The sequence below is a fragment of the Crocodylus siamensis genome, chromosome 3 (genome assembly GCF_052110815.1).
Source record: "Crocodylus siamensis isolate JL-2025a chromosome 3, ASM5211081v1, whole genome shotgun sequence".
In the NCBI taxonomy this organism is placed as follows: domain Eukaryota; kingdom Metazoa; phylum Chordata; order Crocodylia; family Crocodylidae; genus Crocodylus; species Crocodylus siamensis.
The window spans coordinates 78,456,604-78,528,692 of NC_143397.1; the positions used below are offsets into that span (position 1 = coordinate 78,456,604).

General features: G+C 42.3%; 1 pseudogene; it reads left to right on the forward strand.

Moving 5' to 3' along the window:
- The first annotated feature begins 35,113 nt into the window (after window positions 1-35,113).
- Window positions 35,114-35,725, forward strand: LOC149868432 (uncharacterized; annotated as a pseudogene).
- Window positions 35,726-72,089: the final 36,364 nt, after the last annotated feature.

Below are 72,089 nucleotides of genomic sequence, written 5' to 3' on the forward strand. Positions count from 1 at the left end.
TGTAAGACAGGACTCCTTAATCTGTGCCTCTCATTGAGAATTTCAAACAAATTTTAACCATCACAAAACCATATTCACTACCTGATCTTGTTAGATAAAATTAGAGATTGGGCTTTGTTCATTTTTAGGTGAATGTAAATTAAATTCTCTCCCAAAGTCTTACATTTGTGTGGTATACCATATTCACTCAAATATAAAACAAGGTCCCCCCCCATCAGCATGTGGGAAAAAGCTCCTGATCTTATATTTGCATATCAACAATCCTCCCCCTCATTAAATACATAGTCTATCATTAAACTGCTGTTAGAAGCAGCATGTGCTTGGTCATTGAAACCAACTATGAAGCTGGTTGAATGCAGTCTGTACTGATTATGGCCATAAGACAACTGGCCCACACTGGGCCAACACACTGATAGGAACCCTTTTTTTGGCTCTTAAAAAAAATGGGCAAGTGTTTCCTCCAAAGGGAACTGGCACTGGGCCTAGAGGTACTGTAATACCAGGCTGACACCAGGAGGCCCAGAGCCAGCCCTGACACCCTCCCCTTGGTGATATAGTAGTGCTTGATCTTAGCCAAAAGGCTAAGATGCTGATAGGAGACATTTGGCGGGGGGGGGGCTTAAAAAAAAAAAAGCAGGCAGGTGTTAATTCATGTTTATCAATCATTTTACACTATAATGTAATTACATATGTGATATAGTGTAAATTTATATATATAAATGTATGTGTGTGTGTATATGTGTGTATGTATATGTGCATGTATGTATACATGTATATGCATGTGCGTGTGTGTGTATGTGTGTGTATAGAGAGAGTATATAGCATATAGTGTGTGTGTGTGTGTGTGTGTGTGTCATATATATATATATATAGAGAGAGAGAGAGAGAGCTAGAGAAGATGTAATGATATACATGTAATTAAATCTAAGAGAAGTATTTGGATTTCTCTTCAGAGGCAGGGTAGATTTCCCATAAATGTTTATAAATATTCATCCAGCAAATATACTGGAGAAGTTTGTGAGTTCCTAATAAGAAAGTCAATCAGTCAATGTCCCTCTTAACAACCTGTTCAGAGTTCCTATTGTTCTCATAAGAAACTAAGGTCCTATGGGCTTTCATCAACAGCATATTCAGCCACTGAGACCACATATTTCACTTGCTAATACTCTAAAGAATCAGGCATATCATTACTATTTTTATATGAGATGTCTATCCTCTCTGTTGTCTGTCTTTTTAACTTAGTTTTGAACCATTTATATATGCTTAGCATGAAAGAATGTCGTTTAGAACAATCTTAGGTATAGGTAGGTAAGTATAAATCAGGAACTTAAATATCAAGTATTTGATTTTGTACTGATATTTTATTTTTAAAGTTGTTGGTTATTTTTTTAAGTGCTTATACATGTCATCTTAATTTAACAGTGTGGAACGGTTCTTCACTGTTATTATAACCATCTTCTTTCAAGCTTTAGAAATATAGAGGATACCCAAGGATATCCTTGAAAAAAATTGTTCAAGAATAAAGCTTCGGAACAGAAGGAGCAATATTCCCTTCCTCTTCCACAGCTGCTTTATTTAAAATGCTGGTTATTTTTTGTTGTTTTTTTCTTTTCTCCTGCTAATGACTTTTAAACTTTGAAATGTTTGTAGGGATGAGATAGCAAGGGAGACTTCAGGGTGATTTTTTGTGGAATTATAATTAAGTTCTTTCTCAAACCAAGTTATAGAGAAGGAAGTGCTTAAAGAATCCATTTCTAAGGACTTGGAGGAAAAGATGGTGATTAGGAACAGTAAACATGGAACCCCATCTGAGTAGGCAGGTCAGCTGCTGTTGATTAACCCGGGGTTCTTGACTGTTCCAGGCTGGGACCAGGGCCTGTGTGGCCAAAGGGTAAGCACACCTACAATGAGGTGCAGGTCAGGGATGCAGACCTATCTGGCACCCTGACTGGCCTGGAGGCGGGGCCAGAGCCTAAGAGAGCCTGAAAGTCCCTTTGATAGGGAGGGGGCATAAATGGGTGAGGGGCATAAAAGAGAATGCATGTTCAATCAGCATACAAGTTGTTATGAAGGAGGCTGAAATACAGCCTCTAGATGGAAGAGATCCTATGACGTGGTCAGAGTAAGTTGGGCTAGTGATTGAGAATAGGCAGGAGATGGAGGCTGCAATAGTGTGATGGAGTGAGTATTCTAGGGAGATAACCTAGAAGGCCACAGGGGTGAAGAAAGACCAGGGCAGGTCGGCCTGCATTGATCCTGGAGGATGACCTAAAACTACATCCTGCTGGAGACGATGCTGTGGTGGAGCTGCCAGTGATGGGGAGGTCCTCAGGAAATGCCACACTAGTGCCTCCCTAGTGAATGACAAGTATGGGGCACTGGAAATCCTCAGCCCTCGCTGCCTTGTGGGGGACCCTGTGGAGGGGAAAGGCTAAGGGAACACACCCTGACAGAAAAGCAAAAGGCTTAGGCAACAACATGGATGCCAGGAGAGCCCAAGGCCTGAACGAGTGAGGCCTAGTGGGAGGCCCAAAGGAGAGTGGGGTTTCATAGATTTCATAGACTTTAGGGCTGGAAGGGACCTCAGAAGATCATCGAGTCCAGCCCACTGCCCCAGGGGCACGAAGTCAGCAGGGATCATTGGATCCCAGCAAGATAAGCATCCAGATGTCTTTTGAAGGCATTCCGAGTAGGTGCTTGGACCACCTCTGGCGGCAATCTATTCCAAACCTTGGGGGCTTGGACAGTAAAGAAGTTCTTCCTTATGTAGAGCCTCAAATGGTCATGGAGGAGTTTGTGACCATTCAACCTTGTCATCCCTTGGAGCACTCTGGTGAACAGATGATCCCCCAGATCCTGGTAAGCACCTCTGATTAACTTATTGCTAGTAAAGCAAGCAAACATTTTGCTTGCTTTACTAGCAGCAGTATCACATTGTAGGCTTATATTCATCTTGTGGTCAATCATGACCCCCAAGTCCCTTTCATCTGTAGTGCTAGCCCATGTAGCCCTGCTGAGCCTATAAGGATGCTACAGGTTTTTCTTCCGAAGCTAAAAGTTTTTCTTCCAAAGCTAAGGGTTTTTCTTCCCAGACCTGTTGATGTATCAGGTTCCAGTAAATCAACAGATGTGTGAGGCCTGAGCGGGCCATGGGCCGAAAGTGGGGTCCAGGCATGTTGACAGACACCTGAGGCCTAAGAGGCATAAGCCCCGCCTGCCCTAGTGAGGAGGCAGAATAGTGACCCCAGAGAGGGGTAGAGTGAGAAGGGGTAGGAGCCTAATTTGAGGCAGGAAGCCCAGAGTGTATGCATGAGTAGAGACCCCAGTGATGAGGCATGAGGCCAAGGTAAGTCTTCAGATGCCTGAGGCCAAGTTTGGGCCAGAGGTTGAATGAAGCCCAGCAACAGGGCCGAGGGGAGTAATAGTGGAAGTGATCTTTGGATGCCATCTGCGAGGCATGGGACATGGCAAAGGGAGGTCAGAGACAAGTATAAGAGCCTAGTCATGGGGGCATTAAATGGAAAACCTCCCATATTTTACATCCAATTTTAATATATCAAAGCATGGTGGGCATATCAGGACGGACTGTACTAGACAGGTGGGTGGACCAGTACTGTGATGGTCCCTGGGATGGCCCCCTGTCACATCATGCCTGACTCCTGGCTACCTTCTATAATGAGATGACTGGTCCTATCAATGAGAAGAGAGCAACGGATGGATGTGATATATCTTGTCTTCACTAAGACTTTTGATGTGGTCTCTCACAATATTCTTACAAGCAAGCTAAGGAAGTACAGGTTGAATGACTGGATTGTAAGGAGGATAAAAAACTGGCTGGATCATTGGGTCAGAGGGTAGTAATGAATGGCTTGATGTCTAGTTGGCAGCCAGTATCCAATGGAGTGCCCCAGTGGTAAATCCCAGGGCCAGTTTTGTTTAATATATTCATCAGTAATCTGGAAGATGGGATGCAGAGCACCCTCAGCAAGTCTGCAGATGACACCAAGCTGCGGGGAGTAGTAGATACACTGGAGGGTAGGGCTAGAATTCAGAGTGACCTGAACAAATTGGAGAACTGAATCAAAATCAAATTCATGGGGCATGTCCAGATGAGTACACACACGCCTCAGGAGGCATGCTGCAAACAGAAAAAAGGTTCCTCATGCTGCATATTTGCAGCACAGGTTCAAAATTTGATACCTTGATACCCAGATATCAAAAAATACCCTGGGTGAAAAAAGCAGGACAGTTAACTGGGAATCTGGTCCTCCAGGAAGATGCTCTGATTTCTGACCCGAGTGTTTCTGTGTGCTTCTGCTGCCCCAGCACATGGGCCACAAACCCTTAGCATACTGGGGCAAGCAGAAGCGTGACAAGGATTGGGACCCAGGTGCTGTCAGGGATAAGTAGAGACTGTGTGTGGGGGAGGGGGGTTATGGGTGTGTGGGAACTGTAAGGGGGCATTATGTGTGGGTGGAGGGAGTCTGGTTGGGGGGCATGGGTTCCCCAAAGGGTACATAACCCTCCCCTCCAGAGCAGCAGTGGCTTTGGGGTGCCCAGGGCCCACTGCTGTTGGAGCTCCCCTGTGGCGTGATATTGAGATTTGCCTATCATAGATTTTGCAGTTTTTAAATAGGGAACACCAGAATTTCTGTTAGTAAGGCAGGTGGCAGGACCCAGGCAGAGGATCCTGCTCAGCGCTGGCACCTGGGACCCATCTGGAGGTGGCTAACTTTCTGGCCAGTTGGGGCCAGGAGGACATGCTTTGGTAGTTCAAAGCAGGCCACCGCATTGGGAACATCTTCTGGGCAATAGCTACCCAGAATAGCAGGGCGGCAGCACACGTGGCAGTAGGGCTGCACAAAGGCCAACTGTGTATCCACAGCCTGCTGGCAGCTGGCCCAGAGGTGCAGGTGCTTGTGCTGTGGCTGTACAGTTCCCATCCGGGTCTGGCAGGTGCATAGCCTTGGGGCCACATTCTGTTACAGGTGGCAGCAGGTCATAGCCAGGCAGCATCCCCCATTGCCAGACTGCTGCAGTGGGTACAGGGTGCAGGGAATTTAGCATTCCAGCTGGCACAAGGGGTAGTGTCCCCAGATACCAAGTGGCCAGACCTCAGAAGTTCCTGAGGACAAGTAGCCCTGAGCTGCTCACCAGGGCAGGTTTTTATACTTCTGGAGCTGAGCTGGGCAAGGTTATTTTGCCCCAAGTAGCACAACTTGCCCCACACTGAAGTCCATGTCCAGGCACAAGCACCGAGGGAAAAATCCCAGATTAAATTTGTGTCACTGCTATTTGAGCTGCTTCAAGTGCATGTGTCTGCATGTGTAGATGCACCTATAAGGTTCACTAAGCAGAAGTGCAAAATCCTGCATTTTGGGCAGAACAATCCCATGCACAGTTTCAGGCTGGGGACTAACTGGCTAAGCAGCAGCTCTGCACATAAGGACCTAACGGTTGCAGTTCATATCTCCAGAAAGTGCCTCATTAATAGTGGGTACTCATCTCAGAGTTGCATGGGCTACTATCCACATACTTTACCTAATGTTGTAAATCGTGAAATGCTTCAGGGAATGTGGTACACATAGATTTTTACAGTCTGGATCACACTTTAATAGACAGTGTTAGATTAATAATATCCTCTTCCACTAGGAGATACCCACTTTATCTTTTCCCAATTGCATAAGGTTCTTATTGCAACTATGGCAATTTCTGTTGTGGAATAGTCACAGTCTAGAAGCATGCATGGTTTTAACTGTTTTAAATATTGTATGAGGTACTTACATTTGTCCTAAAGTTTTCTCCCTTAAAACAGTGAGGAGAATTCACTACTGGAATAATTTACAAGTAATAGTGGTGGCTTTTTTTCATTATTGAAAACTTGTAAATCAAGGTAAGATTTATTTTTTTTTAAGGAGATATATCCTAGTTCAGCAATGGCTATTGAACTTGAAGCATTAATAAATTCAGGGGAGTGCCACCAGCTGTGCTGTATAGGAAGTTAGTGGTCAAGAATGTCTTTCTCTCTACTTTTATTCTGTTCCTCTCTTCTGGTCTTATAAGATACACTAATATTTTTTCAGGCCATTGCTGTAAGTAATATTTATCCTGCAAATGAAGAAAATAAGATCCTAGAAAAAAATCACTTGAAATGTCATACCTCCAGAGGAAAAAAAATGATAAACTGAAGAAGGAGGGAATCAATTTCCTACAGCTTATTCTTTTACTTGAGGAAAGGAAAAATATCCTTTAAAAAGGAGAAACCTTCACTTCTGCTATAATTAACATGAGTTGGAGGTTTTCCCACAAACTTTTTTTTTTTCAATTTTTTTTCTTATTTGGGTTAGTAGCTGGTTAACTTGCTACAGCTATGCTAAGAGCTGATGGGTTGTTAATTAGTAAACCATGTGTACTGTCTTTCACTTATCTTAAAATTTATGAGAAAACATTGATGGAAGCATATGTTAGGAATTTGGTATAGCATGAATCCTGTTTTGCAGATGGATTTTTGTTTGGACCACTAAAAATCATGTACATATATAAAATTCAAGCTGGAAACCTGAGAATAAATGTCTTTTGAGTTTGATGCTTCCTGCCTTTGTCTTTGTTAGGGTGCTTCAAACATCCATTCTTTTTCTAAGTCCCATACCAAACACAACTCATTAAGACTATAAAAATTAACCATTATAATTTTCCTTTAGAACTATGCCAAGCTCAGGGGACACTTTAATCTGAGTTTTTTTCCTTTTGATATTGAGTTGAAATGTAGACTATAGTCAAATTTTAGGTGCAAGAAAATGTAAAAATATGACCAATATGTTCATGAGCCTTGTGGAGAGGAGACTACATCCTGCATGCTTATGTGTGCTGTCAGTGAAAATTACATTTGCTGAGGCATTTAAAAGGTACAGGAGAAATTATAGGAGAAACAGATGGAAACCCTTGAACACATTTCTGAGCTCTGGTGATTTCCAGAAACCCAAAGGCAATATTGGACAAAGGTACTCTTTGACATAACTCTGCCCAGACTGCTGTGGATATTGTGGGTGACTGCCACCTAGTCGAGGGGAGCATGTGCCCCCCCAGCAACCATTCAGTGACCGGGGGGGGTCCCCCCATGGTCAGTCTTACTGACTGCGGGGCAGAGTCCCGCCGTGACCAATCACACTGACTGAGAAGCAGCCGCAGAGCTCCTTGAAGTGGCTGTGGCACTTCATCCAGTACTCCCACTCCCCAGCTGGCACTCGGGTGGGGGGGGCAGTGTTTCTGCCTGTCGCCCCTGCCCATTGCCTAAATGGGGGGGTGTGGCCTGATCAGCTACTTTAGTGCTACCTTGGAGTTGGAACAGTCATACCTTCAACTTGAGTGGCACATCTGTGGGGAGTGGCTACACTTTAATAGAACAGGAGCTGGGTTGTACCGATCAAGAGATAATTCTGCTCTGGAGTGGCATAACTTTAAGCTCCATAACAAATACTTTAAATCACTTTAAGGTGTTACTATGTGGACGGTCCATGGGTTAAGAGCTTCAGGAACTGTTTAAAATCACAATGCAGCAAGGCCCTTAGTCTAGAAACCTTCTCTGACTTTCTCCTACCTGCACAGCTGTGATTTGCATCTAAAGGCATGGTGAGCAGGGAGGTCCCTTCCAGTCCTACTTCTCTATGATTATTTATGCTTCACCTGTCCCTTGCCCACTGCAGTAGCAATGTTCTAGACTGAGGGGAGGGAGGGAAGGAGGCAGTGAGGTGCCTTGAAAACAAACCTGAGAGCCTGAGGGAGGTGCTTTATGGGGAGGTTGCCGCCTGCCCAGAGCATACATGCATCAGGCTTGCACGCACGTCCCAGTGCATCTCCCAGCCACACACATTCCTCAGGCTGTTCCCAGTCCCCAGGCACCTGAGGGGGGCACAACTTCTCCCCACATTTCCCCTGCCCTCTCCACACTCCCTTTCCCTCATCTCTGCTCCACAATCCACCCTGCCCTGCCCCTTCTTCCTTGGTGCCCCTGGGCCTGGTGGGGGAAGCCCAGCAGTACATGTGGTAAGTGGACAGACATCTCTGGGTCCTAGGGCAGGGAGAGGCCCAGGCAGCTTCCCCGGGAAGTTGGCAGCAGCAACAGTGGATGCAGCAAGCTTCCCCCAAGTTGGCTTCACTCTGCAGCTGGGAGCAGAGTCTGCCGGCAGCCAGGGCCTGTGTCTACATAGGCAGTGGCAAGGCTCTATGCCCTCATCCTGGACACCTGCAGCCACCCCACCATGGAGCAGTGGGTTTCCCAGTGGAAGGCTGCCCCCATCCAACAACAGCAACTACCACTCTCACCCTCCTGCATGCGGATCAGGTGCATGGAACAGGGCATAGCTAGAACCACAGGGCTGGAGCTTAGGTCTTGCCAGAGCCAGGTCTGGGGGCTGTCTGGGGTTGGCCATGCTTCCCTCCACTCCCCAGGGTTTGGCAGGGGGGGGAAGGGCATGGGATCCAGCAGTGGTCGCCTGCCCAGACAGGCTCAGTGCTGGCGGGGAAAGGTGCCCCAGGCTACTGTTCCTTAACCAGGGGACTGGAGGCTTGGGGAGATAAAAGTTGTGGCTCCAATCCCTGGGCTGCTCCACTAAACAATGGGACCCCACAGAACAGGAGAGTGGGGGAGGGACAACTGCATGCTGGGATGCTGGAGGACTTTAATTTGAGCAGCACATCTGTGTCAAGTTGCCACACATTAATGGAACAGAAGCTGGGTTGTGCAGATCAGAGATAATCCTACCCTGTAGTGGAATAACTTTGAGCCCCATGAGGAGTGTGTTAAGCCACTTAAAGGTATTAATGTGTGGACAATCCAGGGGTTAAGAGCTCCAGGATTCACCCAATATTAATGTATAACAAGGCCCTGAGAGAGAGGACTGTTTTGTGAGCAGAGGAAAGTTAAATGCAAGGAGTGAGCCAGCAGCTACAAAAGATTTGTGGGGATTTGCAAAGAATTGCATTGTTGCTAGCAGATTTCTCAAAAGGAAAGCTTCAAAACAACCATTTCATTTAAATTTGCTGCAGCACTATTTGCTGTTCTGAATGTTAGCCATCAGTTCAAATTTCCTCAGGTGCCACATACCTATTTGACACTTTTTAGAGTGTCAGCTACATCAACTGACTGGATCACATGTTAGTATTCTGGCTGTCTTAATGATACGTGTGGAGATTGGGTTTTTACCTAATGTGTTGCCTAGGAGAATGTGTGCTTAAGCATTACTTTAGTCATCATAAGTTATTTTAACAACCAGCTATTACAATTTTATATAGTATTGAGTTGCAGTGGTACAGAGCTGAGATGCATCAGTGATCCCTCCTTCAGTTTCAGCGAAAGCAGTTCTTTCAAATAATAAGACTACAGATGTGCTTCTCTAGGTGGAACCCTGCTGTTGGCCCCACTTTTAGCCTGGCTCACTGGGCAACAGGCCAACTTTTGCCACCTATACTTGCCCCAAAACATTTGAAATGGATTTCACACCTGTTTGGGAATTCTCTTCAGTAGGATTTTACACTATACTGATAAGAACAATAACAGGAAATAACTTATTGAAAACACAGTGTGATTTTTTTTTAAAATCTAAATGAACATGATGAGCAGGGAGAAGTTAACATTAATAATGTCAAAATTCTTATTATATTAACTAAGCCTTCCCTTTCAGTCCATTTTCCCCTGCTATCTCTGCATACAGACCATGTCTGTATCTCCTTTAAGGCTTACTTCTTTAATTCTCAGAAGCTCTTTGTTTGAAGGACCTGATATAGAAGGAGAACTGTCCAGCTGGAGGGGTTTTTTTTCCTATCTACCACTTAGCCATAAACTTGCCAGACCTCAATTCCACACTCCAGGACATAAGCTTCAAAAGATTTACTTTATTTGTTTAGCCAGCACAGTAACTGGCAAATCCACAGAGACATCTGTATTAATTTTTTTTATGAATAGAAGATATAATTCCTAAATTTGTCTTATGGATTCATTCAGGTTGTATTAACAGTATGATAATATTCAATATAATAAAATCACAGTAATATTTCATGTAAATCTACTCTTAAAGGAGATCCAAACAATTCCTGTGATATCAATAACCAGCTTTTGTCTTGTTAAAATGGTACTCTTTATACATAGACATATTTATATATGTATGCAGATATGTATGTGTGTGTGTGTGTAATGCATATGTGTGTAAAAGGTATACATAAATATATGTATATAGGTGTAAATGTGTGTATGTATACACACACACACACACACACTCTTAGAAAAAGTTTGTATGATATTTATGCATGCAATACACACCAAGCAAAATGTTTGAAAATTATTTTTCCACATGGAAAAGTCTGGCAGGATGTATAAAATGCAGGTCTTACAGTTCAACAGTCAGCAGTCGGTTTGTATTGCAGTCTCTGAATCTCTGTGCTATGAAGGTGAAGGAACTCAGGATGCTAGAAGCTTTAAAAGAAGGGAAAAAAGAGCGAGTGTGAGTCGGTGAATAATTCAAAATCATGTCTTTCAAACCTCTTCTCTGTGAAGCTTGAATATCTGTTTTATAAATGACAATATGGTCAAAAAGTTCAGTTTTCTCTTTCAAGATCTTTCTTTTTTTTAAACATCTTTGCTAAATAACAGTGACATTACTTTTTTTGTTTTATGTTATTACCAGCAAGAAGTAATAATAAAAAGTAGTTGAAGAAGGTTGGTTATCTTGGGTGCTGAGGAAATGATGAGAAATAGAGGTTTTGTTGAATAAATCATATAATGAACCTAGAAATTTATTGCCTTTGTTCACACACTTTGTAATATGAATTCAGCAATTGTTAATAATATTACAGTTCTGGTACTAGTTTTACTAGCAACAGTCAGGAAGAAAAATATCCAAGAGAGCTCTGAAGAACCAAGAGATATTATACCTAGCACTGGATAAGTGTTTTTTTTTCCTCTCCTATTAAACTGTTAGGGGATATTTAAAAGAACGCCCCCCCCCAATTGATACAAAAGAGTTGAAATCTTAGCTGTGAACAAAAATCCAAAAATTAGTTCAAGTTAATGAAAATACTTTGCTGATATTCATACGTTATGTTTTTATGATAATTTAGGTTCAATTTCAAAATAAAAAGGTACCTTCATATTTGAAGGAAGTATTTTTTTAATTGAAAAAAAGTTTTAGTAACTCTACATTTGAAGAAAAAAATTAATTAAACCTATCCTTTCCCATGTAAAGTTTCAGTTCTGATGCCTAGGATTTTCTGATTGGAGAAAAAAAAAATCACTGTAAGATTCCTGGCAGGTTTTAGTTGCAGCTGACATAAAATGACCCTGTAACAAACCTCAGAAGATGAAAGAGTAAGCATGAGTTTGGAATTATTGAAATGTTCAAGAACATTTCTTTCCTGGGGATGTATGGTAGGTTTTTTTAGCAGATTTCACAATTTACTAATTACCAAAATGTGTGTTCATTAACTCACCAAAGCATTAAACCAATTATCAATATTATTTAGAATAATATCACATAATACAGTAGTTGGAAGAAACAACTGTAAGCTGCACAGTAAATATGGCAAAAAAGTAAATTGATATTCTTTTCTTCTACTAGTTATTTTAAATAATCTCAGAGCTGATACCAGTTCTCTCTTTCAAATGAACTTCCAAATCCATGAGCCACTTTCTGGGATAGGGACAGGCAATTATTTTGGCCAGTGGGTTGCCTGCTGAGTTTTGGAGAGTTGTAGAGGGCCACATGGGTAGTCCCACTGTTTGACGGTTGCCCTGCCTCCCAGTCATGATATTTGAACCAGAAGTCCTGCCCCCAACCCCTGACCTTTGCCACTGGAAGTCTCTCCCCTTCCCCTGGAAATACTCCTTTTGAGAGGAAGGGTGCTGCAATCTTGAAACCAGAAACCCCCCCAAATAATATACAAAAAAAAATCTACTATAAAATATTTTAATGTTTAAAAAATATATATTTTTGTACTGATTTATGTGTTTCTGAAGTGTATCTAGAGGTGACTGCATAATAGGTCAATGTATAATATCTCAATGGCCCTACTTCCTGCATCCACCGCTGCTCTCTGAGCTCCTCCCCACCATACACACCATTGCTGCTTCCCTCTGCCCTCCTTCCTGCTGCTTTCTACTTGGCCTCCAGCCCAACCCTGCCCAGCAAGCACCATTGGGCTCCTAACTTGTGTGGTTCCTCCCCTGCCTCCATTCAATCTCATTGTACCTTCCACTCAGATGGAGGGAGGTGAGGAGCAGTTTCAGGGTCAAGAGTCTAACTTGCACATCAGGCAAAGAAGCATGCCTGTTTGCACATCCTGTTTGCATGTCCTTGGTCATGTGATTCCCTGAGCGGCTGGGTGAAGTAGGAGCTGGGGTGGGGTGAGACCCTCCTCGGCTCCTGTCAGCTGCCTCCCTATAGCTGTGCTACTCCTCTCCCACCATGGGCCCCACTTATCTCCAGCTGTGCTGTGGGTTAGATGGGGGTCTGCTGCAGCTACTGGGGGTTGCTGGGGGTCTTTGGGGTGTGGGGACATGATGGGCTTTAAGCCATGCATCCCTCACTGCTCCCAGACCCTAACTGCAGCCTTTTTCCATGGGCAGGCTGTCTTAAACTGTGCGCATGTGCAGAGGGCCAGCTTCTTGTCCCTCTCCCCTCCTCTCTCTACCTGGGGGTCTGGGCCAAGTAGGAGCCAGGGCAGAGCAAGACCCTCCTCAGCTCTTTTCAGCTGCCTCCCTGCAGCTGTGCTACTCCCCTTCCACCACAGGCCCCGCTTACCTCTGGCTCTGCTGGGGGTCAGATGGGGGTCTGCTGTGGCTGCTGGGGGTCACTGGGGGTCTTTGGGGTGTGGGGGCACAATGGGCTTTCCACCTGTGTGTCTCTCACCACTCCCAGACCCTGTGATTGTGCCTGCTCCTGGTCTGATATTCTTGCTCAGTGTGCAGATTCCTTCTACTCTACATGGGCATTTGTAAAATTGCTGCTTTTGATTAAGTGCTGTGCTGTTTGTTGGACATCACATTCACAGTGAGGGCTGTCCAAGATGTTCATCTTTTGAAGTGTTGTTTTGACACATCTGTATCCATTGGTCTGTTTAGGTTGACCCACACTTCTCTGTGAAGGTTGTACACAATTGGTGACATGTTTGGTTTTGGTATAAAAGCTGTAGGAATACATCTAGACTGTCTCAGTGGTTGGCACACTCTGTTACTGTCCATAGGCTTGGTTCAGTGTCCCCAATCTCTTCCAGGAGGGTGTGGGCTTCATTTATAAATGGGTTACAACTTTTTAGCTTCTTAAGCTTCCTTCTTCACCTTAATTTCAGTGCTTCAGTTGACAGCTGATGGAACAGGTGATTTTCATCATCTCTTGCCTCTATTGCTAGTAATGATGTTAAGGTCTTTCTTCTTATATCACTCAATCTAATGCCCAAGAGTACAAGGAGTACATCTGTGCGTGTAGGCTGTGCAGCCTACACACAGATTTTTGGAAGCCTGTTACTTTCTAGACATTTATACATGAATTTCTGAAGCCATCTTTTCATTGTGATTTTGAGCTTGGTAATAAATTCGGGAAATATCTTACCTGGTCCAGCAGCCTTGCCAATCTTGATCACTTTAATAGCTGTGTTGAACTTGTCAGAGATGGGGGCAGTTAAATTAAGGTTGCTGTAGGATGATTTAATCTGTTCATGAGCCAGGTGTTCAATCATGTCTGTGTACTGCTTGCTTGGATTACTGAGCTTGCTGTTATTGTACAGTATTTTCATGATGGAGTTTTCTGACCTAGGGCAATGTTGTTTTTTGGTGCTTTTGCCTGTAAGGATGTTAATGGTGACCCACGCTTGTCTGCTCAAGTGGGTCATGTCCATTGCTTCTAAGACATCTCTCCTTTTTGGTAGTGTTCAATGTGGTAGTCAACTGTTCTGTAGTTCTTTTTCCAGTTCCAGGGTCATTGCTTTATTTCATGGTACTAAAAAGCTATTCTGACTGCTTGTCCCAACATGGCACATAATGGCTTCTATAGCCTCTAGGTATGCAGAGTTTGGCTATTTCAGTTAGGCAGTTTCTAAATGTATTGTAGCCTATATCAATGTTGGTTTTTGATGGATTTGCTCTGATAGATTTGCTGTCTTATTGGTCAGCCTTTGATATTTTGGCCAATCTCCCTTCCAAAATTCCATCTTGGAGCTAGTCTGGATGGTGTGGGCTGAAAAGTTATATGGTCAATGCAAAGCAGTGTGAGTCTGTGCTGAGATGATTGAAATTTCTCAAATACTTTTCTTCAGTGTTTTACTTGAGTCATCTTTGCACCATGCAAGATCTACATTTGTCTGAATGTCCCAAAATCCTGAGTGGAAGGTACATGGCTCTTTCACATCACATATGAGGGTTTCATAGTTTCATAGTAGCTAGGGTCAGGAGGGACCTGAACAGATCATCTGCCTGTGGCAGGGGGTCAGGCTAGGAGTGAATGCTGGGTTCACAAGACCCCAGACAGGTGATCATCTAACCTCTTTTTGAATTTACCCAAGGTAGGGGTGAGGACCACTTCCCTAGGAAGTTGGTTCCACATTCTGGCCACCCTGACTATAAAATATTGCCTCCTGATCTCTAACTTAAACCTATTCTCCATCAGCTTATTACCATTGTTCCTCATCATCCCAGGTGCTGCTGGGGAGAATAGGGCTCTTCCCATTTGCTGATGTTCTCCCCTGATGAGTTTGTAGGCAGCCACCAGGTCCCCCATCAGCCTCCTCTTGCTGAGGCTGAACTGGTTCAGGTCCCTCAGTCTCTTCTCATAGGGCCTGTCCTGGTGCACTCTCATCAGGTAGGTGGCCCTCCTCTGAACTCTCTCCAGGCTGGCCACATCCTTTTTAAAGTGTGGCACCCAGTATTGGATGCGGTACTTCAATTGTGGCCTGACCAAAGTTGCATAGAGGGGGAGTATCACCTCTCTGGACTGGCTTGAGATGCATCTTTGGATGCATGACAAAGTATAGCTGGCCTTGCTGGCTGTGGTCTGGCATTGGTGGCTTAAGTTCATCTTCGAGTTGATAATGACTTCAAGATCCCTTTCTGCCTCTGTGCTTTCAAGAGGGGAACTCCTCAGCCTGCATGTATGCTGTGGTTTCCTTCTCCCAAGGTGCAGTACCCTGCATTTGTCTATGTTGAACCCCATCCTATTGTCACCTACCCACTTTTGTAGTCTGTCTAAATCTATTTGCAGCCTCTCTCTCCCTTCAAGCGTGCCTACCTCGCCCTACATCTTAGTGTCATCAGGAAACTTGGACAATGTGCTTTCAACCCCCTCGTCCAAGTCAGAGATGAAGATGTTAAACAGTGCGGGCCCAAGCACTGAGCCCTGGGGGACCCCACTGCTCACATCTTGCCAGGTTGAATATGACCCTTCCACCACTATTCTCTGGGTGCGCCCCATCAGCCAATTTTTTACCCATCCAACTGTGCAGGTATCAATGCCACAGTCACTTAATTTATTAATAAGAATGGGGTGAGAGACAGTGTCAAAGGCCTTCTTGAAGTCTAGAAAGACTACGTCCATGGCAATACCATCAATCAAGGATTTGGTTACCTGGTCATAAAAGGCAATCAGGTTGGTCAGGCAGGACCTGCCTGAGGTTGGTCAGGCAGGGTCAGTGAGGATCTAGTCAGGGAACTTCTGGAGGGACTGGACATATTTAAATCAACTGGTCCTGACAATCTCCACCCCAAAGTGCTGAGGAAATTAACTGAGGTCATTGCGGGACCCCTGGCATGGTTTTACAAGCACTCTTGATGCTCTGGTGTGGTACCAGAGGGCTGGAAGAGGGCCAACATGGTTCCCATCTTCAAAAAAGGGAGGAAGGAGGACCCAGGAAACTATAGCCTTACCTCGATCCTGGGTAAGCTTTTTGAGAGAATTATCCTGGCACATGTCCACAAGGGGCCAGCAGGGGAGGTTATGCTTAGGGGCAACCAACATGGGTTCAGCAGAGGCAGGTCCTGTCAGACCAACCTGGTGGCCTTCTATGACCAGGTCACAAAATCCTTAGATGCAGGGGTAGCAGTGGACATAGTCTTTCTGGACTTTAGGAAGGCCTTCAACATTGTCTCTCACCCTGTTCTCATTAAGAAACTGGGGGACTGTGGTGTAGACACCTACACAGTCAAATGGGTCACCAACTGGCTGGAGGGCTGCACCTAGACAGTGGTGGTGAATGGGTCATTTTTGACCTGGAGGGATCTGGGCAGTGGGGTCCCCCAGGGCCCGCACTGTTGAACATCTTCATCAGTGACTTGAATGAGGGGGTAAAAAGCACCCTGTTCAAATTTGCTGATGACACTAAGATGTGAGGGGATGTGGGCATGCTAGAAGGGAGGAATAGCTACAATCAGACCTAGACAGGTTACAAGGGTGGGCGGATGAGAACAGGATGGGTTTCAACACTGACAAGTGCAAGCTGCTGCACCTGGGGAGGAAGAACCAGCAGCATACCTGCAGGCTGGGGAACTCCCTTCTCATCAGTGCAGAGGCAAAAAGGGATCTTGGAATCGCTATTGATGCCAAGATGAATATGGGCCAGCAGTGTGGGGATGCAGTCAGGAAGGCCAACCGTACCTTGTCATGCATCCACAGATGCATCTTGAGCAGGTCCAAGGAGGTGATCCTCCCCCTCTATGCAGCACTGGTCAGGTCGCAGTTGGAGTACTGTGTCTAGTTCTGGGTGCTGCTCTTCAGGAGGGATGTGAACAACATGGAGAGGGTCCATAGGAGGGACACTTTCATGATCAGGGGCAGCAGGGCAGGCCCTATGAGGAGAGGCTACAGGACCTGAACCTGTTCAGCCTCCACAAGAGAAGTCTGATCTCATGACCTGTTACAAACTAGTCATAGGGGACCAGCAAGCATTGGGGAAGTCCCTGTCCCCCCAAGCACTAGCAGGAGTGACTAGAAATAATGGTCACAAGCTGGCAGAGGGTAGATTCAAACTAGACATCAGGAGGTGCTACTTCACTGTCAGGATGGCTACGATCTGGAACCAACTTCCAAGCGAAGTGGTTCTGGCTCCTACCCTGAGGGTCTTTAAGAGGAGGCCAGACAAACACCTTGCTGGGGTCGTTTGATCCCAGTACTTTTTCCTGCCATGGCAAGGGGTCAGACTTGATGATCTGCTCAGTCCCTTCTGACCCTATCAATTATTAAACTATGACCTGCCTTTGATAAACCATGCTGGTTGCCCCTGAGCATGATCTCCCCTGCTGGCCCCCCACAGGTGTGCTCCTTCATGATTTTCTCCAATTTATATCATTCAGGCTTGCCCTGAAACAAAGATTGCCTCTGTTCCTACTGTCGTCTTTATGTTGACAGTTGAAGTCACCTGCATATAATGCCATTTGATTATAAATAGGCAGGGATGTTATTTCACAGCATGGCAGAGGGGAGCTTGTGTATGTTTATGATGATTGTCATTGACTTGGACAGTGCTCCATTCTGTTGCACTCTGGGAAGTGTTACATCCTTCAGTAGTGTATGGTAAGTCATTCTGATGAAGGGAGCAAGGGTGCTGGCTACACATTCTGCAAGGCTGTATACTGAAAGCTTTATCTTCCATAGCTGCTCTATGTCTGTTTCTTTTAGAAGGACTGCACATTGTTTCATTTCCCTAGTGATGTATTTCAGCACTGATTGCTTGAGTGATATATGCCCTCAACATAAGTTGAAGAACAGTCAAATTTTCCCCTTGTAGATAAAAGAGGTTGCTCTTGCTCATCCTGTAGGTAGTATATGCAAATTGGAAAGTATAGCATATAAAAATTGGAAAAATTGAAATTCCAATTGCCATGGTAGTGACTTTTAGTTTTGCTTTATAGCTACTCATAGGAGGCACCATGAGAAGGTAGTTACTGTTGTACTATGATACCAGTTACTAATTTAATACAGAAGATAACTAAAAAATAGCTGAAAAAATCACCCCACAGAACTTTGGTCATTTTATTTTATTTTTTAAGAAGTAGGTGCTTTTATTCACAAAAGTGTTCAGGGCTTAAACCTGAATGAACAGACACACTTCCCTGAAGCATTAAGTAAGTTGTCAGAGGAGGTGATATTTCAGTCTTGGAGTTGATAAGCACACCTGTCCTCAGAATTTCCCATTGCCAGATGGCTCTTGGCAGTTGCATTCTGACTTTAGGCAGCTTTCTGCTCAATGTGCTAGCTGTTTTGGATCTCCTTCTCAGGCACTTAACTCTTCCTATGCACAGTAAAGGGACCTTAGGTGCACAACATGGATTCTGGTTTCATTTCAAGGGGCCAGGAGACTAAAAGGCAGGTGTTATAGCATCAGACTTTTTGGTATCAACTCCCTTACTGGCTCTAGCCCTTAGCTCTTCTGGGAAGTGACTATGAGTATGTACAAATGTTACATTTCAGCCAGTGGAATCACAGTTCTGATAGTTGGAACATGTGTGCAAGCTTTTAAAGCACTTCAAACACTAAAAATGGCTAACAGTGGAAATTTACACCATAATGAGTTGGAGTGAAAGCATTTGTACAAATGCTTGTACATATTCCCAATTGATTAAAGACACAGTACTGACCTCTGTAACTCCTCTCCACCCACCTCAGCCCTCCTCTCCCCCACCCACTTGCACGGGGTCTCTCTGGGTAGAAACAAACATTGCCATTTATTGCCTTTATATGCCATCATTTTTATGGTGGTGAAAACCAAGAAAACAAATATCAATACACTTATTGTGCCACAAATGCCCCAAACTTGTGGCTACAACAAAGATAGCATTGATATGTGCAGCTATTTAGCAGGGGAAAAAAATCTATTTGCTTTGTGTTGGAAGAGCTGACATTTACTCCAGGGGCTTGAGGGGTCCTGATCCTGCACACCCCATGCATTCTCCACATGAGATCAAGCCCTCAAGACCCAGGAGTGCCTACCAAGCTTTCTCCTCTTCCACAGATATGCCCTGGAATATCATGGGTATATATCTGTAAACACAGAAAGCCAGAAAGACTCTTCTGGGGCTTGATCCTGCATGGGAATTCCCAGGATGCATAGGACCAGAGTGCATGGGAAGAGAATCAAGTTGTGGAAGAACACGTTCGCCACTGTCCCACCCACTGAACTTGCAGAAACCTCCTGGGACCCACCAGCATGCTCAGACATGGACCCCTCAGACTTCATGCCATTCCCTGAGCCCCCTGAACCACCCCACACAGACCTCAGGCCCTGCACCAATCCTTGTGCCTCCTAACTCGCCCCTGAAGACCCTGCCCTCACCTATCCCCAATCCCCCTCTACCTCCCCCTTCTCCCCTGACAGGCCCAGGCCTCTGCAGTGGTCCTTGAACTGTATTGGCATCTGATAGCCCTATCCAGGTTAATTTTGGAAGGGGAAGTCAGGGGTCCCTAGTCTTGGTGCAGGTGGGATACAGGCAGGGATGGGTATGGCAGATCTGGGTCCTACTTTATTGGGACCACCTCTGTCCCCACCCCATATGAACACTGCTGGCCCCCATGGCAACTGGAGCTCCCTGATGCACCCCCTGCATGAACACTGCCTTTCCCACCTCTTCAGGGTGCAGAGGTGCCCCTGAATGGATGCTTCTACCCTCATGTGGATCAGAGTCCTCTGACACTCCCCACCCCCCCACACACACTGACAGGCCTGCCCCAACCCCTGTCCCTGGACTCCCAGATGCCCCCTACCACAGACCCTATATGACGGTCCAGAGGAAGTGAAGATTTTTCAGTTGATTCATGCTTGATATGACAGCTGCTGTGATGGGGGAAAGATCTTTCAGGCTGCTGGAGGAGAAATTAAGAGGCTTGACAAAACTGCAGATCTGCTTTGGGTTTGCTGTCTGACAACTGAGAGGGAAGAAGATTTGTTGTGGATTGGGGAAATGTGGTCCCTTGGGGATCTGTGGTCTGGGTCGCTCTGGCTTGGTGCTTGTAGCCTTTCAGGCTGTCTTCAGAGCTTGTCCTAATTAAACAGTACTGTATACTGCATGCTTGTACAGTTTTCAGCTGGTTGAATTTCAAAGGTCTTAAACTAGGTGGCTGAATTTCAACAAGTTTAATAGAACATTTGTATAGATCCCATGCCTTCATTGTGTTTATATAACTGGAGACAGTAGAAAAAACTGTTGAAATAATATCTATGCAAAAATCTTGAATAATTCTAAGGAACACCAGTTTCCTACCAGTAGTTACAGAGATGTGTTTTTATTTCCATCAAACAACATTACATTTAAAAATAAATAAAAACGTTGTTGCACCAGAATTTTCATATATTTTGTTTTATGCAATTTCAGTATGAGAGTTTGCCTGTGCAATGCTGTTCACAAAAGCAGTAATAACAGCAAGCATTATATACACTTACAATAAGATGTGTCATACTGTACAAACATAAATTTAACTAACTGTTCCATGTTGCTCGCTCATAATAAATTTTCTCTATTTCACAGTATTAATCTGCACTTTCCTCTATACTCTCTATTAGTAATCCTCTGCTCTCTGGTTTTCCTAACGTATTCATTTTTTTAGATTGTTTTCTTTACAATGTGTTCTTTGGCTTATTCCATTCTTTTTAGTTATTGCTTCACATTGTTTAATTCTTTTTCTTCTCTTTTAATCTTTATCTTTGTTCAATTTTCCCCTGCTTCCACTTAAATCAAAATTAAGACTCTGATTGAATTTAATGGGACCTGGAACTCCTGGTGCTCTGGCGTAGTGCCCAAAGACTGGAAGAAGGCCACTGTGGTGTCTATCTTCAAGAAAGAGAGGAAACTGGATCTAGCAAACTATAGGCCCATCAGCCTGACTTCTATCCCGGGGAAGATCTTAGAAAAGTTTATTGAAGAGACCATCCTTAATGGACTGGCCGACACCAACATCCTGAGGAATAGCCAGCACAAGTTTGTTGCGGGTAGGTCTTTCTTGACCAATGTCATTTCCTTCTACGATCAGGTGACCTATCACCTGGACAAGGGAGAAGAGATTGATGTTATCTATCTTGACTTCAAAAAAGCCTTTGATCTGGTATGCCATGATCACCTTTTGGTGAAATTGGCCAATTATGGCCTTGGGTCCACCACAATCCACTGGCTGGGAAATTGGCTCACTGGTCGGACCCAGAGGGTAGTAATTGATGGAAGTTAATCAACATGGTGCCCTGTGGCCAGTGGGGTCCCCCACGGCTCTGTCCTTGGACCCATATTGTTCAACATCTTCATTAATGAGGTGGACATTGGAGTCAGGAGTGGACTGGCCAGGTTCACTGATGACACCAAAGTTTGGGGCAAAGCATCCATACCAGAAGACAGGATGGCGATCCAGGTTGACCTGGACAGGCTTAGCAGATGGGTGGATGAGAACCTGATGGCGTTTAACATCGAAAAAGGCAAGGTTCTCCACCTTGGGAGGAAAAACCTGCAGCATCCTTATAGGCTCGGCAGTGCTACACTGGCTAGCACTAGAGAAGAAAGAGACTTGGGGGTCATCATTGACCACAAGATGAACATGAGCCTGCAGTGCAATGCTGCGGCTAGTAAAGCCACCAAAACACTGGTTTGCATCCATAGAAGCTTCTCAAGCAAATCCCAGGACGTCATTCTCCCCTTGTACTCGGCTTTGGTGAGACCGCAGCTGGAGTACTGTGTCCAGTTTTGGGCTCCAGAATTCAAAAAAAATGTGGAGAAGCTTGAGAGAGTCCAGAGAAGAGCCACATGCATGATCAGAGGTCAGGAAAGCAGACCTTATGATGACAGGCTGAGAGCCATGGGGCTCTTTAGCCTGGAAAAGTGCAGGTTCAGGGGTGTTCCCATACACTGTTGCTTGATTCAGGATAGTATTGTGAACCACCACATATCAGGAGGCTGCTGCAACTACTAGGTTTTAAGTTTATTCTGTAGTGGGTTTCATTTGGTCATACATTGTATAAAATACTGTATTTCATGGTACATAGGTTGACATGATGTATAAGTGAACCTCATTTTTCTGATCCCAAAAATTAGGAATTTAGTAGATCCAGTGTATAAGCCAATCTAACTTTTGGAATCAGAAATATGGGTCGACTTACACAGGCCCCTGCCTGCCTTCACTTCTGGCCAAGTACCCAGGAGGTGGACATGTGCCTCTGCACCACTCACAGGGAATGGGGCTTCACTTGGCTGGCATGGCCCCATCCCTTGCAAGCAGCAGTGCCTGGACCATACCAGATCAGCATCAAGCCCAGTACCACTCTCAGGAGATGGGCCTGTGCAGGCTGAGTGCCAAGCCTAGCTCTGTCCCCATTCTTATCCCTTGTGAGCAGCACCAGGCTTGGTGTTCATCTGACTCAGTCAGTGCCACTCACAGGAGATGGGGGTGTGCCAGCCAAGCACTGAGTCCAGCACAAATCACAAGGAATGGGGATGGGGCTAGTCTTGGTGCTCAGATGCCATGCCCCCATTCCCTGTGAGTGGCACTGCCTGGGCCATGCCAGCCAAGCACCAAGCCTGGCCCCACCTGCTATGAGCAGCACTTGTGAGTGCTGAGCCCAGCCCTGTCCCCTGCAAGCAGTGCCAGGCTCAGCCCTCAGCAGCTCCACTTGCCAAAAGCAGGACCAGGCTTGCTGCTTGGCTGTCATGGACCTATCCCCTGCAAGCAGCACTGGGCTCAATACTCAGCTGGCACAGACTCAGGCAGCACTGCTCATAAAAGGTGGGTCAGTGCCAGTCAAGCACTGAGCCTGGCCCCATCCCCGTCCCCATCTCCTGAGAGTGGTGCTGGGCTCATTGCTTGACTGATGCATCCCCATCCCCTGCGAGTGGGGCTGCTTCAGCTGAGTGCCAGCCAAGTGCCAAGCCTGGAGCTGCTTGGAGGGGATGGTGATATAGTATATGTCGAGGTTGAATTTTAAAAGTTAAAAATTGGGCTTTAAACCTCAAATTATACACCATGAAATATGGTATATATCCCTTGGAGCAGGGAGTGAAAATAGGACCCAAGTGCCTTAACCCATGGCCAGAGACTATAATGGGTTTACCAGTCCTTTCAGTAAATTTGTGAAAAAAAATCAAAATAGTTCATTCCATAAACACTGAAATGCAGTGTGTGATCTTCTAGATTTCTTTCCATTTGCTTTATATTAAGCCAAAACTTTTTACTGAAATTTTTGAATAGATTCAGTTGACCTGAAACTTCATTTTTTAATTGATGAACTATTCACTAAATAATTTTTCCCATCCTTCTTATTTCTTTTTTTCCAGACTTCCATTGTTCTTTCCTCATCCATCATTTTTTCCATAATGCTATTCCTGCATTCAGGATTCATGGAAAAATATTAAATTGATTTTTATAATAGCACTACAGATGATACAATACATGTGCACATCCATGCGTGCACACACAGAAATACATGATTATAAAGAAAACATTACAACATAAACTAAACATTGCACAACTTGCACTATAATATAATTTAAATATATATATCTTTAAATATATTATATAAATATATATTTAAATTCTGACAGGCCACTTGTAATGAGGTACTAAAAAGCTATTCTTAGGAGGGCTCCAATACACCTGCTCTACCCTCCAGTGGGCACTGAAAGATCCCCCAGCCAGACTGAACTCCCTCCATTCCCTTCCCCCACTCCCATTCTGAAAATACTGACAAGCTGGGAGGCAACACACATGCAAGTTACAAAAGATGCTGTGTTTTGAAACATTTTAATCTGAACTGTCATGCAATGAGGGTTCATATTTTCACTGGATCGGCCATCTTTGAAGCAGTTTGAAGCAGTGCACTTGTGTTTTGTTATGGGTATAGACTGCTTTCTGTGGCCAGATCAGGTGAAAATTGCCACTTCTGTCTACATCCTTACATTTCTTGTGTAGTTGATCACAAGTTAGGCACTTTTGCATTTGCTATTTCTGATTGAGACTTGAAAGTTGCTTCTCTGCTGTTGATGTATAATAATTGAACACTGAACTACCCAACAAGATGGAGACATCGCACATTCTACCTTTCAGATAGTTAATCTGGAAGGCAGGATTAGAATTCAGACTGACCTTGAAAAACTGGATAAAAGGTCTGAAATTTAATTGCATTAAATTCAGTAAGGACAAATGCAAAGCCCTTTGTGAGGGACAGGACAATTTTACTTCATGAAAGATGTGGATAAATTAAGAGTCCAGTGGAGAATAGCAGAAATTATTTGAGGTCTAAGAAACATGATTTATGAGGAAAGGTGGAAAAACTGGAATTACTGAACTTGGAAAAAGAGAAGATGGGGTGGAAAGGGGGATTTTAATCACAGTCTTCAAATACCTGAAGAGTGGTTATAGATAGAATAGTGATAGGATACTGTTTGTAGCTACAAAGTACACAACAAAGAGTACCAGTCTTAAATTACATCAAGGGAAATTTAGGCTAGATATTAGGAAGAAAGTTTTCACTCTTGGGGATTTAAGTATCAGAACAGATTACTGAGAGTGGTGTGAGATTTGTATCACTGGAAGATTTTAAGAACAAGACCTTTGACCGAGATGGTTTATGTAGAAATGATCCTGACTTGAGCAGCAAGTTGGGCCAGATGACCTCCATCCTACCCTATCTTTTTTCTGATTCTGTGGTTTTCATTTGTCTCCATAAAATATAAAAATTGTTGATGGTTCATCAGTATGATATTATCCTTCTACAGTTTATTTTAATAACTTAATAATTGGTTTAAAATCATTACTATTAGTGAAGTTGTATACAAATTAAATGCAAAATAAGTAGCCAACTTATCTCTAAATAGAATTTGTGATTTACATTTGATCATTGCAAAAGATTTAAATCCAAGTTCTGGGATTCAGTCCAAGTCTTTTGCTGCAGTTTTCCTTAAAATGACATGAGTTTGTATGTTCCACTATCTACTTTTTAAAGAGCTATATGTAATGTAGTCCAAGGTAGGTTTTTTGGAGGGGTGGGGGGGCATTGCATGTATATATATTCAATGTATAGAAAATATATTTGTTAAATCATGTGTTCTTGCTTTCTTAATAGTCTGGCATGTTGTAAAATTAAACTATATAAATCTTAGCACTTTTAATAGTTAAATAATTTACAGCTACAGATTGTTGAGTTGCATGAAGGGAATAATGATTACAGGGGTAATTTTGAAAATGAATACTAAAAAGGAAAGTTGATAGCTTGATGTTAACAAGTGAGGGAGATAGCAATCAAGTCAAAGCTCAGCATCTACACAGTTGGAAACAACAAGAGAAACACATCCCATGTTATATATCACCCAGGGGAAACAATATGTCTGCCACTAAAATGACTAAGTGCAATATTGGAAAATCCTGTTTCCATTCACGAATGAGTCTGTATGGACAGCTCTGAGTCGATCTGGGGAGTAAGCCAGCCAGCCAAACAGCTACAGAACTACTAGCCTGTGACAAAGCTCAGGATTTTTATTGTTAGTTTCTGAATTGTTTTATTATCTGGCTTGGGTATGAATAAGGAAACTGCAAGAGATCTTGACATAAGTAGTTATAGGCAAAGAGAGGCAGGTATAAATAAAATGCCATGATGCCCTTGCCAAAACTATAAATCCCAGGCAGAGACCAATTCATTAATGTCACTCTGAATAATGATTTATGATGTTGTCTGTAGCAGAGGATCCCTCAGACACTGCAAGCTGTTGCCTTAGAAAGTGAGCCTCTCTAATTAGCTAGCTGACATACAGGGTGGATCCTTCAAGATGGTGCACCGTCTGGTCTGACAGTCATGCAAAACAAGCATCAACAACAATGAAATTGGCAAAGATAAATAGAAGTGAAACTCCCAAGAACAACAGTGGCAACAGCTGGTGCAGCAGGGCAATGGAGAAAAGCTCCAGGAGATAAAATGGAGCCAGGTGACCTATTAAAAACGTATGGAAAATGGGAACTGTAACGGACTATATAGCAAAGGTGGTCATTCACATGTATTTTCAAGACTAAGTAGAATCCTAGGACAAAAGGAGCTATGAAAAATACATTAAGAAAGTGATACATATTATGGAGCATGGAATGGGACAAAAAGGCACAATTTTTAAATGATCATGTGACACATCTTTTAAATAGAAATACTGATACTTTTCCCTTCTTTTTGGTGGGTGGCAAAAAATATCTGCTGTCTCCTTTTTCCACAGTTACTGGTAAAATCCATTATAATAATACAGTTTTACCAATCAAGCATTTTAAAACCAGGAAATAAATTTTAAAAAATTGGTTATGGTATGTTAAGGTTTGAGGGATTTAAACAAAGTAAAGTCAACAAGAAGGAAACAATACCAAAAGGGATTGTTTTTAATTGTTATTTGTTACTACAAATGCTAAGATGTATTCGTTACAATTCTATGGTTATTTTAAAGCATTATTACAGAAAAGAATTAAGGTTGTTGGGTACCTTTGTTGTAGATTTCCATATTTTAACTCATTAGAAGGAATGTAAAGAGTACCTTACCTCAGAAGTTTTGAGGTTTTAAGATAATTGCAAATTTGTTGTTTGATTTCACTCTACATTACTAATATGTGCTTTTGACTTTAATTCTTTTAACTTAGGCCAGTGTGTGAGTGTGTGTGGATGCACATGCATATACAGATATATATATTTAAAAATTAACAGCCTGGAACAAAGTGATGAGTAGAATTCAAATCTCAGATTTTTAAAAGTTATTCTGAATTTTAATTCTGCACATATTTTTGCATATATGAATAGTTTCATTGAATTCAATGGTAAAGTGCCATATTTGCATAAGTGTTTGTGGGATCCAGGTAATACAGTGTAATTTAACCAAAGAACAATTCTTTAAAAGGTGGGTTAGGAGCTTTTTTGATGGCTGAAACTTTAATATGAATATTTGGAGAAAATGTACTCTTCTTGGAAAGCTGGTATTATGAAAACCTCATTGCTTGTAAGGATAAAAAAATGCAGCTTGTCATTATATCACCTAGCTTAAGGGCTCAACTTTTTCTCTGCTACCCAGGAATTTTGGTGTAAGTAGCATTGATAAGTGAAGCAAATAGATAATTTGATGAACAGCATGAATGTTGGTGTGATTCATCCAGCTAAATAATACTTGGTTTCCAAATGCACATTTGCCCATATGACCAAATGCACATTTCAGGCAAGAACTGTCAAATTTATTTCCTTTTCCAGACTAATAGCTAAGTTATTTGCCTTTTTCCAGGATTCCAAAACACATGTTTTATAGACTATAGATAGCTCCTGTGCAAGTAGGTTTTATATGCCACTGGGATGGCTATTAATATAACTTCAGTTTTTACTGGATAAATGCAAGGTATCTGTATGTAGAACAGTAATTTTCACACTAGCCTTTGCTAAGTGCTTTGATACTAAAACAAAAACAATCTCACAAATCACACACACACACACCACATTATCCCCCACCCCCAATATTTTCCTGCATACCACATGTCCCTGGATAAGACATGTATCTTGTTTTGGGAAGGCAAAATGAAGAAAAACATTTTTGTGGTCATAGTGAAAATTGACTTCAGCACCTATGGCTCTGAGAGGATTAACAGAGCTCTGTTCTTGAAGGCTGAATTCTCCTTTTCCACTTTCTCATTAAGGCTAGCAGGGAGAGAAGCCATCTTGCAGTAGCGTGTCCATGCTTTCTTCTTTTCCAGCAAATAAAAAATCAGCTCCCCTGTTTGAGACACCACCCAATTTTGGAGCTCTGATGTTGGGCGAAATTGAACATGTGGTTTGCAAGTAAATACAGATGTATAACTAGTGGATATACCAGTCACAACACTGATATCTTAAGAATGGTATTTAAAGGTTTGCTTTTGGGGAATTGGCTTATAGGTATATGCATATGCATTAAACTGGTTCAGGATGGGCAGCAGGGGTTAACTGATTTCTAAGAGTCTGAGTCACACAGTTTCACACAGCCTTACAAGCAAATATGCTAACACAACAAAGCCAGCAAGGACATGCAGTCTGGAAAACAGAGGGAGCATGTACCATACTATTCCATAACATGAGATAAAAAGGCATGAGCTTACAAGGTCCCAGAGCAGGAGGGCCTAAGACCCAGTTTTGGGGGAACAGACCAAATTAGGTTTGCCAGGGGATGGGGATGTTGATGGCAGGGAAAGGCCAGGAATGATGAACCTCAAGCCAGGCAATGGAACAGTCCAGGCAAGTACCAAGGACCCCGCTAAGCATCAGAATGGGGAACTAGCAAGGACACCTATTGTGAGGCTTAGATGCCTCTATACTAATGCTAGGAGCATGGGGAACAAGCAGGAGGAACTTGCATTCCTGCTTGCAAATAAATAATTCAACCTGGTTGAGTTAACAGAAACTTGGTGGGATCCTACCCATGACTGGGCAGTGGACATCGAGGGCTACAGGCTCAGACAGGACACAGTTGGGAAAAAAAGAGAGGGGGCATTGATCTCTGTGTTAAGGAACAATATACATCTTCTATAGTTAAATTGGGGCAGGAAGAAGGGCAATTTGAGGTACTATAGGTCAGGTTACAGGCAGGTTAGGGTGAAAGGGACTTGGTAGTGGGGGTATACTACAGACCCCCACACCAGGGGGATGAGTTAGACCTGGAATTTTCAAGACAGATCTCAGAGGCAGCGCACTCAAAGGACTTGGTCATCATGGGTGACTTTAACTTCCCAGATATCTGCTGGGAGAAACAGGCAGCCAGGTCTGCCCATTTACAAAAGTTTCTAACCTCCTTACAGAACTTCATCTATCACAGGAGGTACACATTCCCACTAGGGGAAACTCCTTACTAGACTTGGTACTGGCCACAAGGGACAACTTGGTGGGGGATCTGCAGGTGCAAGGTAACCTAGGGGATAGTGACCACTTATTGATAGGGTTCACTATCTGGAGAAAGGTGGGGAAGATAACTAGTAGGGCAGAAGTGCTAGACTTCAGGAAGGCCAACTTCAACAAGCTCAGGTGATTAGTTAGGGAGGGACTAACTGGTAAAAGCCTTGGAGAGATGGGAGTCCAGGAAGGGTAGGCATTTCTCAAGGGACTAATCCTGCAGGCACAGAAAAGGACCATCCTAGTACACACAAAAGGGAACAAAAAAGCAAAGAAACCCTCTTGGTGGAGCAGGGAAATCCAGGAGAGCCTGAAGGGAAAAAAAGAGGCCTATAGGTTGTGGAAGCAGGGGGCTGCCACCAAGGAGGAGTATACCTGGTTGGCTCAAGCTTACAGGGAAACACTGAGGAGAGCCAAAGCAGAAATGAAGCTTTGACTGGCACCAAAAGTTAAAGATAACAAAAAGTCATTCTTTAAGTACATAGGAAGTAAAAAGAAGGTGCTTGGTAAATTAGGTCCCCTTCAGGATGAACTAGGACAACTTCTAACAGATAGGATAGCCAAAGCGGGGCTTCTAAATGATGTCTTTGCATCTGTGTTCCTGGACACAAATACAAATACGCTTCCCATTGGGACTTTAGGTAAGCCCAGTATAGATACCAACCCACCATCTGTTTGTGCTGACCTAGTAAAGGGGTACCTGGAGGGGTTGAATGTATTTAAGTCAACAGGTCCTGATGATCTTCATCCCAGGGTACTTAGGGAATTAGCTGCAGTCATAGCGGAACTGCTGGCACAACTGTTTGTGCACTCAAGGCACTCAGGAAAGGTCCTGGAGGATTGGAAAAGGGCCAATGTGGTCCCTATGTTCAAGAAGGAGAAGAAAAAGGAACCAGGTAACTACAAGGCCAGTTAGTCTCACCTCTATCCTTGGCAAGACCTTTGAGAAATTGTTACGGATCACATTTGTGGGGGACCAGTGGGTAAAATGATGCTAAGGGACAATCAGCATGGGTTCATTGCAGGCAGACACTCCCCTACTAAACTGGTTTCAATTTACAACTAGGTCACAAAATACTTGGATGAAGGAATAGCGGTAGATGTTATTTACTTAGATTTTAAAAAGCCCTTTGACACAGTGTCACACCCAATTCTTATTAAATAGTTGCAATGTAGATTATTACACAGTTCACTGGTAGAAAATTAGCTTGTGGGATGCACCCAGAGAGTGGTGCTGGATGGCTCAGTTTCTACGTGGAGAAATATAGGCAGCAGGGTCCCCCATAACTCTGTCCTGGGACCGGTACTATTCAATATCTTTATTAGTGACTTGGATGAGGGAGTAGAAAGCACCCTGTCCAAGTTTCCTGATGACACCAAACTATGAGAGGTGGTACACAAACGAGATGGCAGGGAGTGAATCCAGGCTGATTTGGACAGGCTAGGGAAATGGGATGAACAGAACAGGATGCAGTTTAACAAGGATAAGTGTCATGTGTTGCATGAACAGGTCTAGGGAGGTGATACTTCCCCTCTGTGCAGCATTGGTTAGACCACAGCTGGAGTACTGCATCCCAGTTTTGGGCACCGCACTTCAAGAGGGAAGTGGATGGCCTGGAGAGGGTTTAGAGGTGGGGCACTTGTCTGCATAAAGGCCTACAGAAAAACCCTATGTGGACCAATTGGGAGACCTGAACCTCTTCAGCCTCCACAAGAGGAGGCTGAGAGGTGATTTCATGGCTGCTTACAAACTCATCAGGCGGGGCCAGCAAGAAATAGGTGATACAATATTTACCAGGACACCTGTTGGGGTAACTAGAAATAATGGCCACAAACTGGAAGAGAGCAAATTCAGATTGGACATCAGGAGAAAATTCTTTACAGTGAGTGTTGTCAAAATATGGAATACACTTCCAAGGGAGATGATGTCCCTTTTCCTTTCCTTGGAGGTATTTAAAATGAGATTGGACAGACACCTGGCGGGGGTCATCTGACCCCAGCACTCATAGTTTCATAATAGCTAGGGTCAAGAGGGATCTGAACAGATCATCTAGCTTGACCCCCTGCCACAGGCAGGAATGAATGCTTGGTTCACAAAACCCCAGACAGGTGATAATTCAACCTCCTCTTGAATTTGCCCAAGGTAGGGGCGAGGACCACTTCCCTGGGAAGTTGGTTCCAGATTTTGGCCACCCTAACTGTAAAATATTGCCTTCTGATCTCTAACTTAAACCTATTCTCCATCAGCTTATTACCAGTGTTTCTCATAACCCCAGGTAGTGCTGGGAAGAAAAGGGTTCTACCTATATGCTGTTGATCTCCCCTGATGAGTTTGTAGGCAGCCACCAGGTCCCCCATCAGCCTCCTCTTGCTGAGGCTGAATAGGTTCAGGTCCCTCAGTCTCTCTTCATATGGCCTGTCCTGCTGCCCTCTCACCAAGTGGGTGGCCCTCCTGAACCCTCTCCAGGCTGGCCACATCCCTTTTGAAATGTGGTGCCCAGTACTGGATGCAGTACTCCAACTGCAGCCTGACCAAAGTCGCATAGAGGGGGAGTATCACCTCTCTAGACCAGCTTGAGATGCATCTTTGGATGCATGATTATGTATGGCTGGCCTTGCTGGCTGTGGTCTGGCATTGGTGGCTCATGTTTATCTTGGAGTCAATATCCTGTTTCACCTCTGTGCTTTCAAGAGGGGAACTCCCCAGCCTGTATGTATGCTGCAGATTTCTTCTCCCAAGGTGTATCATCCTACATTTATCCACATTGAACCCCATCCTATTCTCATCTGCCCATTTTTGTAGTCCATCTAAATCTATTTGCAGCCTCTCTCCCTTCAAGTGTGTCCACTCATTCCTGCCCAGGGCAGTGGGTTGGACTTGATTTAATAGGTCCCTTCTGACCCTAATATCTATAAAACTATGAAATTAGGAGAAAGCCTGGAAAGACCAAATTAGTATGTGTGCATGTGATAAGCTATGTGGATGTATGGCACCCACACAGAGGGACCAGCCAACAATAGTCATGAAGAGTCATCAAGAGTCATTAGGGGGAACAGAGAATACAAAAGCAGAGACTTTAGAGCAGAGGCAGGCAATTAGTTCAGCTGGAGGGCCACTTCATGAATTTTGGTAAGCTGTTGAGGACTGCATGGGTAGCCCCACCCTTTGGCCATTGCCCTGCCCCTTGGTCACCATTTTGTGACCAGAAGTCCTTCCCCCTAATCACTGCCCTTTGCCACTGAAAGTCCCTCCCTTTGCCCCCAGAAGAACTCCTTTTGGGCGGAGGTAATATGGTCTTGGAACAAAGTTACACTTTGTTACATGTCCTATGTCAGGAGTAGGCAATGTTTTTTGGCCAGAGTGCCAAAAAAACCATGTCTACCTTGTGAGGCACTGGAGTGCCGGCATGCCACAAAAAAACACTGGGGTAGGGAGTATATGGCAGGATGCACTGCATATTAATATGGTTAATAATCAGAAATATTTCTTTTTTATGGTAAATACCAGTACCAATTCTAAACCTAGTGACAACAAATAAAAGACAGGAAAGGAAAGAAATAAGGGAGGGAGTGAGGGAAGAGAAAGGGAGGAAGAGGAAGGAAGAGGGAGAGAAAATAGAGGAAAGAGGGAGGGAAGGAAGGAAAGAGAGACACAGGCACGGGGAGAAGCAGACAGAGGGGGAGGCACCACAAGTAGGTTGGCCTGGCCAGGCCTTGGGAAGGTGGCAACCGGAGGAGAGGGGGGCTGCCTCAGAGCTCTGCAGACTTGGGCCACAGCTGGGCCCCCAGCAGCACCCAAAGTGGAGCTCAGCCTGGCCCACACAGCTCCATGGGATGGGGTACAACTGCCCTGCCCATGAGAGGATGCTGCCTGGCAGAAGCAGGATGCTGGGCTTGGGAGGCTCCTGGCTCAGCCTCTGTGTACAATGGGCACAGCAGAAATGGGGCAGAGTCCCCCAGGCCATGGCAGGAGCCCCAAGGGCTCTGGGAACAGTTGCACAAAGCTGTGCACTTACCTCTGCTGGCCTGGCCTGTGCACATGGCTCAGCCGCCACCTCTCCCCACTGGTGCCAACTCCGCTGGGCCTGTTGCATCCAGCGTGCAGGGAAGCAGCAGCTGGCTGGCTTTGCTGCATGCCACTCAGGATGGGATGGGCCTGGCCAGGTCAGCACCGGCAAAGAGAAGCAGTGGCTGAGCCAGCTGAGCCATTTACTGCATGCTGCTCAGCACAGGCTCAGCCACAGCTTTGCCTCTCTGGTGCCAACCCATCCCGAGGATGTGCCCAGGATGTGACAGGCCCAGTTGAGTGGGCACTGGTGAAGAGAAGCAGTGACTGAGCCATGTGCTACTTGGGACTGGCCAGGACAAGCCTGAGGAGGTAAATAGAAATCATGGCTTTGCCACGTGCCTCTTAGTCCTGGCCAGGCCGGCACTGGGGAGGGGAAGCCATGACTGAGCTGGTCCCAAGCAGCACAAGGCTCAGCTGCCGCTTCTGCTCGCCAGTGCTGACCTGGCCAGGCCTGTCTTGTCCCATCCTGAGTGGCACACAGCAAAGCCAGCCTAGTCACTGCTTTGCCATGCGCCACTCACTTGTGATGAGATGTGCCTAGATAGGTCAGCACTGGCAACAATAAGCAGCTGAGTGGTGCATGCACCTACCAGTCCCCACGGGCCCTGCTGCTTCCCATGGCCCCCACCCCCCCTCGTGCTGCTCCCCCCCACCACTGCAGCAGCTTCCCTCTGCCCTCCCCCTGCTTCCAGCCTGACCCAGGAAGCACCAAGCTCCTGGCCACTGGGCTGTTTCAGCAGTTCCCTCCCACATCCAATCTTGCCTTACTTTCCACTCACATAGGGTGGGCAGGCACTCCAGGGTCAGGAGGGCAGAAGCCGCGGAGGCTTCTGGTTTGGGGCTGAGGGTGGGTGGTGGGTAAGGCCTGGGGGTGGGGTGGAGCCAGCATCACCTTGCTGCTTAGCCACAGGCTCCTTCTGGGTCCTCCTGCCCCTGAATGCCTGTCAAAGATGACAGTGAGGGGCAGATAAAAAGTAATTTTCTAAAATCCTTAGAGGCCCCAAGGGCCAGATAAAATGGGCTGATGGGCTGGATCCAGCCCGCAGGCCATATTTTGCCCACCCCTGCTTTAGAGTAACAAAGGGTCCCTCCCCATCCTTCTTCCCATCCCTCCTCCTCCTGGTCCCACCTCAGTCCCTCTCTTCCCCAAGAGGGGTCCCCATCCCCCAGGAATGGTCCCCAAGGCCACCCTGGACAGAGGGCATACCATCAGCCCATTACATCTACCCCACTGGAGGCGGGGCATGGGCCTCAGCATCCCACCTCTGGATGGCTGACATCTGACACCTAAGACAGCCTCAGAGTGAAGACTGCATCTTGATCAGATGAACTTTGACTCTGATGACAGCCCTAGAATTTGGTAGATATATAGAATTGCTTGATTGTTTGTATTGTTTCTTTTCTGTTTTTGCTGTATATCAATAAATTGCCTATTATTGAATGGAAAGGTTGTGGTCAGTCTGACTGCGGGTGTCCCTCTCCCCCTCCCCTCCACCCCACCAGAACAAGATCTCTGGGTCCTAAATCCAGAGCCTATGAATATCAGTGCTAGTTTTAGATCTACTCAGCATAATAAAATTCTCAAAATAGACCTTTAAATCTTGCTTTAACCTGGAAAATAATGTGTATGTGAGTCCATTTCCTGGAGCTAACAGTATTACTGCTTATTTGCCTGAAAAGCTCAAGGTTGTGCTGTTAGAGCTTTATTTACTCTTCACCCAGCAAAAAGTGACCTACCCATTTCCAGTCCTGAAAACCACATTTTCTGCTCCTAGTAGTTTCAGAGCTTGCTTCACTCCCTTTGTTTTCCCCCCTACTCTATCGTCTTCGGTTTTTGTTTTGTTTTTTAAACTTGTATTATGCTATTGACATGCCTGGGACAATTGCTCTCTCTTCTTCAAATCCTTCCTTAAAATCTACCTCTTCAAGAAATTCCATCCACGTCCTCTTACCTAATTAAAAATCCACACATTTTCCTTCTGCCCTGAAGTTTTACCCTGGGTATTCTTTTGTCAATGTTTCTCTTGTCCTATTTAGAGTATGGACTTCTCAGGGCATGACACATCTTTGACCTCCAGAGAGGTAGATCTCACATTTGAAAGAGCCACCAGGATACCATGTGAAGAATTGCTGCAGTACAGAAGTAAAACCCCCACAAATCGCACACCGCTGATTATGACACATCACCCCTCCCTTGAATCCATAAGGACAATCCTCAAGCAATTGCAACCCGTACTAAAAAGAGACCTTATTTTAAAAGAGATTTTCCCAGAGCCACCCATATTAGCCTTCAGATAAGCACCAAACCTCGCTAACCTCATCACCAGAAGCGAACTTCCTCAGGCCCAGAATACACCAAATGGATCCAAACCATGCCATGACAAGAAATACAAAACCTGTCAACACATCTCCACCACCCCCACATTTACTGCACACCACAACAGAGCCATCAGCATTCACGGATCTTACAGCTGCACCTCCAGAAACGTAATACATCTCATCCAATAGACCAAATGCCCTGATGGAAAATATGTAGGAGAGACCAAACAACAACTGCGCACCAGAATGAACGTACACCGGAAATCTATCATAGACAGGAATACCCAATTACCTGTGGGGGCACGTTTCTCCCAGGAAAACCACACTCTCTCCAATCTCTCAGTTCTAATCCTCGAAGGGAACTTACAAAACACTTCTCAGAGACAAGCCTATGAATTGCACTTCATTAACCTCCTAGATACTAAAAATCATGGACTAAATATAGATCTTGGATTTGACACATTATAACCTGCCTGACATCTGACTCCCCAGGTACCTCTCCACTATTCATTCCCCTTCTCTTCCCCCCAGCCCCCCAGCCTGTCTTTCACCAACTGACTCCTCAATTTACGTCTTCACTGACTGCCTGTTTTGCATGCATACCAGCCTCTGGCTTCTTTACTTTTCATTCCATCCAGGAAGACCACACACCAACTGCAGAGACTTCCTTAGCCTGACAAAGGGTTTTTGAACCCGAAAGCTTGCTTATTTTTTTCCCCCAACTGTTGAAGTTGATCAAATAAAAGATACCAGATTCACTCAAAGAACCTTGTCTGCCTTTAACCATAGGCTGTATTCTCATGACCCAAAGTAGCCTTAGAGTTGGAAAGGGATTTAGGAAGTCTGGTGGAACCAGAAATAGACTCCAGGTCTCCTATGTTCCCTGGTAGTGTTATAAGCACCAGGCAGTTGCTCCTGCAGGCCAGTCCTGTCCTGCATTTTAAATTATCTTTACACTAAATATGTCTTCTGAAATGGGAAACTGTACAAGAACTACAGTCTTCTTTCCATCTGTAATGAGTTGCTTGTAACTTATTTTACACAAGCATATACATAGTTTGTCTTTTAGCATTTGTAATGTCTTTTCTGATGTTTGGGAATTGATTATTAGCCAGCTTATGCTTCCTCTGCAGGGTGGTTGTGATTAGAAAGAAACACCCTTTTCACTCACATGCCATATAAAACCTTTACCTCAGAATTAGCCTTTCAAGATTGCTGTGTGCTAATTTTCTGACGAGAATAGAAGCATGGAGAAGCTGTAAAACGCTAAGCTGTGTCTAATGCATCAAATATTGGCCAATTCCAGAGCATAGTGGAATCATGGAGGAATCATTGTGTCAATTTTACATCCCTATACTAATTTTTAAACAAAAAATATTGTATGATATAGGTGCACAGTAGAAGGTATAGTCTTGCAATTGTTCACAGTGCCAAAATGTATGTTAAAATTTATATTTAAAACCAAAGTACTTTCTCCAATCAAATTTGTAAATAGTTTTTTCAGATCAAATTTAATTAAATTTTGATCATGTGTTATTTTCCCCTCTGCTTCTCTCTCTCCCTCCCTTTCTGTCTCTCCCTCCCTCTTTCTCTCTCTTACTCTCTGTTGCTCTTTCTCGCATTTCAGTGTGCTTTAAAACAGGAATTTGAGTTATTCCTTTCCACTAGATACAATGTTATTTTTTTCAGTGTAGTTCTTCATTCAATATCTTTCACTATGTTGTGTTTGTTTTGTTTTTTCAAATATATTTTAAAAAATTGGTGACATGAAATGGAGTGGTTAGATTCAGTGGGTGCACCTACATGAGATGCTGTGTTGCCACAGCAATGCACTATGGCAATGTAGCACTGACAGGCAAAAACCATGACGCTGCAGCTCATCGCTGTAGTGATGCACTCCCTTTCTGTACTGCATCGCTATAGCTACATAGTGGATAAAAATAACCATGCCCCGCCAGCACAGGACAGTAATGGTTGCTACTATGCCATAATTTAGTACTTCGTTTATGAACAATGACAATTCCTAATAACAATGGCACCATGGGGGCATATGTAGACATGTCCATTGATTTGTACCAATGTTTAAAATATGTTTAAGTAGTGTAAGAGGGTTGTAGCTGTGATGGTTCAGAAATTATATAAGAGACAAGGACTTCTTAGAGTGACATCTTTTACTGGTCCAGCTATGGTTGGGATAACATTAAACAAGCTTCCAAATGCAAGGCATTCTTCATGAAGTCTGGTCAAAACAAGCCAAACACAACATAGTAAAAAATAGTTTCAGGACAGAAGGTGCATCTACATATGTCCCTGATTATACATTTGGTACCACACCATCATTTAGTACTAGTTTTAGCAAGTACTGTATGACAGTACAGTACCCACTGGTACTGTGCAGTTCCAGCAGTGTGTGGGGGTTGTTTTAGATGCTACATCACCGTAGTGAAGTGTTATGGTGATGTAGCTCATTGCTGCAGTGACATAGCATCAGCATCACAGTTTGTGCCTGGCGATGCTAGGGTGATGGAGCGTCTTGCGTAGATGTGCCCAGGGTGAGATAAAGACACACAATCAGCAGAGGAAAAGAAGCTGATTACTGGGAGATCCAGGCCTATCATAAGGGAGGAAAGACATTCTCATGTTTCATGTGTGGAAACATTTCAGAGCGTAGGAAAATTATAATGCACCATAAAATCAATGTGAATGTTTAGTCTTTGTTTCTTAGTGTCAAGACCATTTATGAATTTTTGTTCCCACATTTGCCTTTTGAAGATGTTAAATATATTTGATCAAGTGAACTTTTCAGTATTTCATAACATGTTTAAAATATATTTTCAGCACTGGTTGTGTTACAGATTTTTTGTTTATTATGATGACATGCATTTTTTATTAAACTTGCTGTTTTTGTTTTAATTAGTGTGTGTGTGTGTGTGTGTGTGTATGTGTGTATAAATTTTAATCAGAAAATAAGCATGACATTTAGTAATATTCTGAGGATTGTTTCACAAAAAGCAATGAATTCTTGGTAATTGGTTTCTAAATTTATCTTTTTTTTCCCCCCTTGTAGACACATAAAATCAATTTCAAAGCCAGCCACTGAAAACTTTATGACCGTGAAGCTTGCAAACTGTCTGCAGGTAATAAACGGGTTAAAAAAAGGAATTGGGTAAGAAAATTTCATGATCCACTCAGATGAAATGCGTACAATACCTGCAATCATTTCTTCCTTAAAAATATTTAGTGAAATCACAGTAGAATCCCCAGGTAATTGTATGTGTTACTTTCAAAGTTTCATTTGTGAAATGAATAATTCATTAGTTTAAACAGATCTAAAGCTTTTGAAATCTGTTACACTGAAATGTAGACATTTTTAGGCTGATGCTTCTTTGATCTGCTTAACATCTGAAACAATAAATAAGTACAGGACAGCATCATATCTAGACTGAAGTGTCCATGAAAACTAAACCACCCTTGGCTCAAGAATCTATGACCAGTTATTTTTCTTTTTCTTTCTTTTAATTTTTAAAGGAAGAGGGAGGATTATAATGTTTTAAAGACTCATGGATTACCCTGAAATGCAATCATGTATATTGAGGTCTCTGAGTTTAAAAAGTGCATTAGGTGAATACGGTAGATGTTAATATGAACTGCTTACATAAATGTATTGGTATTTTTTATCTAATGCCAGCCATCAAAATTTCATGAAACCCTTGCTAATACAAGATGTGAATCTATATACTGTAGTCAGAAAGTTGGAAGGAGTCTTCAAGCTGGGAGTATCAGAAGGACCCTCTTCAAGCTGTGTTTTATTGCAATTCAGCTAATATTTTTGTGACTTTGAGTCTGGCAATGGCCACACATTTTTTATGCATTCGGAAGCATATTTTCCAGGCAGCGAAGTTATCTACTGTTCTTTTGTCCTCTCTGTCTGCTCTATGAATATTACCTTTGGCAGCTCCTTCTCTTCTTTCCCACTGCTTGTCTATCTTTCATCCCCTCCTCAGCACCTCATATTTTGACCACTTGTCAAACTCTACCTCTTTACTCATATCCTTTCTGGTATTGCATTGCAGACTATTGAATACATCTGCTTTTTGATAGCTATGTAGATTTCTTCTGTTCTATCCTACAAGCTGAATATTATATTTTATTTTCTTGCCTGAGTGCCTTCAGGGGACAATCCTGTTCTGACTAGTTGATCCTATTCTGAACAGGTGAGATGCACATCTTCTATGCACATACCTCTCCCATTATATTAATAAGATGACCTGAAGATCTAGTAGTCAGCTTCCTTTTGTTACCTCAGAACAAGTGTTGTAGCCTCTCTTATTATTTTAAGTAAAAAAAGGGAGGCTAAGTCTAAGGGTAACAACAGTTACAGAGTCCAAATATCTTGTCATCCTTGAAATTCAGTGATTTATCTCAACTGAATCTAGTCCAAATCATTTTAGTTGGTTTCGTATCAGGTACTGCTATTACTTACCACTACAGTTCATAAAACAGGATGTGATGATGCCTATTGCTGCTATATAAAGGCACTGTCCTGATAAGTGTAACTCGAAGCTGTCCTTTCACTTTATGATTTGCTTTTTGAAAATGTGCCAATTATTTCAAACAATCTAAGTCAAACATTTATAGGATTTATAGGAAAAATTGATAACCAGCAAAGACAAAGCTTAATTTATCATTACAACTTGTTCTTCTACAAAATCAATATTTATTATAGGAACAAAGTAGTTTTGAAAGTATTCTGCTAAGAAACTATTGAAAAAAGTGTAGAGTCTCACAAAAAAGAATGAGACAACAGCAGTTGTTATTGTTTGTACTGTTGTCTTATAATTTCTAAGGAGTTTACTTTTAATCATTATGAACAGGAAATTCAGTTTTCAACTAAGCATAAATAACAAAGACTGCATGACTCAACATAAAGCTAAGACCTAAGAGGATCATAAAATGTGAAAGACCCTATTAAAAATGGCTCATTTATGAAAGGATAAACAAAACATTTGTATTCTATACCAAGTCTGAGCATATTGAATATAGTCCCAATCAGTAGAAAAGCACTTCCTTTTGCATGAAAGTCCTTTAAAAAAACCCTTTAAATCCCTTCAATAATAACTATGGGTGATATTCTATCACAATGTTAAAGATAGACTGTGTCATTTGTTGAAGCACTATTTTTAACTGGATTTGAAATATGTTTAGATGAGATTCCCACGGGTCTTATATTTTGATACAGAGCGGTGTATATTTGCGTAAGTGAAGGTGTACGTTTTCTACCACTGTCAGCAGTCTAGAGAAATGAGTATCTTGGCTTCCTGTTTACAGGCAGTTTTGACAGCTACATGAAATGAACAGAAACAGATTCCCTCTCTGAATCTAAAAATAATTCTCCACTAAATTAGCAAGGGCTTTATCTTGTAACTTAGTGCAGTATAGTACCCTTGTACTAATTTTTATCAGTATTTCTAACTTTGTAATACTGGGGATGACTTAATAAAAACATATTTCAGAAACAAAGGCAGTTGAGGCAGATTGGTTTCATAAAACAAGTGTAGCCTGAAACTGCCCACATGAAACTTAATATAGAAACAAAAGCATATATCACAAGAATAGGAAAAAAATATTTTGACACAGTTGGTTCTGTAGGCACCAATACTGGCAATTCATTGTGTTCATGTCACAACCAAGGAGTATTAAATTGATTCTAACAAAAATGCCTGAACACCCCCCTGCCAAAATAAAAAATACTGGACAAAAAATATTTTGTTTGGAAAGAGTTCATTATGTTTTTATGTATCCCTAAGCTGCATATTTTTGTGAGAAATAGATGATGAAATATTTGAATTCCATAGGCTAGATGGAATCAAACTGTTCTAGGAGGAGCACAGGTAAGGGGATATTGTGCCTTAGGCAAGTACTCAGGCTTCTCCACACACACACCAGAAGAAGGTGGAGATTGGATGGAGACATCTGGGGTCTTTCTCCCTGCTGCAACCCTAGCCAAGCAACAACATACTGCGGATGTCTGCAGGGGACTGGCCTCTCTCCATGTAGCTTCTCCTGCTGGGCTGCACCACAATGGAGCCCAGGTTGGGGGACTGTGGGGAGAGGGGTCTGGGGTCTCTTCCCCCACAACTGCTGCCGGCAGTTGCCGGCTGGCAGTGTGTGTGGGGGGTGGGGGGGATTGGGGAAAATGTCAGTTCTGCCAGGCTCCTGGAAGAGGTGCCAGAGTGCTCCCACTGGTCAGTGCAGGCAGGCTTTAAGCCGCTACCCCCCCCCCCCACACAAATAGTGAACATTTGTTTAGTTTACTTGTGCTTTAACCCATAGTGCTTTAACTAAAGCATGATAGAGAGCTTCCTCCAGGGATTTTTTGAACAGCTGTACCTAGAATTAAATATGATCCTATATTCAAACAATTCCCAAAAATGTCATCTTTCATGCTGATGATATTTTTGAGTCATTCTTGTTTGTCTTAGTTGGTACCACTTATTTTGTCACAGAGCAAAGATCAGGTGTTTGATGTGCCACTGGCTTAAAGAAGGAGGTCAAGTGGAAACCCTAATAACAGCCAGGTCAGCTTAGTTCAACTCCAGACTACAATAAAAGCCTGCAGTACAAACAAAACACGACAAAATTGGCCATATGGATACTATATTTACTCTGGCTCTTGCCTCATAAAGGTGAAGCGTAAGTAAAATTGATGGTGTCTGCCCTCATTCAATCCTCCTGACCTTTCTTGCCATTTTATATTAAAATATCGGTAAAGTAAATTTGTACAGCAAGTACTCTCACCTGGAGACAGTGTTTTTTGTATAAAGACAGGCATCCTCCAGAGAATTATAAATGTTATAGGGCACTAGAACACTCAATAATTCATGCTTATCCAGAAGAAGATGTTCTTTAGCATGAACAATTACAATAAAAAATACATTGCAATTCCTCCCACCTACAAGAGAATGAACAGAACTTTCAGAATTGGGTGTTAAAAAAGATGACTTCTTATAACTCATGTCCACCTCAGTAATTTGGGATCAACTAAAGGTTTCCAAGGCTAAGACAATCTTCAGTCATTAAGATCTTTTTTAGCTGAGATAATTTAGTCAGGGAAGATCCTGGTTTGAACGGGAGGACTGGATTAGGTGACCTTATGAAGTCCTATTTTCTTGTGATCCTAATAAGATTATATTTTGCTTAAAATATCTCACCAAGCTTTCTTCTGCTTTATTGGTATTCTTGAATGTTTCCATGTGTTCCTGGCCTTAGTACATATAGTCTTAGTGAAGGGGAGAGAAAGGGCAAGAATCTTTTTCTCCTGTTTAAATCAGTTGTCAAATCCAACATTTACTGGGCTGGCAATTTAACAAACAACAACAACACAATGTTATTGCTAATAAATAACAATAAAAGGAGACTGGGGAGGAAGAGACAGTAAAGCATCGCTTACAGGCAGGGGTCTCTGTAAATTGCACCAGAAGTGTCCCACTTCTCCCCTGCAGCAATTCCTTAACTTTTTTTTCATTTTGCTGCCTCCCCCAAACCCCCTATTGGCAGAAGGGCCCCACCAGTCAGGCCACTGATCACTGGGGAAGTAAAAACCACAACATATTTAAAACCACAGTTTTTGCTTTCCCAGTAATGAGAAGCAAACATACTGACCAGTGGGGTCCTTCCACCAGTCAGGGGCTGGGGAGCAATCGGTGAAATGAAAAACATTAAAAGAGCCATTGCAGGGGGGCACTTCCAGGAGGATTAACAGAGATCCCTCCTTATGGGTAAATGCAGAGTCAGATAGAAGCCCTATGCACTGTTTCTTTGTAAAGCTATTTTGTACTGGAGTTACCTCTTCTATCTTTTTTGTTTGTTTTTTGACTAAGCTAGTGCTTAGATCCTGCTTCAGTACCTCTCTGTGTGATTGAATTTGTCATTTGTCACTTCCAAAGATACCTGCCTCTACTAGGTCTATAGAGCACGAGATCTGGGACTGCTCCTAAATGAATGTCTTTCATGACAGCAGTTCTTTTCCTTCTTAGCATGTCTATGACAACCAACATAATCCCTGAGGGCTTGAGGTGGGCAGGGGCAGGCCTTGTGAGAGTTAATAGATTTTTAAAAATCTGTTTATAGACCAAATGATGGATCTGTTGATAGTGGAGGTAAAAAAAAAAAACTGAACAAAAAACCTCCAACAACAAAAAAGGATGTTTCAATGATATTAGCTCATCAGGCAACCAAATTCCTGGGGAAAAATAGCAGTACAAAATAGTATGAGGGGAAAATGTTGTTTTTTGTTCTTTTGCCATTACTTAATGAATACTGTTTTTTAAAAATATATTACATATATTTAATAAAAAAACAACCTCTTGAGTATTTCACTTGCAATGGGGTTTTCCGATCATGTATGATAGAAGTATTATTCCAGTGGCTTTTTAAATTTTTTTTAATGAAAAATATGAACAAAACATCTGGTTTATTGAATAACAAGTACAGCAATGCCAGCCACAGTCTGCATTGTTCACAGCTGGTGTCATTATGTAGCATGATTCACTTACTTTCTCTCTTCAGTTTGTTATATGGTATAGTGCTTGAGAAAAATACAGGGATGATTACATCAAAGTAGAAAAGATTCACACTACAAAGCAGATTGCATGTAGCTTATGGCATACCAATGGAAATGCACTGCCAAGACAGTGTCACTTAATTGTCTCAGTATCTCTTACTCTTGGATGAAGCACTATGAGCTACAACTGGAGTTACTTCTTGAAAGCAAAATGTTATTCCAAAAATGAATGACCATTTTAGTGCAACATGAGGATACTTACTGTGGTTTTTCTAGTTGCCTTGTGGTTTTTGGTACACTGTAACACAGCATGGAGCTCTCTGATCCTTTAAGAGAAAAGTAACCCAGCAAGGAGGCACTGCAGGCCAGGCAGGCATGCAGCAGCTGCAGGTAGCCAGGGCAACAGGGCAATTAAGCCAATTAGCAGGCACATGCAGGCAGCCCTGGGAGAATATAAGCCTGAGGCTCAGGTTAGCAAGCTAGTCTCTCCCTGGTGAAGAGCTCCTGGTAGCAGAGCTCTTGAAGGGACTGTGGTGCTGCATGCATACCTGCAGTGATGCTTGGGGAGCTCACTAGGATATAGCCCAGGGCTGGGATGCTATCCTGGCTGAGATGTGAGGGAAAGTTTTCCCTCTTAAAATGGCAGAGGGCTGCTTCCCCTTTTGGTATTTATGTTATAGCCCAGGGACCTATTATTTATGTTGAAGTTACACTGGTGGTTTGGGTTGAGAATGCAGGTGCAATATATTTAGGTCCCATTAGTGTCTGTGGGTTTCAAATTTCAGGTTTTTTGACCAAACAAAGGAAAGAAGTAGCCAAAATCTGATGGACTTTCACATTTTGTTTGCTCTTAAAACATCTTCTTCTTCTTTGTTAAATATTTAACATACAAGCTTGTCTCAGTAGTGAAGGAAAACAAGATAAGGTAGAAAGTCTACCCTGACAAGAATACTCTTGGTGGTGGGTAAAATCTTGTTGCTCTGTTCAGCATTGAGAGTGCTGCCATTAACTTAGGTCACAATGTCTTTTCTATTGGTTTGTTCTGAATAATCATTCAGAATGTAGTATTTTTTTCCTGCTATGAGATGAAACAAAACCAGATCTATAGAATTTTATTTCTGTTATGTTCCATTTGAATCTGCAGTAGTCATTGCTGACTTCCCCTCATCTGAGAGAGAGAAAATCCTTCTGGCAGTTGATGTATGAAATCTTTTTCAATACTATTTGATCATTAGTAATTGTCATGGAGCCACACTTAGGAATGGCTGGGGTAGTCTGATCTGGCTTAGAGTTTTCTGCTTTGGTGAGTTCTTCTAATATATCTTTTGAGGAAATCATAGACAATCGGATAAAAGTGAAACTGGGGTATCTTAAAAATATCAAACTTCTTTCCTGAAGCTTGATGTCAAACCTCCTGGGGGAGACCGAGAGAAGGAGAAATGAACTACAGAGTGTCTGAATACAGGCCAGTTTTCTCTATTTTCCTCCTCCCTGCTATACAAATAGAAACTTGTTCACCTTCTTAACTTAGGAAGCCATGAAGCCAGGGCAGGATCAAAAGAAGCAAGTAGAGCTTACCGATTATTCAAGGATGCCATGCTAGAATTATGAGAGCAGGTTTGTTGAAAATACAGACTCATCCTCCATTATATGAGTCAGAAATACAATCTCACTCATTACAATGAATGTGATACTGAATGTGATACTGAAAGTTTAGTCATTTAGGTTTGTTTTATTTTCCTTTCCTTATCTTGCCTTTAAATGTGTGATTTTGGTAATCCTTGCTCTGATGGCCAGAAAAGAAACTGAGGAATAACATATAGCTTCCATAGCCCATCACTAAAAGAATAATAATTTAGTAATATCACTGCAGACCATGCCTATTTAAGTGGAGGAAAGGGATAGGAGGGAGAAAACTTATAGAAAATGGAGGCACTACTAGCACAATAAGCTAATATATTAAAAAATGAATCTCAGTTTAGCTGGAGTAGATCAATTGCTTTTTGGGTATTCTGAGTCTCACAGAAAATTCATAACAAGAGTTAAGGACTAAAGATACTCCTAATCTCCACTTGCTTATATGCAACCAGCAGCTTGTCATCTTAAAGAAAAAATTATCAATAAACCATGTCAATAGTAGACTCAGTCTTTGTTCTACTAGGCACAATGGATATGGATCCATTTCCCAAGGCAATACCTAAATGAAACTTTCAGCTTTTTAGATCTGGTATGAAAATCTGCTAATTCCTTTTTACCTGAGACTCAGAGCTGAAATTTCTTGTCAAATAAAACAGTTAAATCCTACACTTCAGTTATTCTATTTTTTTCCACAGCAGTGATTCTTTTCTGAAACTCCACTATTGTGTTCTCCTTTGTAATGCCCTTGTAACAAGTGTGTGTGTGGAGGGGGGTGGGGGGGAATAAAGACTACAGTACAGAAAGTAAGAGCAAGCAATTTCCCCTTCTTCTATAATTCTGAATTCTGGATACAGATTGTGTTGTATAGAATCACCCTTTACACAGAATATTTTATGGTTCTAAACTGACCTGAACTAAACAGCCATGGCATATGTGACTCTCCACACATTTAATGTGGTTTAACATTTCACAGATTCACAGAAGTTTAGAGCTGGAAGGGACTTTGTTAGATTATTGGGTCCAGTCCCACTGCTCTGGGCAGGAAAGACTGCTGAGGTCAAATAATACCAGCAAGGCATGTGTCCAGTCTCCTTTTGAAGATCTCCAGGGTAGGTGTCCATGCCACCCTTGCTAGGAGTCTATTCTGTTTCTAGAAATAATGAGTCATGGTACAAAAAGTAGGCTGAGAGAGGCAGGGATTCCATCTTACTGACTGACTCCTGAAGATTTTGGCAAATTACTTCCATGCTATCTCTCAATTTTCCATTCTGTAGCATAAGGGAAAAACCTCCCTGCCTTGCAAGGATGTTGTGAAAATTGATTATTTAATGTCTGTAATATACTATATAAGTGTTAAATACAATTACTGCTAAACCACATTGTTTACTTCTATTTGCATAGTATCTTGTATTGACTGTAATCAGTTGTGAAGTGTCTCATGCCTTTGTATGAACAATGGAAGACATCAGTAAATTATATTGTATTATAAACTAATACAGCACCTTTTCCCCTGACAACCAGATCCTAGCTCTTTCTTCAGTGTGGTACAATACAAATAGCATTATATGTCTCAGTTTGAGAAGATGGCATAACAGTCTTATCATCTCAAATTAGAATCACCTAATAGAAGCAGAGCTGGAAGAACATTAATACTTGAAAGCAGTTACTCTCAGCATCATCTAATTTTGGCGACTTCACAGTTGTATTGGACTCACCTGCTGCAGCTGACAAGTCTCTTTTTAAAAAACTTCCTTCCTGGATTCTTCTTCATGACACTGAAAAATGAGTTAGATAGTTGCATGTGATTTGGTAAAAGTAGTATGCATAGTATATGTGAAATACTTTGTTAGCCTACCTTGAAAAAATGAAAATGAATTCACTAAGTTAACCCACACTTGTGTGTAGAGTTTATTGTAGTAATAACCATGAAAAACTAAAAGAGTATGATATTTCTTCAGTTGATTTAATTTGTTATTTGGCCATACTGCTTAAAAAGTGAAACACTGATATATTGTATAGCCTCTGAGCCAAATGCTGAAAGGGCTAATGCAGAAGAGATTGTTTGACTACAAAATATATCTTTCCAGTAAAGTTGTCCAAAAAAAATTCCAATTTTGGAGTTTATTAAAAGAAAAAAGAAACATCAGAATTATTTTTCATTCTGATGAAGAATTTTGAATTTGCCTTATGCAGAGTAAGGATTTGAAGCAGGCTTTCTAAAATTGTAATGTGAGAGCCCTTATCTCTATTAGATATTGCTGTCACTCACCTCCTCATTGTTTTGAACATGCATATATTAAAACTGTACAGTTTTTGAACATACATGTCAGAGCTTTTCTTTTTGAATATTTAGCCTATGAATTCATCTTGTAATGGTCCAGAAAGCCACTGATTCACTCAGAGAACTGGGAATGCTATTCAGAACTTTTCAAATTCATTGCATTGGTTCAAATCTAGCTTATATCAGTATGAGAAGTGTGACCGCTAACCTTAACATGATTCCCGTTTGGCCTGTTACTAATTAATTTATAAAGAATATCATTAAAAGGCCATCAGCAATGTCCAAGACATTAGTGAAAAATGGAAGGACCAAATCAATGAAATTCAGAGCCTACCCTATATCAGTTAAACACTGAATGTCTTTCAGGTGAACAAAGTCAAATTACCTCTTGAAGACCCTCAAGGACAATATTATTAGTGCAGGTACTCAGCAAGAGACCCACACAGCAAATAATGAAATGACTGTAAGGCCTCCTCTACATGTGCAGGTAGAGGTGCAATGGGATCTAATGGATGATCTGCACAATCACACCTTCTGCCTTGCCACACATACATGGCAGAAGGAGTGATTGTAGGATTTCTTATTAGATCTCATCGTGACTTATTTCCAGGTATTTTTATCCTGGGCTCCCCCTGCACCAGCAAGCAGCAAGCTGCCATAACTGGGCATCCCCTCAGTTCAGGGGCTCTCAGACTCAGTGGTGTCTCGTGCACCTCTGGGTGTGGGGAATCATGGCAGCTGTAGTACCCCAGGCCCAAAGGTTTCATGAATCTCTAATTCAGGGAGTTGGCAGTTTCTGTGATCTCCCAGGTTTTGCAATGGCCATAGTGTATCGCTGTGGCTGGGATGGTGCTGGGAGAAACCCTGCCACATGTTTAAATTAAGGCTCAATAGCAACCAGTTATAAAGTTAGTACCCATTTTTGAGGTCTAACTGTATAGCTAGTTAGCTAGTTGGAGCTTTTTATGGCATGATAGTTACTTTGCCTGAGTAGCTGGTCATAAGATAACTGTGCAATTAACCAGGTAATTGTGTCATCCTTCTAACATGTAGAGGTGGCTTAAGGTAAAAAATCCTTTTTCAATTTTTTTGCCTCTAAAAATGATTCATAGCATGGTCTAGCAACTTACATTATGCAAGGACTTAGATGTCAAAATCTTGGAGGACACTGGGGGCATGTTTGGTTCATGTAGCAAGTAGCAGTGTAACACCTTGCACCACCATTTCTTGTCCCCAAGGAACACCCATGTCATGCACACTTTGGCACACAGCAAGTTACCCCAGGTGGGGTAGGGGAGGCTGGGGCCAGTGCTCTGCTGGCTCCACCAGCCTTACCTGGGGTATTGGGGGCCTCCTGGGACTCCAACCATGGCAATTCTGCCACATGGAGTCTGGCTGGCAGCAGAGAGTGGCTCCAGGTGACCCAGCTCCACTTTCTAGCAGTGCACATTGGCTGAGCATCTGTCGATCCATTTTATTTTTCACAGGTTTTGTTTTACTGCTGGGTATCCAGAGGTCAAAAAAACCTGTGGAAAAAAATCTGGCACAGAGCATAGTTGGGCAGCACACCCTGACAGCGCAGAGAACACTGGACTGTGCAGTATGTGGCACTGCAAACATGCACTCATCTGGACATGCCCTGGGTGGGCAGACCACACACCACTAACTTTCCCCATGTAGCTTTTTATATTGGTGGCATTAACAGCCATTATACACACAGGAAATATTCTGAGACTGATGCAACTGGAAAGCAGATCACCATCTGGACTTCTATTGAAAATATCCACCTTTTTCAGCATAAAGCAACTGTACACTTCCCTCTTTGCAAAGTGGACTGAATGACAGGTGTGCCCTGGTCCATGCACTATATAAAAGTAGGATGACACCTTTTCCTTCATTACGTATGAATCTGCCATATTTCCCATGTAACCAACATTGTCCTGTTACCTTCAATGTAGGTATTGAAATCCTTTCAATAGATTGTATGCCATCCACACAGGACTCCTAAAGAACAAAATGAGCAGTATACCATATACTGTAAAAACAAAACATGGGTCCCTTTTTCTCAGCTCAGAGCTGTTGCCCCTGTGATATGTCAACAGTCACAAAAGATGGTAAATGTCATCAATGCTCATTTTCTCTGCATTTTCATGTACTGAAGAGCATTGTTCAAATTATCAGTCACAAGCTAAATAAGCTTCACATAGTCCATGAGTCTTGAGGAGAGTGGCTTTATTTCATTTTGGAAGCATCACGTGTCCAAATTGGAAAGTCTGCTGAAATAAATGTTTTTAATTCCAGATATTGTAAGGTAAAAAGTTCCCATTAAATGGAAACCTAGGTTTTGACCAGCTGGAGAAGAGAAAGACGTGAATTAGAAACCAATACTAAGATATTTTTCTCTCTAGATTAAGATTTAGGCAGTGAGCTTCCTCTGTCCCCAAAGGAAAGACTTGGTTGACTTCCTGTAAAACCTGAGCAGGTTTCTCAGGCTAATTGCTGACTGTACCTAACTTGCTTTTGAGATTATAACTCAGGTGATCTGACTGCATATTCTAATATGTTGGTAATCAGTTGCACTCATGTAATATCTGTGGAAGAAAGATTGTAAATGGTTGTTGCTAAAATAAGTTGCATAAGCAAGTCACTTGTTTTGAAAAACAACTCAGTAGCCTGAAGGGGAAAATAAAGGAAGCAAAATATACAGTGCATACAAAACACCAAATACAATAATATGTGTAGATTCATGATATCCATGTACCCACAAAAATATCTTAAATGAGTTTTTATGATAGAATAAATTACTGTAATTTCTATTGCAATGCATTGACTTCTGTTTCTCTTGAAGCAGAACCAGCTCATTTAAACACCATTAATGGTACCAAGGCACTTGCTGAGAGAGAAATCTCTGATCCAGTTAAAGCTGCCAGAACATTTTTTGAGACTTAAACTCAACTGTAAAACCATCATATTTATGAGAATAAATATTACTATAATTCTATTCTAAGGTAGGAAGAGGGAAAATCTGGAGCATAGATGATTGGTAGTCCAACTGTCACACACATAGTTGGGATCACATTCTAAGTAAAGCATGTACCCAACATGATTTAATTCTCTTCTTCCTAGTACATCAACAAAAAATAGAAACTTTTACATTGTTTTTTAATTGCAGCATGTGTAGCTTTTTTGTTTCCTTTCCTATGCCTGAATATTTTGCTTTCTTTTTCTGGTGCCCCCCAGTTATCCCTACTATAGAGCCATCAGTTTAGAATACAGATAAATATGATGTGTACACCAAGAAAATAATTTCCCTTAAAAAAATGCACACAAAGAATGTGGAAATTGTCTTTTTAGTTGGAATTCATGTCAGTTCCATTGGACACATTCACATTCTGATATTATCTAGGAAGACAAATATTTCATATACAACTTTCCACAGAACTTCAAGGGGTCAGGCCAACTCTTAGGATCTCAATATTGTGCTGTTAGACAGGAGGGTGTCACACAATTGCACATATACAAACACACAAATCAATTAGGTGCATATGCACACACACTTCCAGCTTAGGCACATACATATCCAAACCATCCTAGCCACATGCATACCTATCACCAATTCAAACACATACACTATATACCCCAAAAGTTAGACACAGATCACTAATTTGTATATCATGCACACAATGCCATAAATATATATATATACACACACACATACTCACCAGTTCACACACATACAACCCACCTACACATACACACAAGTAAGTTCCTAACTTGGATGGTACAGTGTGTGTGCTTGGGGTACCTGGGATACTTAGGGGAAGGTTCAGGTGAGAGAGCAAGAGTTAAAGTGTAGGGAGTTAAAGCTGCCAGAACCAGGATTAGAACTGGTAGACTACAGAGAAGCTGGCTGAGGACTTGAGGCTTGGGTTTACTTAAGGTAGACTGGGGCTGAAAACTGAGGCAGACAGCTGAGATATTGGGCGGGGGCAGATAAGGGGTGGCAAGGAGGAGACAGCTAGGAAAGAAACTGAGGCAGAAACCTGGTTGCTGAGGGGAAGAGGAAAAGGCAGTGGGGATAAGACAGTAAAAAAGAAACAGGGGGTTTGGAGGCAGAGAGGAGCTTAGGACAGGTATTGGAGATGGCAGTGAGCGAGAAGCAGGAGAGGGAGAAATGAGACAGAAGTTAGAAGGGCGAGAAGCAGAGATTGGACCAGGGCCAAACCATAGTAAAGCAAAATCCAACTTAGGGGTCCAAATAACAGTTTTATTAAACAGACAACACACTACACAGCCCCATGAAGTTATTGGTCCCCCCCCCACACACACACACAAGCACTCACAATGGCAGCAGGAGAAAGAGACTCAGTGGAAGGGCTGGAGACCAGGTAGGGAAGAGAAGCAGAGTCCAAGTCCTTGGTTGAAGAGTGGGTGGGGGGTGATAGCTACCTATCCAGTCTGGAAAGGGGTCTTTGTCCAGTAGGTGTTGTCCAGAGGGGGGTCTCTGACAGGGCCTCTGGGTGGAAAGGTGGTGTGGCATGGTGCTGGTCCAGGTGGAGAGTGCATCCCACTGGGTCTGTCTTCATTGCCCTTTTTTATAGGAGCAGACCTTGTGTGACCCTAGTGACAGGAGGCATGCCCAGGCAAGGGTCAGCCCCTGGTGTACTAAGCATGTGTATTCCTTGCAGGGATGTGCAGTTTCAGGTGTCTGTAATGGTGGGATACAATGGTAGAGTTTCTGGTTCTGCAGGGTCTTTTGTCTTTCAAATGCTGGGTTCTCGGTTGTTGGGTGAGGTCCGTGGTTCCTGGATAAATCAATGCAAGGTGATGGCCTGGTCATTACAGGCCATTCAGTAAAGGCCTGCTACCATTGTATTTCGATCATTCCCTATCACTCTCATTCATCCAGGAACCAATTTACATGGGAGGGGTACATGAACCATACAGTTGCAACACAGGGGATGCCCAGGCAGAGGACACAAAGTTGAGAGTTGACATACAAAATAGAAACTTGACATGACTTATGCTAACTTACATATTTAGGCCTAAAAGAGTAATTGCACAATATAAAAGCAATATAGACTTAATAATTATCATTTATAAAACAGTAGGTATCAATATCAAAATAGCAGGGAACTTATTTGCAAAGAGGGGAGAGAAAAATAAAACTTACTACCTTAAATAAAATGTTAAAGCGTATCCTACACCTTAGCTTACTTATATTTATATAGAGACAATAGAGAGTGAAAGAAAAAGTCAGAAATGGTTGGGGAAGGCTTGGGAATGCATTTTAAAATAAAATTTAAAAAAAGAAAAACTGGGGGTTGTGCTACACAAACACTAACATGAAGTTTGATAACTGTTTTCACAATTATTTGTAAACACTTGACATGGTGACATATGTTAAATAATTAATTAATATTCATTGTCCAAAATATTTGAAACAGATGTAAGTGTAACAGGAGACCATCCAGGCCCCTGTTCCAAAGGGGAAGATGCCAACAGTGGCCAGGCAGGGGGAGAGGGGAACCTCACCCAGACACTGAATCAGATGGTCATATTCACCAAGAGGAGCAGCATGGACTTTGTCCAGCAAAAGAGACATCACCCTGGTACATGTTGCATCATGCTCCAGGAGCCATTGCTGATTGGCTTACGATACCAGAAGACAGGTAGAAAAACTGATCCATCAACAAGACCTTCCCTTGGGGAGAGGGAAGCACGAATGGAAGACATAGGATGCAGCATGACTCATCAGGAGTCATGAGACAGAGTCAGGAACACTGGGACCCCAGATTGGGTTTAGACACTGGGTGGAGAGTCTGCACAGTGAGTTCTGGTGATAGGCTACCTATAGAAGGCTGAACTAGGAGCCAAGGCTGGGATTGGAGAAGTTGAAACTAATTGGAAAACCTGCTAAAATGGGGAAATTGCCTGAAGTTAAGATTGAATTACTGGCTGAGGAAGCTGAACAGTGAGGAAATAATAGAGTGAATTGGTTAAAGAAACCCTGTGGTTCAAACTGAGTGCAGCCAAGAATGGTTGATGGCAGGAAAAGCCCAGTCTCTATACACCACTGAGCTGGGGTTGATTGAGAAGAAACTTGCCTCTCAGAATGAAGTAGGTGAAGTCTGAAGGATGACAGATAATTCCCCTAAGAGAGGAGGGAGTTATGTAAGAAATTATATATGATTGGAGATTCCTCCAATGATGGATTGAGTTGAACAAGGACTGCGGGATGATTGAGAATTTCCCCCCTCCCCCGCAAAGGAGAGTGAGGGACATAAGGACTGATTGAGAATGGATAATCCATCTGAGAGAGAAATATACCTGTGGAGTAATTAGCCACAAGAGTCATTGCTGCCCGTATGGTTTACAAGCCTGAACAGATGGGACACAGAGAGAGCAGATCTCCAGAAGAAGGAGAGAGAGTAGATGCCAATCCAGCTAGGTGTGGTGAGGGCAGGGTGTAGGAGAAGTGGAGCCCTGAGGAAGAAATCTCCACCAAACATACATCCCCACATGGACCAAAATGACTACTGATGTCCCCATTCTTGTTTATTTTTCTTTAACAGCAAGTCATGGCACGCGAGTGAAGAGGAAGACAGGGACAGGGATTGGAGTGGTTGGGAGTCTACCAGGCACATCCACCCACAGTAAATAAACCTTGACTACGAAGGGTTTCCACATTACTTATTTGACAAAGGAGCCACCAGGGCCAGCCCGCCCTATCTTGAGAAACCTATGGCCACAGGAGGCCCCGCAGCCAAGGAGCCCCCTGTGGCCATGAACACTCTGCCACTCTGCATTGCTGCCACCACTGCCAGCTTCACGTCCGGCCACTTACCACCCCTCCTCCCACTGCTGATGCAACTGTCAGCTTCACATCCAGCTGCTCACTACCCCCCACCCCATTGCCAACTCTAGCACCAGCTTCTTCAGCTGTTTGCCACCCTTGCCACCCATCCCACCGCTGACACTGCTGATGACTTCCTTGCATCAGGGATCCCAAAAAATGTATCTTGTAGCAGCCCCAAAAAACTGTGGGCCAGTCCTGGGAGCCACATTCCTGTTATCCACGCTGTTCATGTGCATCCTACATTTTAGCGACTTTTAGGAAGGAAGAGAAAGCTCAGGTAAAAAGAAAAGAAAGTATTATTCATCAGTGAACAAGGAAAGAAAATATCTAAATTATATTTTATATTTTCACTCCTGTTTCATCTGTATATCCCTACCTTCTGGCGTAGGTCAGAGGGGGAAAAGTATTTTACTCCTACCATCAAAAAAGTTCCACAGTTTCTATTTTCCCCAATTCTGCATATATCTTGGGCCTTATCTAAAACTTGTTGAAATCACTGGAAAACTTTTCTTTGACTTCAGTAAACATTGTGTCTTCTGGGAGTGTCAGGCATACAGCCTGAGGGCCAGATATAGCCTATAGAGGTGGGTTATTTGCCCCACAGTCTTTTCCTAAAATTTTCCTTAGGCATTCTCAGCATTCTCTTTGAGCTTAATGTTGAAGAGTGAAATGGGGCCTCACTCTCCTTCACTATTGTAAATCAGATGATAGTGTTGTCTGGCTGACCTAAGCCAGGACCAAGTAGATCACCACCAGTGGGTACCTGCTTTTTGTCTTTACCTTTCTTTCTATTACCTATTGCCTTGTTTCTTTTGCTTTGTTAGTGTTTGCCAATATGTGTGGCTTGTCTTTATGTTGGCCATCTAATCTATATTTCTCTTTGTATACCTTCCAGTCTCTTCTCATTTTCTATCCTTTGTGGATAGAAAGAAAAATGTTAGAGAGTTTGAAATAATGTAAACAAACCTTTCTTGTTTTTCTTGAAATAATGTAAGAAAACCTTTCTAGGAAGAGCACTGGAACTTCATTCATGTTTTGAGAAATAGCCATGCTTGATATATAAGTGATAATGTGCAGTGGGTGCTCATTGGTGGCAAGCAGCAATCATGATCTAGGAAACAAAACTGTGTTAAAAGCAACGTGTAAACACAGCAGTTGAAATAAAAAGAGTTTGAAAACAACAGTGATGTTATTTAATGATTTTATTTGCCAAACTTATTTTTGTAGCAATAGGAGTCATCATCTGTTGCATAATAAGCAAAGGTAGAAAATGCCCTTTCTTGCATAAGCCAGATAACATGTCCATGAAGAGGAAAATAGATAAGGAGTGCTGTATGTTTCAAAAGAAATAAGGGTTCTCATAGTTCTTTATGAAACTGAATGAAAAGCTTGTGTTTGATTTGTAAGTAAGCAGTGACTGTTTCTAAAGAACTCAGCATTAAAAGACACCAAGTGATGCCATGGCCTCAAGTACGACATGTTTACTGGAAAGGTGTCAGGAAAAACTGAGTGAATTAGAAGAGTCATTGAAAAAGCAACAACCTATCTTCACATGTTTACTAAATGATGGAGCACAGAGACCTAGCTGTGTCCTTTCTCAACAAATAGCTGCTGCTTCAAAGTCCTATGCTGAGGGGAGAATTCTTGAAGCAATGTATGATGAACACTACAAACATAATGTGCCCAGAGAAGTGGCAAGCTTTCGTAAATATCAATGTATCAAGAAACACAGCAACTGTCAGCATCTGTGACTTACCCAATAATTTCCAGAGTCAGGTCTGGAACAAGGTAAAGGCATTTGCTTCTTTTCATAGCAACTGATCAAAGCACAGATGTGAGTGACATTGCACAGCTATCTCTGTTCATTTGGCATGTTGATTAGGATATGAATGTGACAGAGGAGTTCAAGGAGTTAGTGCTGATGAAGGATGCAAGTACAGGAAAGGATATTTTCAACAGTGTAATGAGAGCTTTGGACAATTAGGTGTGGACTGAAGAAGAGCAGTAAGTGTTGCAACTGACGGGACTAATTCCATGGAATTAGTGTTAAGGAAAGCAGGATTTTTTGACAAAACTCAAGAGCAAACTATTGTTAATCTAGGCCATGAACTTGTTGTTTTTCATTGCATTCTGCACCAGAAAGCTCTCTTGCCAAGACTCTAGGCATGGACTATGTGCTGAAAATTTTGATAAAAACAGCACATTTCATCCAAGCCAGGGCTGCTGACAATCAACAGTCTAACCAACTCTTGAAAGAATGTGACTTTCAGCTTGGACTGCCATATTATGCTGACATGCACTGGGTATCTTAAGGTTGTAAGGCTGTCTTAGACAGCTTCTTCAACCTGTAATGTGAGACTGAAGTATTTATGAGTGAGAAAGACAAACCTATGGCTGTAGGACCATTATGGTTGTAGGACTTTGCCTTCTTGTTGGGAATGATGGCATAGCTTGATGCTCTTAACATGAGGACACAGGGTCAGAGCTCCATTATGCCTGATTTTTGCAATGTTGTACTTGCCTTTAACATGAAGCTGTTTCTTTGGGAGAAACAGTTCTTTCCATGCAATGAAGTTACTGTTCAAGGCCACTAGGATTGAAAGTGGTGAGGGCTTGGAAAAATGTGTGTTCAAGATTGTTGATTTCAAGCACAAGCTGCAGGATAGGTTCTCTGACCTTTGGAACTATGAAGCAAAGTTGAGTTTTTTCACAACATTGGCTATCTATACATATGCTTGCTGGTGGGGGAGGAAGGAGGCATTTTAATTTCAGTGGTTCCTGGGCAGCTGCTGTAATTAAAACACTGAAGCATCACATGTAGTAAGCCCCGTGAATTTGAAAATGTCCATTTTTAAAGAAAGGTTTAGTTAAAGTACCCCATGGCACTTATTCCGTATTTGGGGGAGTGTGTTTCTCCACATTTGGAGAATGAGCAAAGGCTTACAGTGGTGCATAAGAAGTTGTGAATATTTTCACAAATATGCCCTTTTTATGGGCAGTCTTATGCAGTTATTTTGTGAAATCTAATGTACTAATCTTACAATCTTATATATATATAAAAGAGTTAAGATTTTTAATTTTTTTTGTATCACCATAGAGAGACTACGGGACTCAATGTTTTGGGGATTCCATTCTGTCTGTTACATATTGTATCCTGTACACATCATTGTTGGCAGATCTTCAATTTGAGGATGATCTCTACCACAGCTCAGTTATGGCTCTTGAGGTCCCTTAAGAATCCAATCCTTCAATCACAGACTCATCTACAGAAGTTGCAGATATTTCCACAAGGGAGAATAGGTCATAGGCTAGGATTTCTCTCCTTTTCTTTCCTTGTTCTCTCTTCTCTGCTTTGAGGGCAAGATGCTTTACCTTGAAATGGGTTACCACGTGGTTGGGCTTGTGATGTCATTGGAGTCAGTTGACAGCCAGATCCTCCCAGCTTTTAATGTCAGGATCTCTTTTCTTGAGGTATGCTTCCAGCATGTCCTTGTAGCATTTCTTCTGGCCACCTCAAGGTCTCAGGGCATTGCTAAGATGGAAGTAGAGCACTTGTTTTGGGAATCAAGAATTAGGCATCTGCACACAATGTCCAGTTCAGTGAAGTTGGTACTTGTAGATCAAGGTCCAGTAAAGTTGGGCACATAGTAGAAGGACACATAGTAGATGCCAGGCCATTTATTACTATTTATCTGTAGTATAATAATATCAGAGAGCGACAAACATGTTTCAGGACAAGAATTTATCCAGAAATTCCAGTCAAATCTTTTTTTGTTAGTAAAACTGGGGTTTTGACAAAATATGTATTTTGTTCAACAATATCTGCTTTTCCCCAGTAAACTTTTGTCCAAATATTGTGATTGAAACCAAAAGGTTTTGGCCAAAAGTGAGAACTGTAGTACTTTCTCAAAGGTGTAATTTGCTTCTCATTTCTCCATTATCTATTCTGAATTGGGGAACTTACCTATCCCTTTTTGCAAAAATTACCTCTCTAGAAACTTATTTTTGGAGTACAGTACTGTAAAACATTATTAGAAGAGAATAAAGATGTGAAGTGTGAAAGGAAGGATATTGGGTTGAGTGGTATCTATACGAAGCACTAGCACTATAGTCTTGTATTTATGTCTTACCATTTCTCTTATAGATCTAAAACATATAGGAAGCTCTTAAGCAAATTGTTAAGCAGCATCGACTATATTGGTGTACTGACATTATATGGAATTATCTCTTCATATGATATGTTGGGTGTATTTGAGACTCCTACTCAGTTCCTAACTGCTACTTGGTTTTATAAAGATCAGGTAGCAAATGTTGAATTTAGAGGGGAAGAAACAGGACAAACAAAAGTCATATGGTTTTTATGAGCAAACTATACATCGCACTTGTAGTTTTTCAGTTCAGTTTCCAAATTAGGGGTTCCATGGACCTGCAGTTGGTTGTTATTGCTCAGCTAGTATTTTGGCCCAGAACAGTGGGGGGAGGGAGAGGTGTTTGTTTTTTTCTTTGACAGAGAGCCACAAATATGGAACTTATTCCTTTTTCAGTCCAACAGAGTCTGATTATGGGATTTAGATCATCTACCTAGGCTCATCTTCTTCCAAGCTTTCACTGCTTCTTTGCTGTAGTGGAGAATGTAACTGTTGAAAACATGAACATAAATTATTTCAATATCATAGTTCTAGCTTTGTCTTTTAAGATCAGGGTAGTGTTTGGAAGAATGCCACCCAGTTTTTGTGTACTTAAATATCTGAACAAACACTTAATGTTTTTGGACATCCTCTTTAAAGAAGAGTAAAAAAAAATGAATAAATTAAAAAACCTTTTCCTAGACTGTCTGTTGATGAGGGAGACTTGATAATAGTATCAAAACAAAATACACGAGGAATGTTTTATTTCAAAATTATTTCATCCTTTATGCTATATGTAATGAGTTCTAGTTGCCTGGTTATGGTTATATGATGGAAGTATAGAAATGTAATGAAAATGTAGACATATAAGGTTTTCATGAATTGGTTTTAGGAAAGAGACTGATTAATCAAATGCGTAAGTACTGCATGGAAGCTTACCATGGTATTATGGACAATGAATTTTTACATGCTGCAGTGCACAGAAAGGTGTTAAAATACATTATTACTGTAAATTTGATATTACTGATACCAGATACCTTTTCTTACCCAATTGTTAATGGAGTGCTCTGTTTGACTAATAACTATACTATTTTATTCTATTAACAAGAAACTGTGTTATATTGCTTTAGTAAATGACAGATGGCTAAATATGCATGTTTGATCCATACAAAAATGAGCATTTCAACTTCTAGATAATGGAATCATTTACTATTTCAGGGAACAGTTGCATAATCTGTCATTTTCATCATACGAGAAAAACAAGTTGAACATTGGATAATCTACTGAACCCAAAGCAAAAGAAAAGAAAAGAAAAGATTGTCTACATTTCTTCCTACATTTGCCTAATATCTTGTACTTTTGCGAAGTGGTAGATTATTTGATTATCCTTTGGAAAAATTAGTTAAGTTTATCTTGCAGCATGAAATGAGCCAACTGTTTTCATCTAGTAGTGTTGAAAGCCAAGGGGAAAAGTCTTGTCAGCCCAGTCCAAAAAAATTTGTAGATTGTGACGTGGAAACTGATATGGTTCTAAAAATGAGCAACCATGATGCCCTTGACAATGGATGATTTGAAGAACAATTATACATAGAAGGAAAAAAACAGATACCCTATAGAAATGGAAAATATGTAAGCTGTCATATTTGAATCAGCACTGAAAGCTATTAGCTTTGTTTCATTTTGAGATGCTTTTTCCATCTCATGAAAGCTCAGGACAAAAACTTAAGTTCTTAAGGCCAAATAGATTTCAGTTTTATAATTATTATGGGAGAACCTAGTTCAGAGAAAATCAAAACCAATTTTTTATTATTTCTACAGCAAGTTTAGTGTACACATTTGGAAAAGCAAACATATTTTTTCTGACACCGCCCTTTTTTCTGGAATTTTTTTGCTATTATGAAGCTATGACCAAAATATGTCCTACTTCAAGAATGGGTTCCAACATTTTTCTTGACTTTAGCAAAAAAGTGCAAATGTTTAAAGTAAAGGAAGGATAAATATCTTTCAGTATTTACAAGATATTAAAGTATTTTGTACACTTTCAGAGTTTACTTGAAACATAATGAAAGAGACTTATGGTCCCTCAACGTGCTCAGAACATGCTAGCTTTCTATCTAGGTTGAACCTTATGCCAAAAGTTGTTTTAGCTGGTGAAAATCAAAAGCATTTTAAAATTATTCAGCGCACAGAAATGAACAATTTTAATTGAGGGTGGGTAGATAATTCATTAAAGGAACAGTTATTCATGTATGGTTCATACTTCAACTTTCTCCTTTGTTCTGACTGTTTTGAATTACTTTTACATAAAAAAAACACATTTTTATAGACTTGCTTTGATAATCTTGCAGTTTAAATTACACTTCGGTTTGCTCTATAGTACCTTTGCATAACACGGCCCTGAAAAAGTAGCAGGAAGAACATGTTCAAAAAAGAACATTACTTAATGCCTTTGAGGAGATGATATTTCTGTAAATGTCATTTTGGTGCCAGTGAATCAGCATTTTTCTGGCCTTGAAATGCCATTTCTGAAACTAACTATGTATGTAGAGATTACCTAAAACAGGGAGGATTCTGCACAGGAAAGGATAGAACAATGAACCATGAACATGTGATGTAGTAAATAGTTTACTATTGACATAGTGGACAAAAGAATCATTTGATAAAGACCTGTAACACCTGATTTGAGGGTTCACAAAAAAAATTTACACAAACTTTCCCCATTTCTAATGGACTTTATTAGAAATAACTGTGTGTATATGAGGTTAAATCTGGCTCTTTGTGCTTTTATTTCTGAAGTCAAGTGGTGAATATTAGAAGTTCTTTTTCCTGTGCAGTATCTTCTGAGTCTCTTTGTTATCAGTGTCTTGCTGCTTGTTGAAAAATGATACATAATTTCTGTTGAGTCATAGTTGCTGACAAGTTCAGTTTGCTTTAACAGGATATGAGACAGTTTTGTTTTTGTCATGGGCAAAGTGACCTAGAGCCTGGAACAAAAAAAATACCCTGCAAGGAATACCCTAGTAACAGTTGAGCTTGGGAATACAGTTTAGGTTGAAATTCAGATTTAAAGGAGGATATAAGCTTGGACTTTATGGCTGTGTTCCCATGAACAGGGATATGTGGTTGCTGCAGGGGAAAAAAGCAGCACAAATTCATACTGCTGGTTTTTGTCCCTGTACATGGGGTTAGCTTAGGAAAAAGTGCTCTGAGTGGGGTAAGGGAGGCTGTGGCCAGCATCTGGACTGGTCCTGGCAGCCTTACCTGGAGTCCTGGGGGCCTCCCTGGGCTCCAGCCATAGCAGTCAGGGCATGTGGAGCCTGGCTAGCATTCAGAGTGTGACTCTGGCTGACCAGGCTCCAGTTTGGGGCCGAAAACTCGGCTGCCATGTGTGCTGCCCCACTGTTTTCTGGCATGTTTTTTTTTTTTTGACATAAGGATCTCCATGTGACAGGGTAACTATTGAAGCCAGCTACCATGCTGCCCACCTCCCTGTATGGGCAGTCTGCCCACCTACACCCACACCGTGATGTAAACAAGTTGTTATTTTAAGGCTGGAGGCTGCCCATTTTAAAGCCTGATGCCAGAGACATATTACATATCTCCAAACCTTCCCTTATACTATGCTCCATGCCTCGCACATGGCATCCAAATTCAACTGTTAGTCCCATGGTCCCTTACTGGGCCACTTTGGCCTCTGGCGCAACTAGGCCTCAGGTGTCTTTCTTCCAAAGTGATCCATAGCTGATGCGATAATCATCCCCCTATTGGTAGAAGTAGAAAAGGACTGATGGTAGGACATCTCTATAGCCTGAATACTGCAGTATGTCACCATCTTTATTATGTATCTTCCTTCAATCTTTTTTTCCTCTATAAATATTTTGGGGCAAGGTGATATTTTCCTTCTCTTTAAAAAGATGAAGTAAGGGTGGGTAGACAGAGTTCTCACCCTCCTCTCCACAAAGCACACATAGGGCATGTCCAGATGAGCACACACACAATATAATATGCATTTTCATTGTAAAATTCTTGAAAACATCAGCACCTTATTATCTATGCTACTAAGCAGTATTACCTATGCTACAAAGCATTTTTTTTCAGTAAATAGTAGCTATATTACTTGAAGAAAAATTGCTATGGGCTGGGGTGCTGGGCACCTGCCCTCCAGGCCTAGGAAGGAGAGGCTGAGAATGCTGACCACTGTGCCCTGGCTACCCTCCTGGCCCTGGCAGTCATATCTATGGCCCAATTTCCTAGCCCCTGCAAATGACCCTTCCAAGCCCCTCGATCCTGCCCACCACCCTGCAGAAGAACCCCTCCTGGACCTGAGAGGAGGTCCTCTGGCACCTCCTGACCACTGGACCCCTGGTCCAGTGGTCCCCCGCCACCCACCTAAACCCCACTGCAACACCCTAAGGCCATGTGTCTGAAGACCCAGAGGTGCCAGGTGCGGCATACTGGCCCTGGACTTGGGCAAGCAGAGGGGGAGCTGTCCACCACTGAGAAGCACTTGCTAGTGTCAACCACAGTCAAGGCAACCACCCACTGTGGTTGCCACAGTCCCCAGACCCATGGGGAAATGGCCTGAGGCTGCGATGCTGGGCACCTGCCCCCCAGGCTCTGTCCCCTAGGTCTCCCCACTCCATGGCCCCCTACTCTGGGACAGAAAGACTGAGACTTTTGTAAATAATCACTTTTGGAAGAGAGTTTTTTATTGTTGGTGGGTGCGGAGGGTGGTGGAGGGGATTTTGTATGTTGGGAAGGGAGTGGGGAGGGAGCTTAGTTTTTTGGGGAGGAAGAAGGGAGATGGCTCTGTTTGTTGTGGGACAAGGGGGGAGGAATGGGGGGTGGGTGTTGTGAGGGAAATAAAGGTTTTTTGTTTCAATCATGAGCATGTCCTGAGAGTGGTGCTGGGGATAGGCAGAGGTTAGGGGCATATGGATAGCAGGGCAGGCAGGCTGAAGCAGGGAGTACATGAGGAGTACATCCATAGTCTTCTGTACCTGGTGCCAGGACCTCACTGATGGGTTTGTGGCTCTCCTGAGGCCTGGGTTGTGGGGGGGGGTGCTGAGGCCAGCAGGGCCAGCACCATGGCCAGCAGAAGCACAGGACACTGCTCCTTGCTGTCAGGGGCACAGCTCTAGGCATCAGTGGCAGAGGCAAGAACGGCCATAGTGAGAGGAAGCAGGGTGGGCAAGGAGGGAGCTGGTGCATGTTGCCCCTGCACTAGGCACATGGCGCCTCGGCAGGGAAGGTGCTGGCCATGGATCAAGGGTGGGGCTGTGTTTTAAAAATGGTTGGCAAGTGCTGGCAGCTATGTGACCAGAGGCTTGAGGTCCCCCTGGTGGCCACAGGGGGACATGGCAGGGCTGGAGGGACTTTGCACTAGATTTAGTGCCAAGTCTCTGCATGTGTAGACACCTGCCAAAAATCACTGCTGAGCATTAGCTTAATGCATTGTAAATTTAATTGTAACTGATTGCATGTACAGACGCACCCAGGGAATAATGGCATAGAACCTAGTGTGTTTGGTCCTATAAAAATAAGTGTTGCCTAATGCAAGATGGAAGTTGTGTCAACTGGACCACTATATTTTCATGCTGCAGAAAAGGATTTCAGTGATACTTTGTAAGCCTGGAAGGACTACTATGTTTCAGTTAATAATTCCAAGAAACATTTCCACTGTCACACCTTGGTTTGAATGTAGATGGGAAAAATCTAAACCTCTTTAAAGGTTCAAACAATGACTACCTCCTTAAAATTCCTCAAGACGTCTAAATAAGGCCTGTACCTTAAAGAACCATAATTATTTCCCTGCCACCATTTTAAAGTGGGGATGCTGATAAATGAGACACTGTAGTGCTTTAATTAGAACAGCTCATGAAGCCACTCTAACTAAAGTGCCACCCGTCAGCTCCCAGACCATGTGTAAAAATGCCTATAGTTTCTATGTAAAACACCTTATTAAATGACGAAAGTATTCTGTGGAATAATTGGTGAACTGAACAGATTGGTTTGGGTCACCATTTCCTTAAGACTTTAAAATTAGTAGAACTCAGCCTCTTGCCCTTAGTGTTCTTTTATAAATTAGAAAAGAAAAGCTAGTTTTCTTTATTTTTTCAATTCTCAATTTGTTTTTCAACTAAATGGATCCATTATTGAATGGATGTAAACTGAAAATGCATTGACGTGGAAAATATTTTCTCTGAAATCTCAGAAGGGGAAGAGTGTACAACTTTCAAACATTGGTTTACTGCTGATTCTTGATACTTAGCCAGGAATTTCCCTCTGTTCAATGGTTTTGAACTATGAATGTCTTTGAAATGTCATGGAGCAAGCATATTCTTAATGAATATTACTTTCTTTAAATGTATTTTAATATAGTAAGTTTTGGCATTTGTATAAATCGTAATTTCACATTTCATTTTACATAGATTTATTTTTTAATCAAACATGAATAATGAAATTTCTTTAAATTTATTAAATAATAAATTTGAATTTTTCTGTGGTCTGATGGACTATGATCTTTCCCAACTGAAATGAAATGCAATAGAGATGGGTATCATAGCTCACTTGTGATAAAGTTTGGGAAAGAAGAAAGTTATATTGAAATGAGAACTGAGATGTTAGAATGGCAAAACTACTAGGAAAAATCAGGTGATTGAAAGGATTTCTGTATATTCTATACCTTGGTTCTATATGCCTCTGCTGAACTTCTAGATACATGGGTGAGTGGCCGATCGCCAAGCCCAGAACCATCAGCAGTGAAACTGGTGAAACCAGAAGTGTGCTTCCACTGGCACTTCCAGTTTAACAGCTCGTGCTTCCAAGGGGTACATGGCCAAGCTTAGGGGGGGTGCACATGCACCTACATGCACCCCCTACATGCCATTAATGTCTAGATATAATAGTTAGGAACACCAATAGGAAAAGGTTAGGTAGACATGGTTTTGAAAGAATGAGAGTTGTGTTGAACAGGGTAGTAATAAAATCTCAATTTTAAAATTGTGATTAGCCTAAGTTCCCATGCCATGCTACTCTTCAAGACTTGAAGCTATATTTGCCAATAAAGAAGATAAGACATTATCATAGTTCCTTAATGGTTAAGAGTGGACAAATAATGGCTGCTTCTTCAATTTGTATAACAGCAGTAGTAAAAGTATTTGCCTGTCACCCTTTTCTTGGAGTCAGCTCAATGATACAATATTTCATGTCTTTATGAGAATGAAGTTCAAATCCAGGTCCTATTAATGTAGAGTAAACTAAATGCCAATATCTGTCCATGATAAATGAATGAGAGGAATCAAGCTGTAAACATAAAAAATGTCATACCTATACTGACATTGAACAAATATGACTTAACTGAATATCAATGCTGCAATCATTTTTATAGTAAAAGTCTAGAAACTGTGAATTATATGAGTCTCCTCAAGCCCACAGGCAATTTTACAAAGTCATTTCTGAGGTCTGGTTTAGATCATACTATAAATGCCAGTCCTTTGAACACTGTGGAACAGTCTACTTTTACCAAAGTAAAAAGACTTAAAAAAAAAAAAAAAAAGCATAGAGGTCCTCCAGGATGGAAGGGTCTTTTGAGAAATAAGGTCTGGCTTTTCACCTCTCTGTCTGTCTTTCATTTTGTGACTCAGAACCAAATCAGAGAGGCTGATGCTGATGCTTACAGTTTTACAGCCAAGAAAACTATATTTAGTTTAAAAGAATGTTACACACATAACTCCTTTTATTAATGGGAATGGCATGCTTGTTTGCTCCAAATCAATAACTTTCCCTTTCCATTCAAAATGACTCTGCTTTTCACTTGAGACCAGTGAAAGGAGAACGTACATGAGCACGTGTGGTGTTGATGTTTTAAAACAAAGCAGCAGTTAGGTTTACTGTGCATACTCAAATCCAATCAACATGGAGGGGAGAATAAATGTTTTGTCTTGGATTTGAGTACCAGGTCGGGTAGGTGATTGCTGTGGCCTCCTCTGTAGGGGAGAGAGTAGCAAGGGCACAGGAGAAACACTTTGTAGTTGGTGCCGATGCTCAGAGGAGACCACACAGTGTGGGGGAGAGGATCCTGCCCAGTGTAGGAGTTCATGAAGGGGAGATCCACAGTGTGCAGCTGAGGGAAAGCACAGGGAACACTCTGCAACCTGACTCCCTCACCTCCTTCCCCCCAAAACTTACCTGCTTCAGATTTGCTCCTGACCCTTATCCAGCCAAACTGTGGCTAGGGCCACTGTTACCTCTGACTGCCCTAGATCCAGAGCCACTGAAGAAGGTAAGTAGTTGAGGGGGGCCAAACAGTGGGTGGGTAAGTATCGAGGGAGGTAGGCAACTGAGGGAGCAAGCGGCTAGGGCAGCAGATAGTGGGAGGGGAAGAATGGGGGTCTCGCTTCCTGCCCCCCCATTTTTTCTACAGTAGTGGTGGTGGGGGGGGAAATTAAGATGACTCCCAATAATGAAATTATATAAATGGAAGTCATAAGACATTTATTATTTTCCATGTATAGAATCTATTTAGTGGGAGATCATCTAAAATTCAAAGTCATCTTGGATTCAGGTCATCTGGGATTCACCTCCAAGGAGGAACCCAGGGAGAGGGGAGTTCAAGAACAGTGGTTGCTCCTCAAGGGAACGATCTTCAATGCACAAACTAAGTCTATTCCATCTTGGAGGAAAGGCAGCAAGAGGACACAGCAGCCCCCCTGGCTCTCCAGGGACCTAACATATATCCTGAGGCTAAAAAGAAAGGCCTACAAAGGATGGAGGATGGGATTCACCTCCAGGGAGAATTATTCTGCACTGGTCCGGTCCTGCAGGGAGCAAACCAGGAAAGCCAAGGCTGCAACTGAACTCCAACTAGCTTTGAGCATCAAGGACAATAAAAAGTCCTTTTTCAGATATGTGAGGAGCCGGAGGAAAAGCAAGGGCAACATTGGACCCCTGCTGAACCAGGGGGTCGTCATTGACCACAAGATGAACATGAGCCTGCAATGCGATGCTGCGGCTACTAAAACGACCAAAACGCTGGCTTGCATCCATAGATGCTTCTCGAGCAAATCCCGGGACGTCATTCTCCCCTTGTACTCGGCCTTGGTGAGGCTGCAGCTAGAGTACTGCATCCAGTTTTGGGCCCCACAATTCAAAAAGGATGTGGAGAAGCTTGAGAGAGTCCAGAGGAGAGCCACACGCATGATCAGAGGTCAGGAAAACAGACCTTACAATGACAGCCTAAGAGCCATGGGGCTCTTTAGCTTGGAAAAGTGTAGGCTCAGGGGTGATCTGATGGCCACCTATAAGTTTATCAGGGGTGACCACCAGTGTCTGGGGAAATGTTTGTTCACCAGAGCACCCCAAGGGATGACAAGGTTCGAACAGTCTTAAACTACTGCAAGATCATTTCAGGCTGGACATAAGGAAGAATTTTGTTGCTGTCCGAGCCCCGAAAGTCTGGAATAGCCTGCCATTGGAGGTGGTTCAAGCACCTACAATGAACATCTTCAAGAGCAAATTGGATGCTTATCTTGCTGGGATCCTATGACCCCAGCTGACTTTGTGCCCTTCAGGTGGGGGGCTGGACTTGATCTTCCAAGGTCCCTTCCAGCCCTAATATCTATGAAATCTATGAAATAAATATGTTTGTGTTTGTTTTAAATACATGTAAAATCCATTCCATTTAATGTGTAGCTTATTTCAAACCCAGAACTGTTTAGGCCACTGATAGACATTCATCTAAATGTGTGAAGGGATTCAATCATTGATCTCAACAATCATACCTCATGCCACGTTTGCATAGTAGGAGGCATGATTGTGGGATCATATCGCAACTGCAACCTATTACCTGTGCAGGGGGAGCTCAAGGCTGAGAAGAGCTCCTGCATCTGGGAGCATCCATCAGCTGACTGTCTCTCCTAGGTTTAGGAGTGCCCCAGGCACATGTTCAATTTAAGGTGTGATGGGAACCAGCCACAAAATTGTTACACACAATACTATTACATATATTACACGTGTATAAAGAAATTGTGGCTTATTCCCTATTTTATTGTGCCATCAATTGCTTGAATGTGTGGCCAGGATACCACTTAAGACATGGTTAATTAGTTAATCATGTCTTAAGTTTGACATCAGCCAGAGGCCTCAGGACCATTGGTGTCCATAAAGGTATGTCAGAAGATACTTTGAACAGTGCAGCACCTCTTTCCCTAAAGTTGCAGCACATTAGAAAGGAGGTTCTGTTGGATCCAAAATGAACCTGTGACTTTGCTTTATTACTACCACTAGCAGGTTTTGTTCTTGTCTTGGTGTTTTATGCTCCTTACCTGAGCTACTAGAGAAAAATATTAAAAAGAGGGCAGAGAAGGAAAAATGTGGTAGTGTGTGTGTGAGGTAAGAAAATGTGAGTAGAAAGGAGAGTCAGGCAATAAAACATTTATCTTAATAATTAAAAGACAAAAACTGTGCCACTTATTTTGCTGTTATTCTCATAATTCCCAGTTTCAAAATTACTGGAAAGTTTCTATCAACCAAAATAATAATAAGTAAAAAAGTATTCAAACAAGAAAGAGACAAAATGTCTATATTGGATCAGATCCAGGGTTCACATGGAAGTGTCTTTCATTGAGAGCTACATAAAGTATTCAAAGGGATGTGTGTGTAACCTAAAAAGACATCAGTTGTCCCTCCTGGAAAATAAATTGCAGGTCAAGGCACATTAGTTGTCATAAGCTACCAATAGGTAATGTCAATGGGCACTTTAACACTTGCTCTGGGGGTGGAGAGGTGGCACTTTAATTAGAGCATCTCTGAAAGCCACTCTAATTAAAGTGCTGCCATGTCTCCTGTATCAGCATCCCTGTGCTTAAAGATGGTGGTGGGGGTCCTTGAACTGAAGGTTGTTCAGGAGGCTGTTGGAGTGCAGCAATTGCCATGCTCTAGCACATAGCTTAATCTAACATGTTGGAATTCCAAAAAACAAAAGGAAGGTGCTGGAACAGCGTCTGCACTCATGTATAAGTTTCCAAAGTTCTAGACCACAGATTGGTTCAGGAAAGTATTTTTCAGAGTGCACAGGAAGTCATCTTGCAGGACCTGACATTAGCACCCTTTTATTCAATATCTGTATAATTTTAAAAAGATACATGTTTATATCAAACATATCCTGTTATAGCCTTTCTTTCAAAACACATAATGAATCTAGTATAAATCTAAGAATCTAGATGTAAATCTTTTGAGCTGGGAATATATCAGCCAAAAGACAGCTCATCTAATTGAAGTTAATATTATCGGCTTATTATGACCTGGATTCTGTACCAAACATAGGGTGAAAACATTGCAAATGGCATTGAAGAATGATCTTATGTTGTCTGTGAATGAGAAGCAGAGATCTATTTTAATTTTCTATGCCTCTCTGTATCTTTAGATGTATTAACTACTAAAGTGTTGTTGTTTTTTTTCTTTAAGTTGAGAGAGATGTCAGAAGTCCATAAAGCTGTATTAAAATTGTTGAAGAGGTTTTTTGTTTTTGGGGGGGGTTTTTGGAAGAAAGCATCCAAAGGATAGTAATATTGCTGTGCTGCCAGTAGAGTCCCACACCTATGTACTATGTTGTCACACAGGCTAGGTACAGGCATTTAAAAAGCCCAAGGTGATATTGATCCAAGTTACACGGCTTTCTGTAAGTGGCATAGTTTAAATTGGAAGTAAACAGAAGACACATTCACACTTTTAGTGGGAAGGGGGATTGAAGCAAATCTTAAAGTGAGTTCCACTATTTTAAAACTGGTTTGTGTGTGCTTAACGTCTGTTCTGTTATAGTATAGACTGGTTTCTGATCATTTTTATCAATAAACATGTATTGTCTGTCCCCAGCCTCAATAATCAAAATGATCAATTATAGATCAGTTGTAGAACTGGCTTTAAACAAGTTACCCTTTACAAAACTTGTAGATATGAAACATTTTCCTATCCCAAATTGGGACACTTGTTGTCAATTTATCTCAAATTTTACCAACCCAACCCCCATCAGTTAAAATAGGTTGAAACAATTTTTTTAAATAATTTTGAAATACGTTGTTCTGATTTTAACCTTTTCAATTTACTTTCTAATATAATTAGGTGAAATTTAAATGCACAACATTGTCTGGGCCAAGAAAAGGAAACTTTTTCTTTTCTTAAATGTTCAAAATGGGATGTTATGTTCAAGTAGTTTTTCTTTTTTTTTTTTACAAGATCATTATGTTACATGTTTTCTTTTCCTGATTTGTTTCTATGAAGTTCATGGTTCTTAGAGCAGGGGATTGAGGGTTTGCAGAGTGGGGAAAGTGGGTCAGAGGTTCTGAGAGAGAAGGCACAGTTCCTGAGAGCAGGGGATGTGGGGTCTGAGTTTTGAGAGTAGGGGGGATGAAAATTTTGAAGGGGGTGGAGCCATAGTTATGAGAGCAGAGAGCACGTGTGGGGCAGAGGTACAGGTTCAAAGAGCTTGGGTGGGAGAGTGGTCCAAGAGTGGGAGTGGGTGAGGGTCAAAAGACTCACCAGAAAGTTTTAAACAGTCCCATTTGAGCTGCTGCCACCATTTGTACTCTGTGGGCATATCCAAATCAGCCTGCATGTGCCTCTATCTGCATCTCAAAGCAGTTTGAGATATGGCAAGAGGCACACTGGGAACAAAACAAATGTTCCCTGTGCTGCATATTTGCAGCACGGGCTCAAAATTTCATGCCTGGATACCCAGGTAGAAAAAAACAGAAATAAGCAGGACAGGGCACAGTCCAGGACCATGCCCTGAAGCAACCAGAGGCTCAGGTCCTCCGAAAAGATGCTCTGGTAGCCACCCAGAGTGTCTCTATGTCTGCCTCTTGCCTCAATGCTGCAGCATCCTGTGTGCCCATCCAGGGTTGGCTATGGTGACCCAGACCCAGGCTCTGTTCCAGGTAAGTAAGGGGTAGGGAAGGTTTGGGGGGGGTGCTGTGAGAGTGCGGAGGACCATGGTGGGGGGCAGCTTGAGAGGAGTGGGTCCCCTGCCCAGCCCCCGCAGGGCCTACATGCCTCCCTGCATGACACCAGAACCCCTACACAACGCACAACTCACCTGCAACAGTACTGGCCATCTGGCCACTCAGGGCTCCTGGCACAGCTCCCCCACCCCACCTTTAGAGCACAATCAGAAAGCAGTTCAAATCTGTAATGCATCAAAATTTCAGTGCACAAAAACTTCTTTCAAAATAGCTGAAACTAGTTGAAGATACTACCTCCTGGATTCACAATCAACTGATTTAAGTTAAATTGGTTTATGTAACTTCTGTCCCAGATTCCCTTCAGATTCAATTTAACGCACAATCCTCCAGCATCCCAAAATGCTT